Source organism: Gossypium raimondii, chromosome 3 (genome assembly GCF_025698545.1).
Source record: "Gossypium raimondii isolate GPD5lz chromosome 3, ASM2569854v1, whole genome shotgun sequence".
NCBI classification, from domain to species: domain Eukaryota; kingdom Viridiplantae; phylum Streptophyta; class Magnoliopsida; order Malvales; family Malvaceae; genus Gossypium; species Gossypium raimondii.
The window spans coordinates 55,917,739-55,989,827 of NC_068567.1; the positions used below are offsets into that span (position 1 = coordinate 55,917,739).

The 72,089-nt window shown below is 32.7% G+C and overlaps 4 protein-coding genes, 2 long non-coding RNA genes and 1 pseudogene across 11 annotated transcripts; 4 read left to right on the forward strand and 3 right to left on the reverse strand.

Annotated features, from left to right (window-relative positions):
• The first annotated feature begins 2,483 nt into the window (after nt 1–2,483).
• On the forward strand, nt 2,484–4,902 carry LOC105794817 (hypothetical protein). The gene is made up of 2 exons (XM_012624164.2): nt 2,484–3,046; nt 3,774–4,902. The coding sequence occupies exons 1-2, from the start codon at nt 2,666–2,668 to the stop codon at nt 4,704–4,706; spliced, it is 1,314 nt and encodes a 437-aa protein (XP_012479618.1). The 5' UTR covers nt 2,484–2,665; the 3' UTR covers nt 4,707–4,902.
• A 10,605-nt stretch (nt 4,903–15,507) lies between these two features.
• LOC105794818 (histone-lysine N-methyltransferase, H3 lysine-9 specific SUVH4) lies at nt 15,508–26,060 on the reverse strand. Of its 5 annotated transcripts, XM_052628558.1 has the most exons (17): nt 25,865–26,060; nt 24,423–25,566; nt 24,219–24,341; nt 23,757–23,831; nt 22,906–23,001; nt 22,478–22,532; nt 22,270–22,379; nt 21,216–21,392; nt 19,992–20,090; nt 19,239–19,340; nt 18,752–18,801; nt 18,550–18,635; nt 17,724–17,883; nt 17,408–17,513; nt 17,134–17,316; nt 16,499–16,741; nt 15,849–16,173 (listed from the first exon to the last, which is right to left on the reverse strand). In XM_052628558.1, the coding sequence occupies exons 2-17, from the start codon at nt 25,536–25,538 to the stop codon at nt 15,892–15,894; spliced, it is 3,063 nt and encodes a 1,020-aa protein (XP_052484518.1). In that variant the 5' UTR covers nt 25,539–25,566; nt 25,865–26,060; the 3' UTR covers nt 15,849–15,891. The 5 variants fall into 5 exon arrangements, with proteins under 5 accessions (XP_012479619.2, XP_052484518.1, XP_052484517.1 ...); XM_012624165.2 differs by having other exon boundaries at nt 15,508–15,884; nt 24,219–25,566; XM_052628557.1 differs by having other exon boundaries at nt 24,219–25,566.
• An 8,418-nt stretch (nt 26,061–34,478) lies between these two features.
• On the reverse strand, nt 34,479–39,366 carry LOC105794819 (OVARIAN TUMOR DOMAIN-containing deubiquitinating enzyme 1). The gene is made up of 10 exons (XM_012624169.2): nt 39,199–39,366; nt 38,248–38,486; nt 37,617–37,682; nt 37,416–37,499; nt 37,167–37,289; nt 36,134–36,186; nt 35,904–35,953; nt 35,726–35,826; nt 35,056–35,339; nt 34,479–34,737 (listed from the first exon to the last, which is right to left on the reverse strand). The coding sequence occupies exons 2-9, from the start codon at nt 38,413–38,415 to the stop codon at nt 35,073–35,075; spliced, it is 912 nt and encodes a 303-aa protein (XP_012479623.1). The 5' UTR covers nt 38,416–38,486; nt 39,199–39,366; the 3' UTR covers nt 34,479–34,737; nt 35,056–35,072.
• Nucleotides 39,367–43,967: 4,601 nt separating this feature from the next.
• On the forward strand, nt 43,968–46,451 carry LOC105794821 (uncharacterized). Its single transcript, XR_001134129.2, has 2 exons — nt 43,968–44,716; nt 46,067–46,451. It is a non-coding gene; the product is annotated as an uncharacterized LOC105794821 (long non-coding RNA).
• A 72-nt stretch (nt 46,452–46,523) lies between these two features.
• Nucleotides 46,524–50,743, forward strand: LOC105795977 (obg-like ATPase 1; annotated as a pseudogene).
• Nucleotides 50,744–67,750: 17,007 nt separating this feature from the next.
• Nucleotides 67,751–69,316, reverse strand: LOC105794823 (uncharacterized). The gene is made up of 2 exons (XR_001134130.2): nt 68,558–69,316; nt 67,751–68,413 (listed from the first exon to the last, which is right to left on the reverse strand). It is a non-coding gene; the product is annotated as an uncharacterized LOC105794823 (long non-coding RNA).
• On the forward strand, nt 68,306–71,115 carry LOC105794822 (ethylene-responsive transcription factor ERF113). Of its 2 annotated transcripts, none has more exons than XM_012624171.2 (2): nt 68,306–68,449; nt 70,034–71,115. In XM_012624171.2, exons 1-2 carry the CDS (start codon nt 68,323–68,325, stop codon nt 70,606–70,608), a joined length of 702 nt encoding a protein of 233 aa, XP_012479625.1. In that variant the 5' UTR covers nt 68,306–68,322; the 3' UTR covers nt 70,609–71,115. The 2 variants fall into 2 exon arrangements, with proteins under 2 accessions (XP_012479625.1, XP_052484522.1); XM_052628562.1 differs by lacking the exon at nt 68,306–68,449 and adding an exon at nt 69,326–69,564.
• The last annotated feature ends 974 nt before the right edge of the window (nt 71,116–72,089 follow it).

Sequence of the window (72,089 nt, forward strand, 5' to 3'; positions counted from 1 at the left end):
TGAGACTCATTGTTGGATTTTTGTACTTAGAGTTTGGATTCGAATCCCAACTCTGTTTTGACCTTGTATAACCCTTGAATATTTTAAATGACACTAAGATATTCATTGAACCTATTTATGTGATTAATTGAAATTATATACGATTATTTGATTGAATGCCATGTTATTTAGTGAAATGGTTTCGAGCAAGTCTAAGTTGCTCTGGCAATGTAATGTGTCGCCACACATTCAGATCCAACAAATAGGTCGGGTGTGGGTTGTCACACTCAGCCTTTAAATAGAGGATCCTTCAACACCTTGATGTTGATATTGCCTTTTAGGAAAATGTTATTCAACAACTTTAAGACAATGTTCGTCGAGTCAAAGCATGGAGAAATGATCTCCATGCCAAATTACTCAAGTAGGACCTTGGCAAAATTCTTGAACAAAAATAGGGAGTAGTGCTACTTGGAGTTGGCATTGATGCACTAATGTTGTTGTTTTTGAAGTTATTTTTTAATTATTTTTCAGTTTATGTCTTTACAAATTTTTGGGTTTGTAATTCTTTAGACATCAAAACAGTTATTACTTTAGTTATAATGTTGTGAACCTTTTTTTTTCTATCTGCCTATTATAATATAGTTTCCAGTAGTTTGATTATTAATGTGATCCTTATTTATTTTTTATTAATGATTAATTTTCTTGATTATGTTATTAGTTGAGCATGATGGATTAAGGGGGAGTTACTTGGGGGAACATTTGTATTTGGCATGTAAAATGTTCTTTTATTATGATTTTGTTAAAAAAATTGTCAAATGAGGAGATTGTTGAGATAATTTTTTAGTAGTCTCTAGAATAATACCAGCTGGTTGTGGCATTGCTCGCTCAAAAGCTTGTCATGTTTAAGTTGACAAACTTTGGCAACAAAAATCATTGGGTTTTGATTCTAGCTGTTACTTTGGATGATTGTCAATCTATCTTTAATATCCAAACTACATATAGCAACAAATCTTGGAGATAGGTTTGGATTTGGATCGAAGCAATCAACTTCCCAAGTTTGGTGGATTGGATCGAATCGGGTGAAACTTGGAAGTCTATCCTAGAGATTTAAGACTTATCCTTAGTTGATTGAAGATATTTTTTATACTTATTATGTTGCTGGTTTCACGGGAAGATTGATTGCAATTGATATAGTATGTTAGTAAGTCTCGATTCCTTTTAAATCGATAAGACTTGTACAGGTGATATACTAAACTGAGAGCACTTATTCATTGATGAACGTTTCTTTTAAGCGCATTAAGTGTAAAATTAAGTGTGTTACATGGTTAATGCCCTAGGTTTTTAGAGGGGAACTTAAAGGAGAGTTGTCTAAATCATAGGTACAAAAATGAGGAGTATAATATGGGCAAGAGAACCCAGACGTAGAGAAACTAAATTGCATAAACACATCGAGTGTTCATTATTTTCTTGCTTTATTCTTCACCAATGCTTGAAACAGTTGGTACTGCTTGTAGCACTATTTCTAGCACTGCTTAGTTTCTACTTGCAAATATTGCTTTTGGAACTAACAAAAACAGTAAAAATATTTTAAAAGTTCTATATATATTTGTTTCAAAAATATCATATAAGAGTCATTAATCATATATTTATTTATTTAAAAATTATTCTTTTAGAAATATTTATGAGAAAGGCTTTAAAACTTTACCAAATAATATGTAAAAACCATAAAAAAAAGTCCATTTTGTCAATATAAATCAGAAAACCCAAAAATTGAAAATAACATGAAAAATTAAAAACCAAATTGAATTAGGGATGACAATGGAGTGGGGGTAGGGGCGATATTGCTAAATCTACTATCGCTTCACAATTGGCGCGCTCTACTCCACTACCCACCCTGCTCCACTATAGATATATAATCTTGAAAATCACCACCACCTCCACAGATGTTGGACGTATCCATCCCCACCCCACCCAGCTCCGCTTCAATTTAATTTTAGCTTCTTATCTTTAATTTTTTCAATCTTTTTAAAGACAAATAATTATTCAAACATAATTCTTCAAAAAGAGACATTTAAACATAAAATATATGATTTTTTTTCTATGTTATTACATTTTACTCTTTTTAATAGTTTATATATACAAGGATAAAATAATAATTTATATAGTGAAGCGAGTCAAGACGGGGCATACAATTATCATAATCGCTTCGTATCCACTATTCAAGATAAAAAAAATTCACCATGTCTTGCACAGCTACTTTTGAAACAAAAAAAAAATTGACTCTATTTGAAGTGAATCGATTGGAATCCATACCCATTAAACAATTCAAATTTTATTATCTTTAAATTAAATTAAATCAAATCGAATCGAATTATATAATAAATCTAACCAAACCGAACTGAGAAGAAAGAAATCATTAGAAGAAATGGTTGGGCCGGACTCAGTTTGAAGCCCGAGACGAACAAGTTTATAATCTTTGGATTAGGAAGGAATTTCCCAATCAGCAGCAGCAACTCGGATTGGGTTCCATTCCATACGAACGGTTCAATCTCATCCTCCTCTCTACTTAAATTATTCAAATTAAATTTACCAAACAGAAACTCTCAGCAAAGGCGGTGTTCCTTCGAAACATTAAAATCCGGAAAGCCCTCAACGAAAAGTCCCCAAAGCCGACTTCAGCCATTCCATGGACGATAGCTTTAAACTTCGAGTAGAAAAAATTTTCGGATCTCTCCAATCATCGCAGTCTTCATCCCAGCAGCAGCGGCCGCCTCTCTGGTCCCTCTCTGACGCCGAGGTCGAGAGGAGAGAATGGAGGAGAGAATCCGCAGCCGATCGAGAGGATACGTTGTGTTCCTCGTCGTTTGACGAGTTCTTGAAGGAGGAAAGGAAGTATAGGAGTGGGAGACGCAAAGAAACGGAGGATGATCTCGATAACGATGATGGTGATGACGACGACGACAACGACGGAGGTTCGAGTCAGTCACATAGTAGAAAAATCGACGAATATGGAGATGAGTGGGAAATCAGATCTTGTCTTGGAATGGATTCCACTCTCGACAATGAGGTATATTACAACCTCTTTCGTTTTCTAGACTGTGTGTGTATACATATGTTATTTTTTAAATAAAATTCTTTATTAATTAATTTTGTTATTAATCGTTTACATCCGTTTGGTTATTGATTCTTTCTTGTACGAAAATTATCTGGGTATTTAGGTTAAGGAATTTTGATCATCAGGGGCTGGTAAGTGAACTTTTAAACCGATACTTAGAAGCGTTTCGGCCTGGATATGGGATTATGTGAACGTTTGTTACTCTTTTGACATTAGGATGAAATTATATGTAATGTGAATCAATAATGAGAAAAGAACCCTTTATTTTGAGCTGATTAGAAACCCGTTGGCCTTTACCATTTTATATGGATGGAATGAAGGCATCAGGTACATCTGGAATAGTTTTCGAACATGGTTCAAACTTCTTAGTAACATGCATTTACTGTGTTGAATTACCTATAATACAGTGTGATTGAGGCTGACTTCAATGATTCTCGCATGAAATTTTTTTTTTTGGTCTCTAGCTTAAAATACCAATAAAAAGCTTTTGTACATATTGACTACGGGAGAGAAATTGTTTCTTAGTTGTTTAATATAGTTGTCAAACAATTTGATGAATATTTTGTGTACAGAGTACCTGTGGTTTTGTTTCTTTTGTCTTCAGATCACTCCCCACCTCTTCCTTTTCTCCTTCAATCTATTTGCAGTTGAGTTGAAGTTTGTTTACTAAATGTCACAGGAAGAGGAAGATGAATATGACAAAGTGGCTTCAGGCAGAGAAAATGCTGGTGAACGCCTTTACATGAGTGATATTGCTGATCATGGGTCCTTTTTGAATTCTCATAATATCCTTCAAAGAGCATTGAACCATACCACTAGTAACAAGGACCACTGTGCAAATCATATGGCAGCGAGAATCAGGCTGAAAGAAGATGATGAAGAAGCTCAGAAGCTCAATTATTGTGATGGGTCAAATTCAGAAATTAGGGAATTATCAGATATGAAGGCATCTGATAATGGTTGCCATTTGAGGTCTATATTAAAAAGGAAAGACAGTGGTACAGGTTTCAAGCCACGAAAGTGTGTGCGGTTTGACTCTGCTTGCAAAGATGGTTGGGAAGAGCAATTTGAAAAATCTGAGGATCATCCAACAGGCATTTTGCTAATGAATTCTGAAGATTCAGACGGTGTATCTCTACCTGCTGAAAATGATAGAGCCGTTCCAGATTATTTACGGAATCCTTCTAGGTATACACGCTACAGTTTTGATTCATCAAGCAAATTTGGTGAAGAATCTAATGCTCAAGCTTGGAAGGACGTCCTTAAGCTTGCTCCAAGTTCTAAATGTACAGAATCATTGTCAGAGCAGGAGGATGCACCTTGTGATCTTCCAAAGTCGGTGACTTTCATCCCAAAGAGAAAACCAGGCATCCTTCAACTAGTATGTGATGTCAGTGAGGTTCAGGAGAAAGAAAATGAATGTAAGAAGTCATTGCACCCAAAAAGACTCCCTGTGGGAATTGCTGCAGGCGCAGCCAAATCCGGTGAAGATGATGCAACAGAAGATGATATACCAGAAGTAAGCGCCGCCAATGGTACTCCAGTTATACCAAAAGGCGGTCGCAGCTATAGAGTAAAATCACAGCCAGAGGGCTTGGACCAAGAGGGCTGAAGAGAACCGCTTTTGACTATGCTACTAGAGTATCTCTCAGTAGTTTTTAAGTTTATACAGTTCCCCGAGTTCTTTTTTTTTTTATCAACCATAACGCTTATGTTATAGAGCTTTTTAGAATGGAGAGTTAATGTATAAGCACGCCAGCCGAATGTTAATGAATATCTTCATTCTTAATATTGTGTTATTTCGCGTATTCTTATGGCTTTAGGCTTTCCTTGATGATTTTTGTAGGTCAGTGGCTTATATGACAGGCTCAAGTTTGGTGCAGATCTCATATATAGTCGGTAATTGAAGATTAGTTTGGAAGAATCGAGTTAATCATACACAAATCTGCAACCATGTGGTTAAAAAATTACGCTAAATCTTCCGTTAATTTCATCTATCCAACCTGCAGAGTGGCAGCTGTAATCATGTGGTTAAATAATTATGCTTTGCCATAGAACTTGAAGCCATTAAATATGGATCTAAAAGCCAGGGTAAATTGCACTAAAGTTCACTAATTTATTAGTAAGTTTACGTTTTGGTTATTTTTAATTTCAAAAAGTTACAAAATGGTCATTGAACCATACGAAGTCTTCATTAAGTAAGTCACTAGGTGGTTAAGGTGTTTTTTTTTTCTTTTTTAAGTTTGGTTAATGAGTTTTAAGCGACAATTTGATGATCAGTATAGTGGACTAGTACCCATCGGCGACTAGAAGAACATACGTTAAATCCAAGTCAATTTGATAGTCAATGTCGGAGATTGGAGAAGAAAGCTCTTTGGATTTTGGTTCGCAAACTTATGACGTTCAAAGTTGTTTTATGAATTTAACAGCCTAGTGATTTAAATGAAAACCTTCAAATAGTTCAACGACCATTTTGTAACTTTTTAAAATTGAGTGACCAAAACCTAATTTTACTAATGATGACCTTGGATCTAGTTTACCCTAATTTAATTTAATTTTTTTCTTTTTCCCCTTTTGGCCCCTTAGTTTATTAAACCTCATTTGTTTAAGGTTGAGAAAATAAAAAAAGAAAAATCGATTTAGATTATGGTATTAGACGCTTTTTGTTTAATCATTATCACAAATTTTTATGATGTAAAAAGATATATTTATATTTAAAATTGTAAAAATAATTTAAAAATACTAAAAATAGTATTTTTAATAATACTATATAATAGTTAAGGATATTTTTATTTACCTGAAAAGATAATCTCAAAACTCAAAATTATTATAGAAAAATAAAAAACTAAATTGAATCAAATTATTACAAATAGTTCGAAAAATTCAAAAAACCTAACTGAATCTGATGGGCGTCGAAACCACCAAATATAAATTCTTACAAAAAAATAATACTAAATTGAAATATAGAGTAGTAGGGTCTAATTCACAATGACTGGTTGTCTAATTTCGCATTTTCTCATGACCAGAATTGTAGTCGCGGTAATAGTTGTGCCCACGACCAGTGCGTTGCAACACTGGAAAATAAAAATGGGGATTTTAAATTGATTAAGATAATAAAATAAGTAAATACAAAAAATAAAATAAAATAAAAATATATTCGAAAATACAAAAATGAATTTAAGAAAATAAAATAAATGGATAAATAAAATATATTTTTAAGCTTAGGTGTACTCCAATCTTGAATCGATCCTTGAAACAAAATTTCTCTTCCAAACAATAAGCTGATTATAGAAATCGAGGATCCTTCAAACCGCCAACTCTTCCTTTCGTATTCGATCCCAGTATCACCTGCAAATCGAACCTTGTCGAATTTCTAACCACTTGGCACGTACCCGTAATTTAAGACTTCGACAGCCTTGCAATCTGAAAAGCCCAACTCGAATTAACAGCCTCAACCGTGTGGGTTGTTTAAATCCAATCACTATCTCCCTTGTCAAAATCCAACTAGCTTTTTTCAATTGAACACACCAATTTGTTCTCATGATTTTGAATACAGCACCGTTGACTTAACTTCCCAACTATACGCCAAACGATTCTAACCCAACGCGCGCTTTTTGAGTTGAAATTGAATCAACTTTGAGGAACGAATTTGTACTATCTCATATACCGGAGAGATAGCAAATACTAAATTGAGAGGATTTTTAGTGTGGGTTTACATCTCACGATTACTTTGTCGAAGTGATAACCGAGCTAAGACTAAAAAAGATTTAGTTAATCATGAAAAAAATCATGCTTTGAAAGTGGTTTTGTGGAATTGTGAAAGGTGGGATGGGAAAGGGCCTTGGAAGGTACTTAAATCAAAAAGCTAAAAGTTAAAGAAAAAAAAAATGAAAGAACACAATATGGGTGACGCAGGAAGGGAGAAAAGAAAAAAAATAAAGAATTTATTAAATGTCAAAAGTAAAGTGTGTTTAATTGGTTGTAGCCACTAGGTATTTATACACACTTTTAGTGCTAAAATTTAGCTAGATTTTTCTTAAATATTATCACTAAATAATTCTAAATATTATCACTAAATAATTCAAAATTTAAAAATCAAATTTAAACTAGAATTTAAACTAATTACAGAGTTGTAACAATATCAAAAATCCATCAATCTTTATCCAATCATCTTTGAATCTTCAATCTTTCAATCAAGCCCTCCTCTTTGCTTTTTGTTCCAATTTAGCCCTTTTTTGTAAGAGTTTGAATTCAGCACACCAACTTCATTCCTGATAAGAAAAATCCAAATTTAATAGCATTTTATCTTATAAGAAAAATCTAAATTTAATAGCATTTTATTTGATAATTAGCCAAAAATAAATATATTAAAAATACGAACTTATCTTGCTATCAGAATCAAACTCAACCCTCTACACCATTTCTGCCTACAATATTAATTTGATGAAGAATTTTATATTCCATCCGGCAATGTGAAATTATTTGATTCAAACGCCCCAACAACTTATTTTGGATAAAACTAATGGTACATCTATATACACACATACACACTCTACATTTAGCATTTGGCTGAGTTAATGTCACGAGCTAATCACACCAACTCAATCATGTAATGTTGAAAATCACCTATTTTACAAAGTAAATTACATTTTTTTGTTAGAGCTTTTAACATTTTATATCTTTTTAAATGAAAAATAGAAAAAAATGTAAACATAATTAATTTTTAACCCACGCCACAATAATTTTTAACATTTATATTTTACTACTCAACCAAAACCTTGTTTATTATTGTTATACATAAATATTTTGATCAAAATGTAGATCTCACTAAATACCCTTAAATATATAAACCAAAGCTTAGTGGAAAGTTGTCATCTTCTTCCCCTAAGCCACCGAAACCGTTAGAAAGAAAAGAGAAAGCTTGGCTTTTGTATTTCACATTCGGCGCTTCAATTGCAAGTAAGTCTTTAGCCATTTTTCTTTGATTTTTATGAATTTTTTATCGTGGGAGCTTGATTTAGTTAGCCCATGTATCAATTTGTAAAAATGTTAAATTTTTAAAAGCTATCATTGTTGAGAAATAAATAAATTTGTATAAATGTGATAGAAATTAAGCTTAGTTTATGAAAAGGGCTAAATTGTAAAGCTTAATTATTAGTTTTTTACATTAGGGACCAAATTGAATAAAATGTAAAACTATTATAAAATTTTAGTAGGGATAGAAAATAGAAGGTCCCTAATGAGTTATGGTGAAATCAGATTTTAATTTGAAGCCCTAAATTGAAAGTTATGTTCGTCTCGATTTTAGGGACTAAATTGAATAAATTGTAAAATCTATGTAATTTGGTATTTGATTATGAATTGGCTGGAAATTTATTGTATAATATGTTTTGTGATTATTCATAGCTAACGACGATACCAAACAGTCGAAAGGAAAAGGGAAAGCAAAAATCGTTGATGAGTGACACGTGAAAACCTCGATTTGTACTTTTATGATTCGGGATAGATTTAATTGCTTGTATATATATGATAATTGATTGATTGATCATTGAGGTAAGTATATTGTAACACGCATACCCAAACCGTTCTTCAAGTTCGGGTTCCGAATGATACAAATCTTGAATAGTTTGCTAACACCTTTGAATTTTGTTCTCGACTAATTAACAATACACAATAGTCTATACTAGCATATACATCTCTTTTGTTTTTTAAATTGTTGCTTTAAATCTTCATTTAATACTTTGACTTTAAAACTCGAAAATTTTATGACTTGACTAAAGCTCTGAGGCATAACCTTTAGGAGCACCCCTCTATACGCATGTTACGACTATCCCTTTTCCTTCAAGTTGGCGAAGTTTGGCTTAGCCCTCCGTGCGATTTCCAAGTGAAAGCTTATTTCTGCAATAAAGCAGACCGTTGGTAAGTTTGATAGAACTTACTGAGTTTTTGCATGATGGCCATGTAAAGAAATTTAAACTTAAAGAATAAAACACTAAAAAAAATATTTTTCCACTCTCTGGTCACTCTTGGTCATTAACAGATTGTATTAATGTGTCTTTGTCTTCCCCTTTTTTCTTGAAGCCCACTGCTAACTGACTACTTAATTTGTAGCATACACAAATTCTCACCGAGGTAGAGGTTCACGAGGAATACAGACCTGAACACACCTTATCTAAGTTTTTTTCTTCCCCCCATTCGCCAACTTGGATAGGAGATCCCATTTCGTTCATTGGCTAACTGACATTGGCTTCTTAGGTTTCAAATCCTAATCCTTCATTTTTCCTAGCGGACTGCCTGTAACACTTGAATTTCCAATAACCTGAAAATTTTAAATAATTAGAGGACTAAATTGAAAGAAATTGTAAGTTGACAATCTAAATTGGAAGAAACGAGAAAGCTGGAAACTGAATTGGACATGATTGAGATCTAATTCTAGTTTGATTAGGATGGAATTTGTTCGTTCCTTAGTAGAAGACATAATAATTAGTAATGGACGGATCTTCTAAGGTTGGAAAAAGCACGATAAGAGTTATATATAGTTGGGAGATGGCTCCTAGTGATGATTTTCTTCCCGAACTTTGTTTCATTTTCTCTTGTTCATCATCTTATTTGATAGCTTGAAGAAGGAGTAGCCATGAAAGGTTCTTCATGGATCATACTTCATAAGGAAAGAGCTGGAAAAGTAGGGAAACTAACAAGCAAGTAAGGTTCTTAACCGTCCTGTGCACGTAGAATAAAGTTATGGATATCAGAACCATTTTAAGGTGTAGCATAAGTTTAACCAGTAGATTTTTTATTGTAAGCTACTACTTGGAGAATGAAAGCTCTGGTGCTCAAAAGAAGGAATAAACTAAGGAAAAGATAATTATTTAGGTGAGTTCCTAAGACTCCAAACCTACTATTAGGTTTAATGTCGTTTAAGCATGACATGCTTGCATAAGCATGAAATATGATGATATGAACATGCGTTGCATGTCTGTCGGAAACCTTAAGGGGATAGATGAAGTTTAATAAGGGAAATGGGGAGCAAACCCATTAGTTACCGCATTGAGTGAAGCTCCGAACCTTGCAGAGGGAACATTGTGGTGTTCAAACATCAATGTTAGGTGGTGTAAATGAGGTAATGGGAGGAGGATTCAGGAAATAAAATTATGGAATGGTATTTACCACAACGGCAGTATCGATTGGTCCTTTAGAAGGACACCATGACAGCGGTATATGGCGTAAGACCATAGATGAAAGAGGTTATGCCAGTCTGGTATAAGGTATATGGCATAAAACTATAGACGAACGAGTTATGACTGTCTGGTATAAGGTATATGGCGTAAGATCATAGATGAAAGAGGCTATTTGTAACGACCCGATAGTCACGGGTGTCGGAAAGTGCATTTCTAAAACTCCGTCACCGTAAATCAGACTCGTAAATATTTTTAAATATTTATTAAAAATATTTACGAAGTTAGTCGTGTAGTTAATTAGGTTTTGGTTAGGTGAATTTGCATGAATTAAGAGTAATTAGGTATAAAGACTAAATTGCATAAAGGGTGAAAGTTGAATTATAGATTAAAGAAAAAAATTAAAAGGACTAAAGAAGTAATTTTGCCATAGTTTATAAATGAGGCGACATAAGGGTGAAATTATTATAAAATTTTAAGTTAAAATATATATTATAATATGTTACTTAATATTTAAGTATATATATTATTATAATAATAAAACAAATAAATAAAAGAAAAAGAAAACCAAAATGAAACAAAAAGAAAAAGAAATAAAAAAGAAGAAGAAAGAAAATGGAGAAAGGAGACGAAGGGCTTTAGGGTTTTAAAGTTTCCAAGTTTAATTGGTTAGTCAATTTTGTCACTTTTTCTTGTAATTTTTATGTTTTTGGAATCCCGGTGTTAAATACTACCCGACCCATGTCGAAATTTTAGAAATTATTGAGTTTTTAAGTATTGTCTATCTTGAATAATTTTAAAATTAGGGATTAAATTGATAGATTTTAAGTTAGAAATGAAAAGGATTGAATTGTAGAATAAATTGTAAATTTTGAGTGAAAATAGTGAGTTAAATTTAGTTTAAAGTGGAAATTGAATGAAAATATAGAATTAAATGTGAAGAAATAATGTTAGTCTTGATTTAGGGACTAAATTGAAAATTAGGCAAATATTGAGTAAAAATTGAAATATTCAATATGAAATTGAATTGTGTTGTATTGATGAATTTTAATTGTTTTAATTCCGTAGCTAACGTCGTACCAGAATCCTCGACTAAAAAGGGGAAAGATAAAGTCGACATCAAATAGCTCGGAATTTATGTTTTGTATTTCTATAATCCGAAACTAGTTATTAATTGTTGTATTTCTGATTTTATGCATATGGTTAATGTTGAGGTGAGTATTTGGCACTTTGACATTGAATTGAATTAAAGTTGATTGAATGGATTGAATTGATATATATTATGAATGTATTGATTATTGAATTGAAATGAATATATATATGTGCAAATATGATAATTGAATTTTGGTTGCATTTGGAAAGTAAAATTAAACCCTATTAACTGTATCGGGCTGAGTCAGATATAGATGGCATGCCATAGGATTGGATGAGTTCAGGGACTTCGAGTTGATGAGGCATTGGGTGCCAATTTACTTCAGTTTAACCGATGAGACACTGGATGTTAATTTACTACGTCAAATTATCCGATGAGGCACTGGGTGTCAAATTGGTGTGTTTGGTTGGATTCGTGTATCCGTTCGAGTCCGAGTCGTGTTAATAGAGGTAAATAAATAATAAAGTTCTATAATTGTTATTGAAATGGCAATGGTATGAGAAATGGAAGTGATATAGTGAATTGAAAATAAAATGTGAAATATGTTGTAAATACATGGAATATATGAGTTATATACTCATGAATTGAATATGGAATGGATAATGCTATTGTTGAATGAAATGTGAATCTAATTGTGAAAAGCTATTTATATAGCAAGTATGAGAATTGGGATATTGTGAAACAAATGAATTATGATATGCTATCGTATATGAATTCAAAGAGTTGGTATATGGTAGTTGTGATGATTTTTAAATATTAATATGTGTATATATTTTAATTATATATTTGTAATCTCTTGTCTTTAAATATTCAGATTATAGCAATATCACTGAGTTTATACTCAGTGTACGGTTTTGTTTTCCATGCGCAGGTTAGGTACTAATCTTTTTTATCGCCGATTCAGCATCCAACAACGATCCCGATCTCAAATGCGGTGATGTTTATTCTTTTGTGTCGGCATGTACCTAGGGTGTCTAAATAATATTTATTTTGTGGTTTGATTATAAATGAGGTTATAAGTTTAATATTGGTTTGATATATACATATGAATATGTGTTTGTGCTTGAAGTTATATTATGGCATGTTAAATTGATGATTAAGTGCTCATGCACTAGGAAAAATGAATTGAATTTGGTATGTTTATAAATTGAATTTGAATGATGCTTTGATGATACAATTTGATGATATAATTGTGGTACCAATGAGGGTACATTAGTTAGGCACCTAGGATAACTGTTTTGACATGTTTTGGATGTGTTTGATCGTGTTTTGAATAGATTAAATGAGTGTTTTTTGAATTGTTTAATGCCCAAGCTTGTAGGGAATGGTAAACTTGTTGTTTAAGGTACATTTTGAGCCCACACGGGCGTGTGACTCGGCCGTGTGAGACACACGTATAGCACACGGGCGTGCGAGGCCATTTCGAAAGGACACACGGTCTGGCACACGGGCGTGTGGCTTGGCCGTGTGACCCAAGTCAGAGAGTTACACGAGTATAGGCACGGGCTAGGACACGGTCGTGTGTCCCTATTTCGAATGTCCACACGGTCTAAGACACGAGCGTGTCTCTTGGTTGTGTCTCTCAGCCTGGCCACACGGCCGTGTGAACCCTGCAACGTTGAAATTCTTTAATATTTTTCAAAAAATTCTCTGAGTTTCTGAATTAGTCTCGATTTGCTTCTAATGCGTATTTTGGGCCTCGAAGGCTCAAATAAGGGGCAAATGTATGAAATTAATTGGTTCTGACCTGAATATTATATGATATGAAGTGTATGAAATTTATGTCTGCTTGATCGATAAGTTTTGGTAATACTCAGAAACCCTATTCTGGCGACGAACGTGGGTTAGAGGTGTTACACTATTACAGTATGGTAAAGGTATATGGCATAAGACCATGGATGAAATACGCCATGGCAATAAGGTATAAGGTAATCGGTGTAAGATTATAGATGAAAAATGATGTGGCAGCCATATATAATGAGTAAGACCATGGATGAACGACTCAATTGCATCAACTGATAGTATGTCAGGATGGCGGATAAGTAGAAGACAATTCGCAAATTAAGTCTGTCGGGACAGTAAGCGCGGAACAGAGTAGTCTGCTGGGACAGTAAACACAAATTAGACAATCCGCCGAGACAATAAACAATGGTAAGTTTGTTGGGATAGTAAACATAGGGTAAGTCCGTTAGGACAAGGGAAATGGGATGAAAAGAACATAAGATCATATCTCGACTATGACAGCCAACAAAGTTCACTGGGACATGGGTACCAATAGTCCGTAGGGACATTAAAGGTAAGGCATGTTACCAGTACGCCAAGTATGAGAACCCATGTAGGTGAAAAAAGAGTTAAAGGGAAGCGCAAGTAAAGTAAGTAGAACTTGAGGAATTTACCAAAAGTGATGAAAGTCAATAAGGCATAGGCAAAGACCCAACGAGAATTAAAGAAAGATAAAACAGGCGAGAGCTGACCTGTTCGTGGAAATGAAGAAAGGAAATATCCAAGGATTGCAAGTGAGAATCCAAAATGAAGAGCCGCCAAGTAGAGCTCAATAAAGTTGTACCCAAGAAGCAACTCTCGTGGAAGGGATAGGAGTCTCACTCCCGAGATAAGGATACTGTCTTAGATAGTATGTCTGTTAAGACTATTCTTCATTGAGGAAAGTCTATTGCAAGTAAACCTCAAAATGATAGCTTCGAAGGGAGGAAATGAGCAGATGAGATGACAGGACCGTGTAGTCATATGGGCAATAACTTGTTGGTTCAGTGAGATAGATCGACCTCCACGTACGAGACAGACGGGCTTCCAAGTAAAGGATGAAATGAAAATGTGTTTGCCATAGTAGCGAGGCCTGATAAAGGTCAACTTAACATGGAAGTGTCAACAAGTCATTCAAGACTAAGGTTTGGATAGAAAGAGTCTGCCAATGACTGGTACGAACAAGTCCACCAAAGAAGGTATGTCCTAAGAATCCTTGGACGGATAATAAAAAAATATAAAAAATGGGTTCATAAAGGGAAGTCAATGAATGACCAGGTCAAATAAAGGTCAACAGAAACCTTAAGAAAGAGGATGTGGAATGAATGTAGGATAAGTTCGCTGGTATGGCGAAGTACCGGGGATACGGTCAAGTGGTGAGTCCGACTAAAGGAAGGACTCATAGTGACCTAGTAGCTCGATAGATTGGGTGGAGTTCGCCGCCCTAATAAAGAACATCCGCCTTGTCACATCCCAAATTTGACAGATTTTAGAATAAGGCGTATAGATGTGAATGTTACCTGTTTTGGCGCACTAAAGTAGTTAGTTCGCCAATTTTCAGGCTTTTGGTGAACTGAAGATTGACGGAAAGTATCCGTTGTAGAAGTATCTCACAATTTATTCTCGTAGTATTTTTCAATTGAAGAAAAAGTACGACAAGCGAATAGTATGTCCCAGAGTTTTAGTTGAGCATGATACTCCTACTAAGTATAGGTTAATATTGTAAAGGGCTAAAATGTCTTTAAAGCCACACCATATACGAGTTATCGCCATAGGTATAGTATGCCTAGCTTACTTGAAAGTTGTGCAAGATGAGTTTTATAACGTGATTGGTTGAGAGTCAATTGAATGGATTGACAGATCAAATAGCACCAACATCAAATTTTCTTTTATATTTTCTCTTATTTTTGTAAGACATTTAAGGAACAAATTGTTGACGTCAAAAATAGTAGTTTCAGGACTACAAATTCGATGAGTGAATTCGTAAATATTATTTAATATTTATGAGTCAAATATAGATTATAATAAATTTTGATTTGATAAATTATGTTATTTGAATGAGTAATTAGGTTCAAAAAAATATAAACATGAGTGGGAGAAGAATCAAATCTAGGACTCAAGGACAAAACTACTAACAGTTAACCATCTAACCGAAGAAATTAATTATATTAAAAAAGTCAAAAATTGTAACTTAAATAAAAGTGCATCTAGCTAGACAAACTTTCCCTTAAAATCGTCCTATTTTCCTAAATAATTTTAAAATTGGCCCAGCCTATAGGCCTTATTTAGCCGATATAAATATATAAGATTTAAAAGAAAAAACAAGATTAAACCATAAAATTATAATACATCGTTTCAAATCAGTCCAGGAGCAGAAACATGACAGTATTTCTTGTTTCATCTATACATATGCCCATCCATAATGGTGAGATTAAAAACTGTCCAACAAGTAAATCAACTTTCTTGAAAACCCCCATATTTTATATAAACATTAAATCAAATACACTTTTCTCCAGTACAAGAGAGAGAGGAGATAGGAATGGGCCTCCGCTTACCAGAATTCCAAAACTTTTAAGTTGCTTAAAACCTAATATAATCGCTTCCTACATTCAGATGTACCGCAGAAGCAAGGCAGTTGTTTTGTTTTGCCATCAGGACCAATAACGCTATCAATTGCATAATTGTAGTCGTATGTAAGTTCCTGTTTGTCACATAAACAGATTATTCTTCATCTTAAAATACAGTTGAAATTTGACAATGTTAAATATGTGTGTGCGTGTATATATTATTAAACAAGAAATTGAAGCTAGGGGCTCTTCAAATAATCTTCTTGAAACTATAAAGAAATTATAGTAATTAGTAGCACCATACTGGAGCTGAAGCGCATACTCAAAGCTGAACAAGAAATGACTACTAGTTTCTGAGGAAAATGTTATCACCTTGATTCTGATACCATTTGAAATATAGGGATCAATGAGTTGATGAATAACCTGCGTTACTCAACTGCATCATACAGGCAAGCTGTGGAATACACATGACAACATGTACATCCCCTTCATTTTGGTGTAGAAAGGGCAGGAAATTTGAGTATTTTGATTTTTCCTATCCCTACTCTTTTATTTGTTCTATTGCTCATTTATTTAGCTTTTGTAGTATATTGGTTATATTGCCCAACATCATTATTTGGGCTTTAATTCCACGATTAAGTATGGTTCTGAAAAATCCATATAAAACCATGAAATTTCAAATACAAAATGCACCATCTTTCAAAATAAATCTGAAAAATAAAAAATAAGAAATATTATGGGGACTAACCTGCATTCGAGGAATATCATCTGCAGCAAAGAGGACTATACGGGCAAGTCTAACATCATGGTGAGAGCTTAGAATGCACTGAACAAAGAGGTTAGGATCACAACTGTGATTAATAAATCTGGCAACATTCCCAAAGGAGCTGGCATCTATGCAAAACTCAGGCTCAGGTTCACTTTCTAGAGTTCTCTCATCAACTTCATCCACAAGGTTTGACATAGGAAGAGATACGTCACCTTGGCGTCTCTATCAGGAGAAATGCTTTAGAGAATATACAAAATTAATTCTATGCATGTACAGTAAGGCAAACACATAAAGGAACAAAAAGCATGCAGTGAAAAGAACAAAAAACACAGCATGAAGGCCTAGTATGGATGGACTGCTTGGCATGTGAAGCTAACAAAAGTAGCATTTCAATAATTATAGTTTACAGTCCGTTGCCTATATATAATACACAATAAGTTGAAAGACTATTAGCCTATTTTTGTTTCTATTATCAATTAGCATGCATACCTCAGCACATAAGCTATCAAATCATGATCATACTGCAAGTGTATGCTTTCTCATGTTATGCAATTATCAATGATCATGCATGTCAAGCTTTATGAAACTACTTGAGTTATTCTCTTGAACCGTACCTCTCTTCCTCCAATCCCTTTCATAGTGTGCCAGCAATCAATCTCAAATATGTAGTCATTTTCTGAAATATCTTCTAATTCATCATTCTTCCTTAGGATTCCAACATACTCGCAAACTGGAGCGCCAGAAGGAATAAAGTCCAAAGATCTAACTGCCCATCCTTTTTCTTTAGTGCGATAGACCTGTAAGGAATAAAAATGTTTACTCAATGTGTCAATGCAAGTATGCAACTGCATAACCAAATGCACTGCTTCGCAGTTATAGGTGTTCTACCTCAAGCTGGTATTTTAGTCCCTGCTGAGATGTACGGTTGACACACTCAGGCCCACAGCCACAATTTGGACCACATTCAAATACAACATCTTTAGCTTCAAACAATCTGCAAATTATTAAATGGAGAGAAAATGAACTAAGTAAAGACAGTACGGTCTTGAAGAATAACAAAAGATCAGTCCATTTCAAATGAGTTTTGATCTCGTGATCTTGTGGGAATTACCACAAGACCTTGACATGGTTTAGGGAATTGTGGTCAGTTATTTTAACTCAGCAAAACCCTGAATTTTTCAAAGCCATATAATTCAAATCTCACCTGCCTCCATCACGAGAAACATATGGAAAGTCACCACCATTAAGTTGAGCACAAGAACATGACCTTGGATTTGTGCACTTTCCTCTACAATTGCACCCAGGAGCATCTGGTGGGATGCTCACATTTTTGGCAACTTTAATGGAATTGATATATTTAAAGCCTACAAAGAAAAACCATTACACAAAAAAAGAGTCTGAAAATATTACGAAGGAATAAGCAGACAAAGGAATGGAGACATCACATATGGGATATATTAAGGCATCAAATAAAATTTATAGAAGTAAAATCACTTCCTTTAACATGAGACATCACATTCTTTGATATATATTGGTTGCACTTGCATAAACATTTGAGAAAAAAGGAAGACATCTATAGTTGAAATGTATAGAATAGCAATATCGTTAAAATATCTTAAAACTAGTTAATGGATTTATAAGAATAATTCTTCAGAAATTCTTTTAATTTAAATGCATGAAATTTCACTGGCCCTTTTAATGCTACCTAGAGAAATGAATAAAGCAAAACTAACAAGAAAGAAAAATACAATAACCTAAACAAAAATCAATTGTCTCTTATAGTTTTACCACATAAATTGATAATATAAAATGATTAATGTAATAGTCAATTTACGAGGATATCTGTGGATGGTTTTCTCTCAACAAATTTACTTCCAAGTTCTATGCATATATTATTAGCTTAGCCGACAATCCAGAGATAAACACAGCCTTTTAACCACATACAGGAAATAGTTTGCCAGCAAGCAAGGGCATCTAGCCCCATTAGCAAGCATATACCCAACCTTACTCAATATTTCAATTTAACTTGCCTGTTGGAGCCAAAGAAGGATTATAAAAATTAAAAACAGGGATGCATTTATCTTCTTGACCATTTGATAGGTCCTTGCACACAAGCCTTGGGAAAAAAGAAAACATGAAGTCAAATAGTGTGACTAAGGCACATAAAATTGTAGTGTTTGAATTTGACATCTCAGAAATCTATCTAGAAGCATATATATGTGGCATTCATACCCAAGCAATTCTTGTTGAACTCTAGAAACTTTTCCTCGTACAAAGTGAACCTAAAATAAGAAGTCAAACTAAAACTGAGAATAGTAATATAAGCAAGCTACAGCCTAGTGCAAAACCCATGTCAACGTTACATGCACAAAGCAAGCTTAGCCAAACATTGAAAGCCAAGACAGATGAAGCCTAGGAGATGCTTCCAAGAAAATGCATGAAAAATATAAGCCACTTAATGACTTTTTACCACAGTATGGGAAGCATTATTCCTCAACCACCAGTGGCTCAAGATATACCATGATAAAAGGCAAAAAGAGAAAATAAAATGCAGGAAGTGTCTCATCATTAATAACTCAGGACGGAGTTTGTGTGTGTCTGTGTGTCTATGTGCACATATGTGCATGTGTGTTCCATATTCCTTGTGACCATAGATAAAATAGCCTGTATAAATCCAATGGACAGTGAGCCAAAAGTAAAAAATAAACAAATAAATTACCTGATTCTGGCTTGTCAAATTATCTTGTCCTCGTAGTCGTTTCAACCTGTACTTAAAAACTTTAAAGCCAGAAACACCTTTCTCATCCCAATAGCCAGTAACCTATTAAAAGGAAAAATACAAACTGAGCATAAGCAAATGATAATTAGTTCAATACTAACGATAGAATATCTTGATATTAATTAATAATGTAAAAGAATGTATAAATAATGAACAAGAATTACTAGTTTGAATTGGTACTACTGCATACCATCCCAAGATTCATCCATTATATTCCTAGATTCTCAAATAATAAAACATCTATAATACTCCACAATAGTAAGTGTACTAGAACACACCAATCAAGAAATAGATAAAAAGTGAGGGGAAAACAGAATGGTAAGAAGGCAGTCTCACTTCCAAATTATCATCCTAATTTGATAAAATATATATATTTCTGAGTGGGGCAAAACCATATATTTATTTTTTCTATTGCCACAATATGAGAAAAATGGAATTTTTGTTTGTAGATGATAACTAATGCACTAACCTAAAAAATTGTTCTATTGTTTATAGGGGGTGAAAGAAGATAGGAGCAACTATTAGCATGCACAGAAAATTGTTGAAAACAGTGACGTTATCAAACAATGACACTTCATACAAGCAACAAAATACTCCCAAGTCTACACAAACACATCAAGTAAATTTTCAAATGCAGCACAAATTTAGTTTTAGAGATCAATTGTATTAAGAATTTTATTTCAAGACTTTAACCTTGTATAAGCCATCATATATGTATACTTTTTTGCTGTAACTATCATCACATTTACGTCCACGAATAACTCTAACTGGCACAGACTGCTTCTTGTTGTTCTGCAAATAGATTACAAGAAAAATGAGTAAAGAAACAATTTAAATTGCAAGTTAAATCAAACATCATAACATGTAGATAACAAAAAACAAGGCAAAAAGTGCAGCTATATCAGTAAGCTGAGCTCAGAAAGCACTTTGGTTGACAAGAGAAGAAAAATACACATACATATAATGGTTAACTTTATTCTAATTGTGTAGCTTCATAAGAGGCTATCAATACTTGCTGAAAGCCTATTTCAGTTTAGATGGATAAACATCAATAGGATGGTTTAGACCTTTTAATAATGGCTCAGCTGGTGAATCATTTATTTTACAAGAGCAATATTCGATCAAATCTAAATCTATCCTAAGCTATTAAAACCACTTCAGAATCATTAGACATAGTTTTATACTTCTATTGTCATATTAAGAGATTTTATGGAAGTTAAAAAGAAGGGATTTCTACTGGAAAAAAACCACCTATTTGATTTTTTTTTAACAGGCTGGAGATGACACTAACAAACTAAAAAGAATCACAACAGTCCAACACACAATTAGCCCTACCACCATAACCGTGTTCACAGCAAATGTCAGCTATATATTTTGAGAAATATAATTCAATTACATGATTTATTTATAATGCTTGCACCTAATGACCAGTTTATAAGTGAAAGAACAAATAGCTTTGATACTAAACATAAGGTAGCATACTATAACCTATCATGTCACTAAGGTATGGTTAAATTGCAATAAAAAGTTTAAAAGAATTCTCTAATCGCCAAAATCAGATGTTTCTAAAACTTTCACCTAAAAATAAAGTTTGGAATTTTTGTAAGTCAAGGTTCAAATAACAAGTGAGAGCATTGTTTTTCTTACCATATCTAAGCAAGTTTACATGTGGATATTGAGCAATACATGTCATCTCATAATTATTATGAAAGTAAACCCACTGATTAAAATAACTGCAAATAGTTTAAATTTTGATTAAAGATAAATTTGAAACTTGTAGCCATTACTAATTAATAGCTGAACAGCATTTCAAAAAAAACAAAGAAAACCATGAACATTTATGTTATAGCAATTAAGCATGGAAAGAGTGCAAACACAATAGTGTAAATAAGGAAATAAAGAAAGCAAGTCACATACTTTAAGAGCCAAATTACCACAACGCATAACTTGATCTCTGAATTGCCGTTTTTTACCAGGTATATCCTTTTCACCTTCACCAGTATAAACAATTTCTTCCCTATTACCAAAATCATCTTCATATTGGCCAGACATCACAATTGCAGCAGCAAGAGGAAAGGTATAGCCATTGTACTCCTGAAATGCACCAAGAGATTACTAAAGCAAAGTAGGACTAGAGAAGCTTATAATTCAAATTATTTGCATAGGGAAATTATATAGGAACTTATAGGGGACTCTTGAATTAATCAGTCTTATATACAAAGGAAAATCTTCAAAATTAATTAACCAACTAATGTGGTTTAGGGAGAAAACAGCAGCAATACGATAAAACAAAGGCTGAAAATGAGTGAGATAGAATTTGGAATACTTGAAAAACATAGGGTTAGATGAACCTCTAGTTTTTAAGTCTATTCATTAAAAGAACAATGTGGCTGTGAATCTATTTTACAGTACTAAGGTTACAAGTAAAGCTTTAATCCTAGCCCTAAGTTAAAATTCTAAAGATAGCTTATAATTCTGGCCATCCATCCATATGTCTAATAATTAATAAACAAGAATGAAACAATAAAATAACAAAATAGTAATAGCTCTTTTGTCATCAACTCAAGCAGATGAAATTAAATCATACCTACTTAAGTCTTATAATCCTAACTTGAACAAATAAAGTGAAAAAGAAAATGACAAATAGAGTAGAATGGTCATTACTCCTAGGCAGCACCATTACTAAGCGTGTTCATGTGCAGTTATCTCTTGTTATGACAAAGAGTGCAGAATTCTGAACAAGTCAATCTAAGTTGAATACTAACATTGCTCTACCATGTGATAAAACACTTTTATGACAAATAGTTGATAAAATGTGATTTCTAGTTTATCAATAAGGTTAACAGTTTGCGTTGATAAAACTACCATTTCATGCCTGCTACTCTGCTGCTCCAATGGAAAATAAGAAAAGAAAAACATGGAATCCTTCTGATATTTGATGTAAGCACAAGCAGAAGGTACAATAACCTACCGATTTCACATAAGGTTTTCCAATGTAATCAATTCTCTTCAGTAAGAGTTTATGAAGTCCTACAGCAACCATTTCAGCTCGAGAATAAAAGCGATGCCCAACTTCAATACCTATAAAGAAGCGAAAGAAATTATTTTAAAACAACTCCATTCGGAACTAATTGATATTTCAATATAAATATATATTAGGGAGAACTAGATTCACCAACCAGGTAGATCACCAAAGTATCTCTCATGACACAGAACTTCATTTTTGTTCAACATCTGTCATGAATTTTAAAAAGATAAAATATGTCATACGGACTTCATCAAGCAATATACAGATTATTTTACTGTTGATGTGGTAGCAAATACACAGAAAAGACAACTTTATTCACATTTTAGTGGCGTGTGAATAATAAACAAACTTTACATATCAATCTAATTCGAGCACCAGTTCTCTACATATTGAATGTATTCACATCAATCCTTGCAGACTGATAGCAGGAACAAAATCACACTAAAGCAACAAAACCAGAAGAAACCCTAGAATGACAGCTGACTGTAGGCAGTGGGTTGAATATGAAAATCCAATTCAAAAGCTTCATACAGCATAAATATTGAAAGTACATGTGCAGAGCATTAACCATAAACTTGCCTCAGAAATCGCCTTCAGATCAGGGCGCTTAGTCACACAGCCTTTGTGCTTAGATCGCTTAGCCTGCTTAACATGGCCTTCACATCCTTCTTCTTTCTGTAATAATAAAGCATTTTCTTTTCATGTAAAATGAGACTGGAAGAGAAGAGAATATACCACTACTAGAATCAAGTTGATAATATAGAAAATGAAAAATAAAATAAAACTAGAATTAAACAAAAATCAGGATACAAATTGCCTCTAAACCATAGAGCAGTGCCTTTTTTATTGGAGTAACATCATTGTGGAATTTAATCAGCAAAAAGAAACAAACTGGGTAACTAGGAGGTAACGTACCCAGGTTTATTCAACCAGAGGATATTTAATGCCATATATCAAGACATAGACTGTCATAATTTAATATCTATTTTGCTTTGATGTCCAATAATGTTATATTGGACCAATTCCTATCGCTTATCACTAGTTTTTTCCTGAATTGCTTACTGAATTTCAGCTCATAAAGGTTCCAGGAATCACTTTTAGCTTAGAAAATTTTAATTTGGTAAGTCATGACAAAGGTCCTTAACATAGAAGAATACAGCTTTAAAGAGTCTGTTTTTTCTTCCTTACCTAACTAACCTAATTAAAAGAATTGATGAATGCATCACTTCAATTTAGGATATATTGAAATCACTACCAAAAACAACTGCAATCAAAGCCACTTCATTTTTATATTTAATCAAAACATATCAAAGTGTCGCAGAAAAAAACTAGCTTAGTGCACAAGGAATTAACAAAAGATTTTAACATAAGCACTCCAAGAAATTTTAAAAAACATTAAATGCAATAAAATTTACAGTTTAGAAGCTTACATCCTTAATTTTACCATTCGCAATTTCATGATCACTAGCACTACCATTCACTCTATAGCATCTTGCGTCTTCTGCCTATGCACAGAAACATAGAAATAAGGTACCTTGTTATTAGTTCATACATAATACAAATATGAGAGCATAATTTGGGAACACAAACAGATCAAAGTTAAACCTTACTTGCATCCTATAACACAATATAAAAAGAATTCATAACAAAAAGCTTGTTCCAAGTTATCCAAAGTACTCTATAATCACATTTAATAAAATCTTCAACTTCTTTCTGTTTTCTCCTTTTGCAGAACACAACATTAAACAGAAATTGCAATAAGTACTGCATTTGGTTTTTAAAAAATCCATAAAACATTTTCTTTTTACATTTTCCCTTCAACAAAACATATATAAACATGCACCAATTCTTACTTCTATATAAAACCATTGCAGACAAAATAAACAATTCACCTTAGAGAAGTGGAGGAAATACTTATTGAACAGCCTGAGTTTATCTTTCACTGCCATAGTCGTACTTATTCCATGAATAGAGGTCAAATCATCACCATAGTTGCCCCCTTTTGAACCAGTTTCCTGTAAATCAGCAACATCTTTTTCACCATTTTCAACTGTAACATAACCATTAGATAAACACTCCAGCTTTGTATTACCAACTTTGTGTTTTTTGACCATGATCTCATCTTGAGAATCATTCATCGTTTTCCTCTTCTGGCTACTACCATAAAAGGGTCTCTTCTCCAAAGGAATACTTTGGAGTCTGGGGCTAACTCTAGTATTTGGTGTCTTTCTTGAATCGGGTACATTCTGTATCTTCTCAATGTTTGAGTTATCACCATTTGGTAGAGTTTGAAACCTTGGGCTAACTCTAGTATTTAACGTCTTTCTTGAGTCAGTTGGATCCCATGTCTTCTCAATGTTTGAGTTATCAACATTTGGTACATTTTGGAACCTTGGGCTAACTCTAGTATTTGATGTCTTTATTGAGAGAGTTGCATCCCTTAATTTCTCAGTGTTGGAGTTATCACCATTAGGTAGATTTTGGAACCTTGGGCTAACTCTAGTATTTGATGTCTTTCTTGGGTCGGTTGCATCCCATATCTTCTCAAATTTTGGTAGATTTTGGAACCTTGGGCTAACTCTAGTATTTGATGTCTTTGTTGAGGGAGTTGCATCCCTTTTCTTCTCATTGTTGGAGTTACCACCATTAGGTAGATTTTGAAACCTTGGGCTAACTCTAGTATTTGATGTTGTTCTTGAGTCGATTGCATCCCATATCTTCTCAATATTTGGTAGATTTTGGAACCTTGGGCTAGCTCTAGTATTTGATGTCTTTGTTGAGAGAGTTGCATCCCTTTTCTTCTCATTGTTGGAGTTACCACCATTAGGTAGATTTTGAAACCTTGGGCTAACTCTAGTATTTGATTTCTTTCTTGTGTCAGTTGCATCCCGCATCTTCACAAATTTTGGTAGATTTTGGAACCTCGGGCTAACTCTAGTATTTGATATCTTTGCCGAGTCAGTTTCATTCCGTATCATCACAATATTTGAGTTAGGGCTAGCTCTAGTATTTGATTTCTTTCCTGAGTCAGTCGCATTCCTTATCTTCTCAATGTTTGAGTTCCCAACATTTAGTAGATTTTGAAACCTTGGGCTACCTCTAGTATTTAATGTTTTTCTTGATTTAGTTGCATTCCATATCTTCTCAATGTTCGAGTTACTACCGTTTGGTAGATTTTGAAACCTTGGACTAACTCTTCGCTGTATTTCCATTTAAAAAATTGAAACCACGCTACAAGATCTGCATGCAGAGATTAGGAATATTAGAATGTCGGAGTAAGCGGAAATACAAAAGAAATTTTCTACTAAAAACATGTCTGCGGATCACACTAGCTCTCTAAATTTTCATAGAAAAAAAAAAGAATGGAGTGAATTAGCAGAATCGATTTCATGGTGCGTAGTAAATCTTTGAGAACACAAAGAACCAGCATTGTTTTATTAGACTCATTCTAGATGGAAAATTGATTTGCAAGTATAGAAAAAAACAAAAGAAAAGAAGATCGAAGAAAAAGGAGGGAAAAGAGAGTGGAGAAGCCTACCAGTGAAGGGAGAGCTGGAATGTTGGAGGAGACTGAACTGGAAAGTTGCCGTCTTTCAGAATCGAGTCTAGGGTTCGTAAAACTATTCTTCTTGAATGGATTTTCCGATTTAGAGATTGAGAGCAGCGGGAAAGCTGAGATTTTGACGGATTTGAATAAAAGTCTCAAAGCATGATTCTCACATTCTAGATTCTGCTCTCTCATTCAACTTTTTTGCCAATATCATATATATATATATAAACATATTATAAAATACAAGTATATAATATTTTATTCTTTTTAATATATATAATATTCTAGTGAATACTAGAAAAATAGGTTAAGTAATCTACATTTAAAATGTTAATAAAAATATTAATATTTTTTTTTTAAAAAAACACACACATGCTTCAGAAAAAAAATCAAGTGTTATAATATCTCTTAACTTGTAAGTTTTTGGGCAATTTACCTAAAAAAGCCGTTTTTTTTTCAATTTACCGAAATGGGCCGATTTTTTGATTACTTACAAGAATGGTCCATTTTCTGAGAAATCGCGTCCACGTCAACGCGACCTGCTGACGTGGAAGGAAATCGCGCCCTCAAGGACGCGATGTCCTGCCACATAGCGCGTTCTCAGGGACGCGATTTTAACGTTGATTTCACGTTTAGTTTTTCTGGCTTTTAAGGTTTAGAGTGCAGGCTTTTTAGGGTTTAGGGGTCCCGGAATAAATTATTTCGAGTTGACATTTTTGGTCAAATAGTATAAAATCGCGCCCTCGAGGATGCTAATTGAGAAGAAATTGTGAAATCGTGCCCTCGTGGACGCGATTTCGCTACAGTTGGTCATATAAGAAATAATTTTTTTTTATGTTTCTGAGCAAATAGTATAAAATCGTGCCCTCGTGGACGCGATTTTGCTACAGTAGCAAGTTTGGGCTGAGGCTATAAATTAGGCAGAAAATGTTCTTAGAATACATAAGTCATAGCAGAAACATTTTAGAGAGGCTAAGAAAGTAAGAGTTTCAAAATGAGTGAACGTATTAGTGCTGTTATTTACTACGATGGTGAGGCTTGCCACACCGAGAATTGTGTTGTTTTTTTGTCGGAGAATACGGTGCGACTGTCATTTAACCAGAACATAGATTTGACAGAACTTCTTAAAAGAATTAGGCGTAAAATCTTCGGAACGACGCCAATGAAAGTTCTGTCAATCACGTATCGATTTTGCTCTTGTGTTGATCCGGTGACATATGTTAGGGTTAGGGTTTTTAAATAAATTAGGTTAGGGTTAGGGTTTTTAAATAAATTAGGTTAATGTTAGGGTTTTTAATTAAATTAGGGTAGGGTTAGGGTTTTTAATTAAATTAGGTTAAGGTTAGGGTTTTTAATTAAATTAGGTTAAGGTTAGGGTTTTTAATTAAATTAGGGTAGGGTTAGGGTTTTAATTAAATTAGGTTAAGGTTAGGGTTTTAAATAAATTATGTTAGTGTTTTTAAATAAATTAGGTTAGGGTTTTTAATTAAATTAGGTTAGGGTTTTTAATTAAATTATGTTAGGGTTAGGGTTTTAAATAAATTAGATTAGGGTTAGGGTTTTAAATAAATTAGGTTAAGGTTAGGGTTTTAATTAAATTAGGGTAGGGTTAGGGTTTTAATTAAATTAGGTTAAGGTTAGTGTTTTTAATTAAATTAGGTTAAGGTTAGGGTTTTAATTAAATTAGGTTAGGGTTAGGGTTTTTAATTAAATTAGGTTAAGGTTAGGGTTTTTAATTAAATTAGGTTAGGGTTAGGGTTTTTAATTAAATTAGGTTAAGGTTAGGGTTTTAATTAAATTAGGTTAGGTTAGGGTTTTACTTAAATTAGGTTAGGGTTAGGGTTTTAATTAAATTAGGTTAGGGTTAGGGTTTTTAATTAAATTAGGTTAGAGTTAAGGTTTTAATTAAATTAGGTTAAGGTTAGGGTTTTAATTAAATTAGGTTAGGGTTAGGGTTTTTAATTAAATTAGGTTAGGTTAGGGTATGAAATAAATTACGATTTTTATTACATCAAATAGAACTTCTATTTTATTATATCAAATAATATCAAAATAACTCGGAAAATTTCTATCGTATTACATCAAATAAACTTCTATTTCATTACATCAAATAATAAATTTTAATACGGTAATCAATGTCTATGACCCGGGATTCGGTTCCACATGGCGATTAAATGATTCTGTACCGGATTCTTCCTTCCTCTAGCTTCTGGCGGCGGTTGTTCTTCCTCCGGTGGTGATTGTTGTTCTTCCGGTTCGGCGTCTGGTTGTCGGACTTGGGACGATGATCCACCTACAAAGAATAGTGTATGTGGAGGTGTTTGCATAATGAACGGCGACGGTGTTTGAAAGCCATCCGTTGCTGGCGATTGGTAAAAATGAGAGCTCCCCGACGGCCCCCTTGCGACCCCTCCTGCGCCGCTGCCCTAGTTATCGGTGGTCCGCTCGGCATAACAGGAAATGGAGCTGATCCGGGCATTTGGCTCCAACTTGCCATAGGATTCGGAAAAGGATACATGTACGGGTTAGGGTACATATAAGGGCTAGGAACACACCTAGCATCATAGGGAAAGGCGATTGCGTCGGTATCATCTGTTGAATTGCTGCGTCAGGTGACTGCGTCGGTGCTCTCGTTGGGGCCGGTGATTGCATGCCCGCTGATGATGCGTCGGGTGACTGTCTGGGCCTCGTTGAGGGGTTGCCTTCGAAGTCTTCTCGTCTTGGATTTAGAGGCCCGCGCCTTCCCCTTCCGAGACGTAATTGTCGTTGCCTCTCCTCTGGCGTAAGTAAATACGGCTTCCCATAGATCCTAAACCATGGCATGTATTCTGGAACGCACGCTAACTCCGGAACGATGATTTCTTCCCGAGTAGGTAGATATTCATGCCGATTTTCCCACATTTTCGTGTACTCTGACCAGTATCTAGGCCAATCCGTACCTAATAGCCGAAGATCGATTTTGTGGTGATCGTTAAACACCTCAGGGTCCGCAGGAATCGGTTGTCTACATCCAAACTGTCGTAGGACTCTGTCTGTCTGGTGGGGCTCCACGATTGCATAGTTGATCAACACCACTTTCGCGTGCCAAGCATTCGGATTTTGTAAAAACTCTTCCGGGATTACTGCCCGGATTGCTGGATCCTCGTATGGTGTCCATTGAAACTACATGAACATGATAGAAATATCAGTTATATACATAATACTAAATACTAAATACTATATACCGATCCCACTAGCGAATGTATGGAAATATCTATTTGCAATAATACTTACTTCTACTTCCAACCGTTGCTCCAATAAAAGCCGTATATCTTCAAGTTCAGATGATAATCCATGATAACTTGCCGGATGGTTCCACCTAATTAAATAAATTTTTAGCATACTTTTCTTACAAAATCTACATAACAATTCCAAAATGTAATATAAAATTTACCTCGTTACGAGTGGGAATGTATGTGGGTGGTTCACTCGAGGACATAGAAATGGAAAGCGAAACCGTGCCCATGATTGCAGTAGTGACAGGCAACCTCCAATGTTTGCTCTCCTCAGTCGCGTCGCCCCGCACATCTCCCGATATAATGTTTCCAAGACGGCAGGCCTCCAACTAAATTCACCGGCTCCTCTAAAATCAACGAGTTTTAGCAGCCACCTTAGATGTACACGGCTCCGTGACGTGTTGGGCATCAGATAACCTCCAATTATTTGAAGAATGTATGATCGAGCATATCTGATTCTTTCAATTTCGGTTGAATTTGCATTCGGATCAGGGAAGGTGGCACGTAACCAGCCCATCTCCACCTTACCTCCATCCATTTTATCCGGAACAGCGCCCAAAAGTTCGTAGCACACCGCCTCCCAATTGCTAGATTGGACAGACCCGGTGACTAGGTGCCCGTCCACCGGCAATCCCAATTGCAGATGGACATCTTCTAGAGTGATAGTGCACTCACCACATGGAAGATGAAATGTGTGCGTCTCGGGTCTCCACCTCTCGATCAACGACCGATCGGTTCGGCTCCAACTTGCATCCCGCCCTACCATCGCCACGTGCAAAAACCCGCTTCCGCAGTAGTTCTCTACTAACGGTGATGGAGGACCATGCATATTCGGATAGTGCATTCCAATACCGATCTTGAGACTTTTATAACAAATAATAAATTAATAATTTTCTAAAATACATAAATAAAATATCTTAAATAATATTTAAATTTTAAATTTAATACTTACCATTTTCATTTGCTCCACCGATATGTGATTCCTATCAAGATGAATCAATGATCCGGCCATTGATGAAAATATAAAAAAAATTTAAAATTAATTTAAAAAAATATAAAAAAAATTTGAAATTATTTAAAAAAATGAAATTGAGGGGAAATTAAAATTTAATATGGATTTGAGAGATTTTTGGAATGAAATTGAGAGGATTTTGGAAGGAAATTGAGAGTTTAAGAGAATTTTGGAAGGAAATTGAGAGGATTTTGGAAGGAAATTGAGATAGGATTTGTTTGTGGAAAAAAAAAGGGTGGGGGTTTTATAGTTTTTTTTTTTGACCTTTGGGGGGGCAACGGTCAAAAATTTGACCGTTGGGGTACTGTTCACGCACGGGGGACATCGCGTCCACGTCAAGGACGCGATTTCCTTCCACGTCGGCAGTCGCTGGCGACGTGGGCGCGATGTCTGACACGTGCCACGACATCGCTGACGACGTGGACGCGATTTCCCGAAAAATGGACCATTCCGGTAAATAATCAAAAAATCGGCCCATTTCGGTAAATTTTGAAAAAAAAACGGCTTTTTTAGGTAAATTGCCCTAAGTTTTTATTGTACCAAAAAAATTAATTTAAAAAAAAACATAAATATTTTCACTTTAATTAGTAAAAAAATATCATCATTCAGACTTTATTTATGATATAATTTTTTTCTATTATTAAAATACTTTAATTATCATAATAATTAATATGTTTAATTATATTTATTTAATTAAAAACGCATAAAATCATTCATGAAATATTGAGAAAAAAGAAGTCCAAAATTATATTACTCCAGAGTTTGTGCCACCCACTACCCACTAGGCATGTCGAGGGACCGTGGGTAAGCCCAAATCAAAGTCGAGTAGATTTTTAGGAATTGGGCTTCAAAGTTTAGGATGGTAAGAAGAAAAAATATTTTAAAATTATTCGATTTAATATATAATATTATATATTTAATTTAATTTGATGTAATTACATGTATAAAATTTAATTTTAATTAAATTTTCACAATATAATAACATTGTCATTTATGTGACACTATTTTTCATCATGTTATGTGAAAATTGTTAATGCAGCATTTTCTTAAACTAAAACATAAATTAATAAATTTAAATTATTTTCATATAGATTAGAAAAATACATATCTTTTCCAGTATACCAGTGGAAAGATAATTTAAATTTACGTAGAAATCATTTAAATTATTTCCAAAAGAATAATTTAAATTATGTGGAAATATTAAAATTTACTAATTCATTTTTAGTTTAGTAAAATATCAATAAGTAATTTGAATTTTCACGACTTCAAGAAAAATAATGCTACTTAGATAACATTGTAAGTGTTACATGAAAATTGAATCAGAATTAAAGTTTTATGTACATAATTTGCACTAGACCAAAATTTTGTATGATATTGTACATTGAATCAAAATTTATATATACTTTTGAGATTTATCTCAACATAAAATAACTAAAATTTAAATTTAAAAATAAGACATATCACAATAATTTAAAACGAATCTAAACCCAAATTTCAAATAAAATAAACCTTGGATAAACTCAAATCGAACGAGATTCAAACCATTCTATTTATATCAAGCTACTGCCTTAGAGCCAATTTTCTTCTTTAGCAGACTAATATGGAACACTGGATGAATTTTGGCATCATTTGGGAGATCTAATTTGTAAGGCACAGCCTACAGGTCCAATTTTTTGAATGATAGTATAGGGTCCAAAGTATTTGAGATTCTTTCTTGAGCTATTAAAGTTTTCTTGTAAGGTTGAATCTTCAAAAAAAACCTCATCTCTAATTTGAAATTCTCTCTTAGACATGTTCCTATCTACATAATACTTCATCCTTTGCAGCGTTCTCTAAAATTGCTCAACCAACATTTCGCCAAGTTGTTCTATTTTTTCAAGCAGCTCTTCAGCAATAACTACTCTAGCATTTATGCTTGCTTCCCATGCAAAATCATGGGGTTTATAACCATAAAGAGCCTGTAAGGTTGTCATACCTATGTTTGTACGGAAACTGCTATTATACCACCATTCAGCTAAAGGTAAGTATTTAACCCAATCCTTTGCTTTAAGGAAACACATACATATTCAATCTTTCAGTTTGTCCATCAGATTCGGGATGATAAGTAGTAGAAAGGTGCCAACTGGTGCCTAAAAGCTTCATTAGCTCTTACCAGATCAAGCTGGCAAAACACATTATTCCTATCTCATATAATCACCTTTGGAGTACCATATAGCTTATAAACTTCTTTTAAGTAAGGTTTAGCTATATCAGCAGAGTATATGGATGTGACAAGGGTAAAAACTTAGCATACTTGCTAAATTTGTTTATGATGACCATGATACAACCAAACATTTGGGACTGTGGAAGGGATTCGATGAAATCCATGGTGATGACTTCCCAGCTTTGGTGAGGAATAAGAATTGGTTGCAATTTCTTAGGATAAGCTACATGTTCAAACTTATTTCTTTAGCAAGTGTCACATTGCTGAACAATTTATTGTACTTATTTCAGCATGTCAGCCAAAAGCAATAAAGTTTGAGCCTCTGATATGTTGCCTGGGACCCTGAATGGCCTCCCTATGGTGACTCATGTAGTGTCTGAATGAGTTGCTAGCTCAAGTCATCATTCTGCTCAATGTAGACTCTATTTTTGAATCCTAGTATCCCTTGTCCAAAAGTGAAGGAAGAATTATCAGTATCTACTGTCAGGGATGTAATTTACTCTGCAGCATATGCGTCCCCCTTGTAACTAACTTCCATTTCTTGAACCCACTTAGGAATCAGCATAGTAGTTGATAAGACTTGACAGGACCCCAGCTCTTCATGTTGTATAGACAAGGTATCTGCAGCAGCATTGGTCTTAACTCTTACCCTTATTCTTGGTGAATGTGACAAACAACTGAACGAGTAAATTTCCTAAAGCAAATTCGAAAGTTTTTGTTACTGGTAAACGGTTGACTGGAAGGCTCACCAATAGTGTTATACATCTTTTATTATTCTAGCACATTAGCCGCATGAGAGATGAAAAGTATAGGCCAATGCCTTCATCATTCAATTACTGCGAAAATAAATACCAGCACAAAAGTCATCTTGTCAAATTGACTAACATGACAGGAACCAATTGCACTTAAGTGAGAATGGATTCGACGGTATAGTGGATCTCTTTCCATATTTTTGTGGCAATAAGATTCATCCCTCATCGTTGCATACTGAGAGATGACCTTCTTGCAATCTCAATGAAGAGACAGCCATTATAATGTTTCTATTTAGACTATATAGTAAGGAATTTTTTTTATAAAAAATAAGTAAGATTGAATTATTTATAAGGTTTAGAGTCATGGTCAAAGAGATCTTGATTTCTATGAGTGTCGAAAATAATTTAACTTTTTCGTGCTTTATTTTCAAATTTTGGTTAAGATTAAGGTTCCATTATGGAAAACTTGAACAAATCTTGACATCCCCTTAGACCTCGATGTCTATAGGCATTAAGACTTGTTTAAGTTTTTCATAATTTTCTATAATAAAGAAGAAAATTTTAAGGTTAACAGTATATTAAGGTATTTAATTGGACCTCGGCACTCGTGGTGTTGAGGCTTCTTTAAATTTTAATAAACCAAAAATTTTACCTGAAATTATAGAACAAATATTGGCCTTTGATCGAGGTTTCTTGTAATATTTTATCCATTAATTTACTTACCAATTTCAATGACCTCAAAACATTTTGACCTAAATTTAAAATGAATCTTAACGATTTTTAAATAGCAAGATTTCATCCATTAATCTACTCACCAACTTTAATGACTTGACCTAAATTTAAAATGAATCTCGATATTCATAAGTACTGAGATCTAATATAGAAGGAATAAAAACATGGTAAAGAAATAACAAAAGAAAAACACCAATATTTTGATCAATAATAACATAAAACGTAATATCTGAAAAAAAAACCTCTTCAAAATTCTCAAACCATAAATTTTCACTAGTTTTCAGATAACTTCTAAACCACTTATTCTTTATATAGCTTTTTACCAATAGAGCTTTTTACGATAGCAACATGATACTAAAGTGAGCATAAGCACCTTGTTGTTTGGACAAAGGCGATAAGCACACTTTTACAGTGAGAAATCATGTTTTGAATGTATAAGAATTTTTAAACCCATAAAATTTGCATAATGTATATAAAATTACATTTTAAATAAAAAAACATTGTTCATTTGATATTTTTTAACATTCTAAAATTATTAAAATTAAGATGCTTTTTAAGATAATATTCATTTTAATAATTTAATGGGAACAGAATTAAACGGTTAAAAAAAAGAGTTCAAATTTAAGTATTTGCAGAATGAAAATTTTATATTTGGATGGATGCAATTTCACATAGATTCTGGGTGAGGCTATTCTCAATAGGAAGATACAAAGTTCCAAGTCTTGAGGAAACCTTTTGTTCATACCACACAGTTAAGAAGCACATAAAGAGTTTAGAAGCATGAGTAACATCCGAATAACGAGTGTATGCGTTTGCATTACAGTCACACGTCAGCCTGCAAGGTAAATTTTCCCCCAAGGACCACTGATTAGGACATTGTCAACAACCTGCAAAACAAACGCACCAAACCTCTTTAGCCATAACAACCGAATGTTAGTAAAAGCTTTATGTCACATTGCAACAAAGATATTGTCAACATTTAGCAGCATCAATCTGCCATCGAGGGTGTTAAGTGGCTCCAAAAATAGTTTAAGGGCAGTGCCACGCACAACTATGTAAAATACTATGTTTTCGAGCCAACCAACCTTGTGGCTCAAAAGGTTTAGGGTTTTTGTTAGTAAACTTAGGTTCCTAGTGCTCCTAAACTTGGGAAGGTTCAGCAAAGCACTCTATTGATGATCTGAAAGATGTGAGTAACCACTTACCAGAAAATGCAAATGCATCACTTTGGATAGAGAATGTCATAGTGGCCTGGACGATATAGCAAGGTAATAAAAGGCTTGACAGGGACAGTGCTACCACCTTTAGCATTTGACTTATCGCCCGAAGTAGGAAGAAAATCATGATGGTTTACACTAACACCACCAATGTCACAAGAGCTCCGATCAAGGTACACAACACGAATTGGCACGCCCAGAGCGTCTGAAAGGGCAGTAATGTGCACATGATCACTCTCTTCACCCATTGGCTCTACGGATGACTTGCAAAACTACAAAACAGATTAAATGATGAGAGGGAAATTTAAGATCACCAACTTACCAGAATGCATTAGTATTAAATGTGATCATGCAAAGGAATTTTGGTATGATTGGAAGAAACAGTTGATGTAAACTGTTCAATATTATAAACATTATCACAATACACGACTTGGAGAACTGTCAAGAAGGCATAAGGAAACAGTTGCTGCATGCATTATGTTAGCATGAACCAGTAATCAAACATGGTTCAACCCTGAAAGAAAAAGAACAAAGATTGCATCTGTAAATAACATGCTTATAAATAAAGTGCCATTCAAAACCCCATTTCTTTAATGATGCATGAAGGGATGTCATGTTCTTGTAAGCATACAAAAAAGTTTTATCATATTAAACAAACCTGTTCCACTGTTGCATTTGTTAATCCCAAAATAAAGGGTTCGAAAAACTCTGATCGCTTTCGTATTTCACCAGAGGTAACAAACCTGAAGAACATTACAACTAACCAACCAAACTTGTTATGAAATATACCAAGGAGAAAGACACATTAATACCTCAAAATCTTATAACACACTCACCATAGTCGGAAATTGACTGATCTCGACTCCTTAGTATTAATTCATCCTGACTGAAAAATGGGGAAAACCTTGTTCAGAAGATCAGTCTAGTTTAATTTCCAATAGATGTAGGCAACTAAATTCAAGCTACACGGCTATCAGTCGGTCATGGTTACCAGTACATGTGGTATGAAAAGAGAAAGCAACTTAAACAAGGAAAATATCAAGGCAAAGTAAAAATATGTACACACCTTATGGAATCTTCATTTCCTTGAAGAACGCATTCCAGCTGCTCAAGGAATAACTGAAAATTTTTTTCACATGGAAGCACATATACAAAATATTGGTATTACAGATGAGAAAACATAAGCAAGGTGCTTCATGAAGAAAACTGTTGGTCACAATATACCCAAAACAAGTAAACAATATACAAGACACCATTTCTTCTTAAAAACAACTCATGAAATAGAAAGAAAACTTTGCACCCAAAAGCAACACAGGAAAACTAACTCCTCAAGTGCAGGAGAAAATAAGCTGCAACCTAGAAATTAAAATATTATAGCTTCCATACTCTCTAGAAGACATTAAACCTAGAGTTAAATTAAACAAGATAAATACTAAGGGCTTCTGTCCTGAAGAAAGTATGAAAATGCATGAGCAAGCAGCAATAAAACATCTAATAAGAAATTGTAAAATAACCCTGATATGCGTTGAGTTAATAATTCATTTTTGGAATGGTGAAGTAGGCCCCTATGTTTGAAAATAGTAAAAGGGATTGAAATACCATGATGGCTAAATAGTTCCTGATTTACCCTGTCCCAAACATTTTTTTAAGCCAGAAGCAAGACAATTAGGTGGAATGAACCAGTGTTACTGCAACCCAACATGCATATAATAGGAACTGGGATTCCCACTGCATAAGAGTAACATCTGACAAATCTGTCAGAACTGGATTTTACAAGGAGTGCCTTGAAGAACTTATAGTTCCCTTTTTTACCCATACCCACCACTTTCAAGAGGAGGCTTCTTGGGGGAGGGGGGGGGGATGTAATAATAACAAATCTGGAAGGTGTAGAATTACAACTTGATGGTAATAGTGGTTTTCCAGAAATCCTTGCATGATAAGGTATTTAAAGATGTCTACTTCAAGCATACACCTCAACATTTGTTATAATGAGGCAAAATGAAAAAAACCAAGACATCTAATTGCCAAATACATAAGAAATGGAATAAAATAACCTATCAGCTAAGAAAGAAAAAAGATAGAAAGATATAATAGGTTACCGAAAAAAAGTCCTCAAATGTAAAATCTGTGTGGCCTAAGCTCTGAAGTGTCTTTCTACATTCTTCAACATTGCCTTTGATACGATCAACCTCAGCACGGTCTTGAGATTCCAAAATATGTTCCTATTCCATATTCAAAATTTTATAACTTACCACTCCTAGAGAAAATGCCGTTCCTCCAACAAGAAGATTGGAGATCAATTAGAAGAATATAAATAAAAGGCATTCATAAAAGGTACTATGACATACAAGGTATGAAAACATAAAACTCCGGAAAAAGCAGTTTCCATCTCCTCGCGTTCTTCTAATGGCTGCATATTGCTGATCAAGCACCTGCATTAAGGATAACCACCAATGCCTCTTGTTTAGAAAAGTAACTAAATAAGCAAACAATTGTGGCACCAGGCAGTAAAAAGAACAAATGGACAGACAGCCATGAAAGCAAGAAACCTTTATTTTTTCTAGCAATATAGGACTTCCTGATTCATATTCAGCTGCCAACATAGAGAGTGCTTCCTGCAGTTCCATATAACAAAATTTCTCAATCCCACATGTGATCAGTATAGCAAAAATAATGAAAACTGTCCTTGCATCGTAATGTTCATGAAAAGCCAAAATATGAAGCAAGCGACAAAATAGCCCAGTTGATTTTCGAATATCAAATGAACAACAGTACGATACCAAGACTTGCATACTAGTTATTTAAGCTTTACAAAAATGGTGATGCAAGTGATCCACATAAAAAAATGACTCAACATGAACATACATAGAAATTACCATCCATTCTTCATTGGCATTGGATAATTGGTGTTTGATAAGGAAACAACACTGAAGCAATTGCCTTGGAACAAAGTGACAGCATAAAGCAAGTAGGATGCAAGAACAGTCAAATTGCAACACAAAAGATACTACCTATATGAACTGATAAATTCAAGAACAGATAAATAGACAGACTGCTTTTTATATAATGCAGAGCAGCAAATTGAATATTAAAAAAGAAAAAAAAAAGACCCAAAATATAATCCAAATGCAATTATGCAACCATGTTAAGTAATCTTGAAGAGTCATGTGTTTTTCTCACCTTGTCACCAACAAATGGAATTTTCTTGGCCTCCTCAGCATGAATGGCAGATTGTTGCTGCATGATATCATCATCTGCGAAATTTGCCCAGTCATCAACTTCAGAAATGGGAATGGATACAGCAGATTCCTTTTCCCTATCAGCTACCGCTCCATCCTGATTTTGCATCTTTCCTTCACACAAATTCAAGTACTTGCAGATTTTTCAATAACCTATGCCTCGTGGCGTGAATTTTCTATCTGCAATTCCTCAGAAAAATATGCTTCAGAAAAGAAGAAAATTCCCAACCACTCAAAGGGTTAATAGCCTCCAATTAAAGAAAACTTCACTGCATTAAAGTAATAATCACCTTCATATTTTATTATGCATTTCATCAAAATAGAAGATCCCAGGCCCCATGCATACCATTTGCCAGGGTTGCCAAAACAAACTAAAAATAAGTTAATATTACGATTTTATGATTCTACAAAGCAGCAATGGAGCCTGAAATCTCCGTATAAATTCGTTTCATGTTCTTGTCTATAGTTATAGAGAAGTACAAAGCGTGTTTGTAGAGTGCAGAAATTCCACCACCACTGTAAATTATAAGCAGTCCGGAATTTATAACTAGTAATCATTAAACCTAGAAACGGAAAATGGAAAATGTTGCAGCAATCAATCATGCAATTTAGACCTCCAAGCATGATGAATCAAAATTCTTTAAATTACCGTGAAATTTTACAGAAACCATATCAGCTAACATTAGGTAGCGTGATTCTTATATTTCACTTTCCAGACCCATTAAAATGTTCTCTCGAAATACTCATTAACCAACAAGATTTTGCTAAACAAAATCAATAAGAACCAATATTCTTTAAAAAAAAATCATAACGAAAAGGAACCCTTTCATTCTTCAGACAAAAAGAATGACAAGAAGAAGTGTGGGGTAAGTGTAAAGAAAGCTGAGCTTACCAGAAATTGAAGATATAGGATTTGATTTCTCTTGGCAAATTCTCAGATCGAAAGCAAAGTGTTTTACAAGGGAATTTTCCCCTTCCTGGTGGCGAGTGGCGACTACCTTGATTTTATTTTTTTAATTATGTACTTAGAATATATTGTTTCTTTAAACAATAAAGAAAGATAAGGGTGACTGTTTCCGTAACAGTAAGTAAACAACACGCTTACTAGCTAGTTACTGGCTTCAGTTTTGATTTTCTGGTCTTCTACTTTCTTTGGGCTTTGGCCTTTGGGCTGTTCTAAAAATGAATTAGCTTGATTTTATATTTCACACTTACTTTGGATCACTAATGAGACAGTGAAATGAGATATTGTAATAGTAATATTAAAATCAATGATAAAATATATGTTTGAATTCGATAAAAGTATCATAAAGGTCATTATATTAAGAGTCGAATTTATTTTACCTCTCTACTAAAAAATAGGTAAATTAATCATTATACATTAGATCAAAGAACAAATTGGTCTTTCTGTTAGAAATTTCATTCATTTTTGTTGTTAAAAAATAGTTCTTGTACGTCAGCATGAGGTATATATGTCACACCACATGTAATGTCTAGTGATTCCATTAGCCAAGCCAGTTTTTAACAGTAAAAGTAGATTAAATTGTTAATAGAAATGACCAATTTATTCTTTAATCTAACGCACATGGACTAATTTAACTATTTTTTAACTAAATGGTGCAAAATACAATTTGACTACTAATACAGGGACCTCCATGATACTTTTATCGTTTTGATTCAAATGCATCAATAGTGGTGCGATAAATGATAAAATAAAAATGATATTAGATAAAATAAGCATATGTAAAATGTAGAATATATTATTAAAACTAAAATTAAAATTGACTTATTTTAAAAATAAATTAAGAAAACAAAATTGAATATTTTAACAATAATATATTTTATTATTTAATATTTACGTGATTACTTATTTTTTGATATATTAGTTAAATAATAAACTATATTGTATTAGCTTATTATATTATATTTGTTAGAGTTGTGTGATCCAAATTCTAAGAGATTGCTTGCAAGTCAAGTTAAACAAAAATAAATTTTATTTCTAGAAGATTTAGTATTTATTAGTACAATATATTTAGCATTTATTAGCATAGTTTATTTGACTTACTAATTTAGCCTATAAATAAGCTCTTTTACAACCTTAGAAATATACACTCATTAGATTAGATTTCATAACACATTTAGAGAATTTTGTATTTACGTTTTGAAGGTTCTTTGTTTTCAAGTTTTCGGGGTTTAGTTTTTATCTCCATCTTTTATACTCTTCGTTTTTTTACCATTATAGTAAAATTATTTTTGCCTGTGGTTTTTTATTCTCTTTAGAGGGGTTTTTCCACGTTAAATTTGTGTGTTCAATTTCTCAATTTCTTCTGCTATTTCTACTTGTTCGTTGCTTAATCGGGTTGATTCCTAACAAGTGGTATCAGAGCTAGTTCAATTTTCATAGATCAACTCGTTCAGAGATGACAGCAATAAGATTTGAAATTGAAAAGATCAATAGTGAGACAAATTTCAATCTATGGCAAGTTCGGATGATGGCAATTCCAGTTCAAACCGGCTTGAAAAAAGTTGTTACAGAGAAAAAGCTTGAGAATCTAAATCAAACAGAATGGGAAGAGCTTGATGAAAAGGTCTTGTCTGCAATCCAGTTGTGCATCGCGAATACGGTATTGCAGGAGGTATTGATGGAGAAGACCTCATCTGCCTTGTGGAAAAGGTTAGAAACTCTTTATGCGACTAAGTCTCTAACTAACCGTTTAGTGTTAAAACAACGTCTATTTATGTTTCGCATGAACGAATGTGAGCTTTTTAGAGATCATATCAGTCAATTCATTACTTTTTTTAAATGATTTAAAGAACATTGAGGTTCATATTGACGATGAAGATTAGATTATGCTATTATTGTGCTCTTTACCTCCTTCATACAAGTCTTTTAAGGAGACATTGATTTATGGCAGAGACAAACTCTCATTCAAAAATGTGAAGAGTCAATTGTTGAGTAGAGACAAACTCGACAATGAGTTTGGTTTGGATAGCAAGGCAGATGGGAAAGCTTCCGTTTTGGTAGCATCAAAGAAATGAGACAAAAAGTGTCGCTATTGTAAAAAGTTAGGTCACATCAAAGTAGATTGTTATAAACTACGAAATAAAAGAGCTGTTGAGAGTAACGAGAAAGATGTAGTTGGTGCTAATTTAGTCGATGAAGGCAGTGATGATTTCTTGTTAGTGTCAACGAGCGATAACTCCAAGCTTACGTCTGAGTGGATCCTAGATTCAGGATGTTCTTTCCATATGTGTCTCAATAGAGAATGATTCTCTACATACAGTTTGGTTGAAGGTGGAGTTGTGCGCATGAGAAACGATTCATCTAGTAAGGTAATTGGTATTGGTACTGTTAAAATTAGGATACACAATGGGACGATTAGAACACTTCAAATGTCAGGTATGTACTTGATTTATGAAAGAATCTCATCTCCTTGAGTATTTTAGACTTGAAAGGATGCAAAATCAACATTGAGTTGAGCGACATTAAAGTATCTCGTGGAGCTCTCGTTTTGTTAAAAGGTAAAAGAGCCGACAATCTTTATATTCTGGAAGGTTCTTCAGTGACCGGTGAAATCGGATGTCCCTTGTAATGACCCAAAATTCACTAGCATCGGAAAAGTGTAGTATCGTTGAACCTGTAGATAATTATCAGAAATATTTGTGAGTCTAGTAGTGTGTTTAATTAGGTTTTAATTAGATGAATTTAGCTTAATTTAGGGTAATTAGCAAAAAGGACTAAATTAGTAAAGGGTAAAAGTTTAATTATAGATTAAAAGAAAGTATAAAGGATCAAAATGGCAACTAAGTCAATTCACAAGTATGAGGCGACATAAGTTGGGTAAGATTGAAGATTTTATGTGATATTTTATTAAAATTTCATTAATAATCATTAAGGTTTAATATTAAATCATAAATTATATTAATTATTATATTATGAAATAAGTTAAACAAAGACAAATGTATGGTAGTGATTTAATACAAATGTATTGATAGAAATATATACATTTGTAATAATTATATTAAATTATTAGATAGATATTTATTAAATAAATAACTAAAATTATAAGATTTTTGGTATGATAAACAAATTAGGTAATGACAATTGTAATAAAAATATTAGTACAAATGTAAAATAAACATATAATTACTTAAATTTTAAGTTAAAAGATATTTATTAGATAAATAATTAAATTATAAGATTTTTGTCACTATAGCAAAACAGATTTTTAGGGGCGTTCCGCCATAGGTCGACCATTAGCGGTGCTTTTTAAAAAATGCCGCAAAAAAATTAAGCACAACACCGTTGTTTTATGTTGAGCTTTAGTGGCACTAGCGGCGTTTTTTGAAAAATGCCGCTATAGATCGAGCTTTAGCAGCTCTTTTAAAAAAAACGCCGCTATAGGTCGACCATTAGCGGCACTTTTTGAAAAATGCCGCAAAAAAATTAATCACAACGCCATCATTTTATGTTGAGCTTTAGTGGCATTAACGGCGCTTTTTGAAAAACGTCGCTATAGATCGAGCTTTAGCGGTGCTTTATCAAAAACGCCACAAAAAACATTTTATATGTCTATTTATTATATAACTGGTTTATTTATATGAATTAAAATACAATTTATTTTTAATTGAATATTTAAATTCTTCAAAAAAATAATGACACGTAGAAAAAATTTGAAAGTAAAAACATAGAAAAATATTAAATGTTAAAATGAAAAAATTAAAATACTATTATTTAAAATAATTTTAAAGTTTTTGGTACATGACTGATTGTTTTTAATTTATATATTAAATAATTTCTCATATAATTGTAAAAGATATAATATTAATTTTAATATATTAAAATTATGATTATAGTTTAAATTATTTAAGAGATAATAGATAAACTTTATATATATTAAATGGTATAGGATTTAAGGTTTACTTGAGATTTGTTAAATGATAAATTTTTCTATAATCAATTAATGCTTTTATATTTAAAAATATTTAATCTAAACCATTTGATATATTTAAATATTAGATTTTAAAAATATTGATAAATAAATAAATAAAAAGTAACATATTGATATGGATAGATAACTATCTATTTTGGATAGGAACAAATTATAACAAATAAAAATGAAATACAAAAACTAAAATCATTCCACATCGAACATCTAGCAAAATAATTATATTTTAGTTAGGAAGAAATATTTCTAATAAAATGGAAATTAGATCGAAAAGAATAATATAAAATCATGATTAACGTCTCAATCTTTAATAGAAATTTGATATGTGAGAGATTGATTGCTTACATTGGATAACTCTAATTTAATAATTAATTATAGCAATTTAATCATTTTTATTAAAATATCGATATTTATTTTGAGAGTACTTGGTTTTTTATAAAATCTAATTTATAAAAAATAGTAATAATAAATGTTTTATAAAATCACTTAACTAATAATTTTTAACAAAAAAAATAAAGAATTTTTAACAGAGCAAAACGACGTTGTTTTATTCAAAATAAAATGATTTTTACAGCGTTTTTCAAAAAGATAAGTAATAACGGTATTTTTATAAAAATGCTTCAAAAAAATCATTTTACTTTAAAAAAAATCGCTCCATTTTATCCTAAAATTCCCCCATGAAACCCCTAACAGCATGTTTGGTTGGGTGTATTGGATAGCCAATACACCCCTAATCGGTGTTTAATCCCCCTTTAATCCTTTATTTGGTTCAAGATATTACTATTACGGGTCTAATACATTACTGATCTAATCCCCAAAATCTACTGATTCCTAATCGCTTTCTTTTGGTGCTGCTTCAAGTTTTATACCTTGTTTACCCTCCCGATCGACGCTTCCCCTTTCCCTCTTCTGTTCATTCCTTGTTTCTGCCGGTTTGCTCCCTCTGTCCCTCTGCCCATAATACTTTCCAGCAATATACACACCGACGCACAAGGAAAGCACTGTTGGTAAGCCTTTGTTTCTCCTACCCTGAACTTTTCTCCAGAAACAAGCCATGACAGCACAATAATTAGCCATATCATTCATTCACCCAAGTTTCTTCTTCCTTCCTCTCTCTCCTTCTCATTTTCTGGGAAGTTGAAGCTTTTGACAACGGCCGTACAATCAAGAAAATGGATGATATTAGTAGCAACCATATGGATACAAGCTTTTACAGGGACCAACTTCGATTTCTCATCATATTCTTCCACATTGAAATCAGTTCTTGGGATTTCTCAACTGCAGCTTAACTATTTGTCCATTGCTTCAGATATGGGGAAAGCATTTGGCTAGTGTTCTGGGGTGTTTTTACTGTATTTCCCGTTATGGGTTGTGATGTTCATGGCTGCTTTCTTTGGGTTTTTTGGCTATGCTCTTCAATGGCTTGTTATCAAACAAATCATTTCCCTGCCTTATTTCCTGGTTAGTTCTCCATCTTTATAGACTCTTTCATGGTATTAGTAATTTTTCCTTGTTTAAATTGCCTGGTTTCTCTTCTTCCTGGGATTTCTAATCTGTTATATTTTTTTACTGAATTTTGCAGTTTTTTTTCCTTCCATTTTCTTTAAATTATTTATTCTATTTTCAGAATTTGCTGCTTTTGTAAGTTTTTCTTTTTATCTTCATTTCCATGGGTAGGTTGGGGGGTTAGTGGAATAATTATATACTGAACCTCAATCCATACAAAATCAAACATTAGAACACAATGTAACATAGTTTACCAAATGAAATGTAAAGCTAACAAGCTTTTAATCCAATTATGCAATTAAAATTAGCATCTAACAGGGCTCTGTTTGTAAAATAATAATAATAATGAAATTTGGTGGCTAGTTGTTGAAGTAGTAATGAATACTTCTCTAACCATTTCAGGACCTTTTCTCACCAAACTTTTTACCATAAATCCTTCATTATTTGCTACTTTCAACTAATTTCTGAATTTTTTTTTTGTTTATAATAAAGGCTATGTTTTCTGAACTTAGGAGTGATTTCGAATGTGTTTGATACGAATTTATTCAATGTTTTCTTTTATGTTTTTCCATAACTTTGTAGGATTATATTATAAAAAAAATGAAGAGTCAGTAAGGGGAATATGGGATTTTCTGTTGAACCACTCTGCTTGTTATCAGATCAACTAATGTTTGGTATTTAAAGATTAGTTAGTCCTGATCTGATGTGGTTGAAAACCACCTATGACTTTTGTTTGGATTATTTCTTGGCAGAGAAGTAGGCAAACCTTCCATTCCAACTTACTTTTCTTGCATTGGCAGCAAGGGCTCATCTCCTGAACTCCAGGAGTCGCCCTCGACTTGATACAATTTATTCAAACATTCGATAATAGCCCTTTGCTTTTCTGCATCACAAATAATATTTTCTGTGCCTTTGTATAGATAGCCATTTGGATCAGTTGCATGCTAGCTTTGCTTTTTGCAGTTTTTGTATTCTTTCTCCCTGTATGACTATGTTCAGTCATTTGATTATAGTTATTGGAGATTTGAATCTCGTTCGTAAGTCACCATCTATTGAAACAACATTTATTCCCTCACCCTCCCCTCTCTTCTGTAGCATATAGCAACATTTATTCTAGTTTTCCTGTCCACTAAAAAACGTTGAAAGATCAAACAGATTTGTGGTATTGGTCTGATCAATTCTGCTTCTACATCAGTTGCTCTTAACGTAATGCATTGCATGCATCATCTATTTACAATTGTAACATTCATGTTTTGTTATTTAAAGATGCTCTGTGTGGGAATGTGGGGGCTACTTGTTGTTCAGGAATAGGTACCAATTTGATCAAGTTACTGAGGATGCCATGGTTGATAGACTGAGCAGTTTCTCCCTTGACGATAACAACTTTGAAGCGGTGAAGCAACTTTGTTGCAGCATTGCCAGTAAATTTGATGTTTGATCTAAAAGTTTTTAAATGCATGTTTATATATTTTGGAATTATGTTGCCAATGGAATCTTGTTTTTCTCCTATTGCCTATTGGGAACTGAGGCTTGTAATAGGGGGTTGACTTGTTTGTTTATGAGGATGACTGGATCAAATGCTATATTTGGAAGTTGTTTTGCTGATCAGGATGGCTTTTATTTTGCTGATAAATGGAGAAATCAGTTGAAGTATTTGAAGGATATAAGAAAAGAGCTTTACATTACTACTTGTTCAATATCATTAATATAGCATTTGGAAAAGCTTGCACGAAAACTAATTCGCAACCTTGATTTCAAAGTAATGTTGTATTTTATCACACTAAATTTATCTTTATTCCTTCTAAATATATGAATTATTTATATGTTAATTTATCTTATATATCATTTACTATTATTTTATTTATAATATTTTAATTGTATACTATAAATTATTAGCATTTTAATCGTATACTATAAATTCTTCATTACTATATTTATCTCTATGCTATTAATTAGTCACGAAATATTAATTATACATCATATATTATTAGGTTATAGTTACACGAGAATTTGTTGATTTTTGTTAGGTAAATACACATTCAAACTTTAGATTAAATTATATATTTTTATTAAATTATATTTAATAATAATTATTTTAAATTATATTTTATAGTATTATATATTATGATTTTAGTAAATTCATATAAGAAGATATTTAATATTAAGAATTTTATTAAATTATATATTTTATTAAATTATATTTAATAATAATTATGTTAAATTATATTTTATAGTATTATATATTATGATTTTAGTAATTTAATATTAAGAATATCTAATATTAAGAATTTTATTAAATTATATATTTTATTAAATTATATTTAATAATAATTATATTAAGATATGATTACATTATTTATTATTTATATTAATAATCTTATTTTAAAATTTAATAACAATAACAATAATTATCAACCTAAAAAAAATTCTAGTTAAGGGTATTCTAGTTATTTTAACTTTTTTCCTTAGGCTATTACTTCTCCTTCTCCATTCCATTCAAGCAAATACAATAATACTATTACGTCTCTATTCTATAACATTCAACCAAACAATTGATTTACTATTACCTATCTATTCCATTACGCCTCTATTCCGATACAGCGAACCAAACGTGACTCAAGTTTTCTCCCTAAAAATCGGTATCCTCAAAACACCCTTTGTGTTTTTCTCCGCCACCACCGTCTTCATCATCATTGTTCTCCAAATCAAAATCCCAACCCATCTGCTGCATCACCGTCGACTCGACCATTTGCTGCATCGCCGTCGACCATCTGGCTTGTTTTGCGAGTGAAAGCCATTGGAAAAGTAGTTAGGGCTTTCTCTTTGTCGACTTACAATCGCAGGTCTTTCGCTTTCGTTGGCATTCTTCTATTAAGCCAGCGGAGAGGCCCATCCTCGACCGATTCTCTTCTCATCTCAAGATCGGAATCGTAACTTTCTTCTTATATATATTTCATTTCATTTCACTTCTCGAAGCTAAACTTTTTCCTCTTTTGGATCTCTTTTTCATTCATTTGCAGGTGGGACTGCCTAATGTTGGGAAGTCTACTCTTTTCAATACGCTCACTAAGCTTTCAATCTCAGCTGAGAACTTCCCTTTTTGTACAATCGAGCCTAATGAAGCCCGAGTTAATGTCCCTAGTGAGCGATTCGAATGGCTTTGCCAGTTGTTCAAGCCCAAAAGTGAGGTGTGATCTGTTTTCTGCTTTGTTCTGATTGTCTTTGCATGTAATTAGCATTAATTGCACTTAAGCCGCTATGTTTTTACTATAGCCATATAAGTCCTGAACCTTCAGTGTTTACTATAATTAGCCTTTCATTTGAAATGAAGGCTTGTTTAGGTGCAATTCAAGTGTAGGGGCTTACTCAAGTGAAATCGTTTAGGGGTTTTTTTAGTGTGTTAACCATTTTTAATCTACAAGGTAGATTGTACACTTATTATTATTTTTTTAGCTTGTTTCCTCTTAAAACTTTGAGATGTTCGATGCAACAGGTTCCTGCTTTCCTAGAAATTCATGATATAGCTGGACCGGTTAGAGGTGCTCATGAAGGGCAAGGATTGGGCAACAACTTCTTGTCTCACATTCGTGCAGTTGATGGCATTTTTCATGTTTTACGTAAGATACCTAGTCTTTTGAGCTGGAAATATCTCTATTTTATGTTTTTCTATTAAAAATGGTAGCTTTTGCTTAATATGCAGCGTAAGGTTTTAAGTCTATCATTATCTTGTTGTATATAAATTTTGCATGTACGACAGAGGGCTTGTTAAAAGTTATCAAAAGGTTTATGTTGGTACTGTTTTGAGGTTATCTAAGACCATTTTTGATTTGACAGTTTTTACTTCTGTGGTTTTGTTGTAAGAACTCTTTGGAATCTTATTTTTCCACTCAATCTTATAGGTGCATTTGAAGATTCAAACATCTTCCATGTCGATGACTCTGTGGATCCTGTAAGGGATTTAAAGACTATTAGTGCAGAGTTAAGGTTAAAGGTTTGTTCTTGAATTCTTATGTTCTTGCAATAGGTATTTGGAACTTTGATTTCTATAATACAATTCAAATAGTCTGCTTTTTCATTTGGAGTTGGAAGATTAAGTAACACATTTAATAAGCTTGAAAATGAAATTTGAATTAAAAAGATTAATACATGTAGACATGTATGTTCGTGCACTTGTTGTCTGCACGTGGCTTTGTTTGGATTTTTTTGTATTCCTAATATTTGTCATCTCCTTATTCATTAATATATTTGTGGTGGTTTTAATATTTGAAGAAATTTAGCTATATACATATTTGAAATTTAAATTGTGGCACCATCTAAAAGATTTCACTCGGTATACTATTTTCAGCTTGTTACACTTGGAATCCTGCTATTAATTCATTATGAATTTCCTTTTCGCTTTGATAATATTTTTTATTCTACTTTTACTTCAACATTGAAGAACCTAACAGGACCTTTCTGATTACTTATTCTAATTTCATTTTCTCTAGGATACTGAATTTATGGAAAGGAAGATAGAGGATATTGAAAAGAGCGTGAAGAGGAGTAATGACAAGCAATTTAAAAATAGAGCATGAATTGTGTGAAAGGGTAGGGTTTTGAACGCGATCTTTTACTTTTACTGCATGTCTCATTATCTCTTTCATTTTCTGTGGGTCTTGTTCATTGGCTCTGTTCTGTTGTTGTTGCTAATGTGATGTAAATAGAGGAGATTTGTCTCATGATTCTTCTAGCTGGCAGCCCTTTAAAGTTTAGTCTAGGGACTTCGATATTAATTTTTTGTGGTTTTATCTAATTTGCCAACTTTAGTCTTTTTTTTATGTGTAAAATCTAGGAAGCCCGCTTCTGTTCTGTCTTTATAGTGGTGCTTTGATCTAAGAGTTCTTACTTTTAGCAACAACTTTTGACTCCAAAACTTAAGACCGCTGGAGACCAAGACCTAGAAGTTGTTGCCAGTCCCTCACCTTATGGTTCATGGTCTTATGCCCACAACCTAAAAGATGTTGCTAAAATTAAACACGTAAGACTGATTTAAAATCATCAGTTCAAATCCTGAAGACCATGACTTTGGCGGTGGTCATATGTCACTGTTAAAGACAAGCAATCACCATATATAAGTCTATGTTTATCTAATTTATATTTTTTATTGTAATTTTTAAGGACTAGTTAGCATAGTAAAGGATTCATTTAATCAGATTATCAGGTTTATTCTTTATGAGCTTATGCTATTGAGCTAAATTTGTTTATGGGGTGGGCTATACAAATGCAAAAAATTGATGTTGCTTGTTATATTACAGATTAAGGCATGGCTTGCAGATGAAAAAGATGTTCGCCTTGGGGACTGGAAATTAGCTGATATTGAGATATTGAATACTTTTCAATTGCTTAGTGCCAAGCCGGTTGTTTATTTGGTCGGTGTTCCTTTTATTTTACTTCTCAATTTCTTATTGCTATATTGTGTAATACCTTACCAATTTGCATGTTGTAGCTGCTTGTTCTGATAATGTTACTCTTTTAAAGGAAGTAGTTTCTTTCATCTTTCATTGTTTTCGGATTGTATTGATCCTGCAGGTTAACATGACCGAGAAAGATTACCAAAGGAAAAAGAACAAGTTCTTGCCAAAGATTCATGCTTGGTTCATTCTCTTCCTCTGTGTGTGTGTGTATGTGTCTTGGAGGTTGGGGTTCGCATAATGCCCTGAAAAACATTGAGATGAAGGTCAAACTAACCTCTGTAATTTTATTTGTGTTTTGAGTTAACGTGTATTCACTTCTATCTATTTTTGTCTTGAAAATCCATGCCCTTAAGCTTTATTCCAATATTGGCTTTTACAAGGGTAGGGCTGAAGGAGAAAAGAGGAGAATCTAGATATTACACCAAAAATTAGAGAGATTAGACGAAACAGAGAAAATTAATAGAAAATTAGAGACATTTTTTTTCTTTACAATTCAGTTATCAATTTATATCATATATCTTTCGTTGAATTTGAAGTATTATTTAGATTTGTTATTTTTGGTTGGATTTCATGCTACAGGAAGTGTTGTATATGGATGAAAAAACGCCACTAAAGAACGATACTTTTTGCGGCGTTTATGATAAAAGTGCCGCTAAAGGTCATGTTCTTTAGCGGCGCTTTTATCACAAACCGCTAAAGAACATGACCTTTAGCGGTGCTTTTATTATCAACGCCGTAAAATTTAGCGACGTCATCTATAGCAGCATTTTTTGTGGCTTATTAAATGCTAAATTTACATATTTTATGTAATTAAATTGGCTAATTTATGAGAGTGCACCACTGATTTTTTCCATGTTTATGTTGAATTTTATACACGGATGTAATTTAGGGCTAAATAGAAGAAAAATGAAACAATTGGGCTAAATTGAAGAAAGAAGCAATGAAGGAGGATCAAAGCAGAATTTTTCCAAGATATAATTAGCTGAAATTTTTGTTGACTTAGTGGGAGATTATGTAGAAGTTTTTAATATTTTATTTCCTTGATTTTCTATGATTAATGGCTCTTAATTTAGCAAGCCCATTAGTATAAATAGGGGGCTACATTGTTCATTTATTGATCAAGTTTTCAATCAATTCATGAATCAAACTTTCAATTAAGTCATTCATTAAGTGTTTTCTTTCTTCAAGTGTTTTTCATCAAGTTCTTTTATCAAGTTTTTAATTACCAAGGTTTTTTATTATTAAGTTTTGCATAAAGTTCTTTTAAAGTTTTTCATCAAGTCTTTTCATAAAGTTTTCCATCAAGTTTTTAATCATTAAGTTTTTCAATTAAGCTTTTATCTCTTGCAATTCAATCTTTTCTTTCCTTTTTGCAAATTTAGTTGCTGACATAAATTCTTTATATTTTTCCATCTATTAGTTTCCAATCTTGCGTCACCTTCACCATTTACTTTCATCTCTTTTTCATTTATTCAACATTCTCCAATTATGCCCAATACCAACATGCCCTAAAACTTAGTTAACTAAATCCATTTTCAGCTTTAGGTCGGAGTTAGCCTCGTCAAAACCCGTGAGTTATGAATCCGAGCAATTTAACTCCTAAATTTCAATACTTATTATTTCTCCGGATTAAGAGTATGATTTTGTCAACTCACAAAGTCAGATCAACACTAAGTCAAAAAGACGTCGTTTGAGTTAGTGTGATTAGACGTATAGTTGGAATTCCGAAAGGATCGATTGTCTGATTGGTTTTTCGTGAACACATTGGCGTGCCAAGTGGGGATTGCTGTTTGGTTCCGCCAAGGGAAGTAGTAACCGGATTTAAATGTCCCACGCGGTTGAGGGCGTTGGTTCGAGCTAGGCTCTTCTAGAATGCAAAGCTGCCTGAGTTCTAAATCACGAACGTTTCGTTGGTTGTTCGATCCGTAAGGGTTAGTTATTGGACGTTCCATAACTAATTTACACAAGGAAGAGTTGGTGTCCGAGACGTCCTTGGTAGCTATAACTAGCTTATTGGAAAAGAGGGGTTTATCTAATTTCGATGATCGGTTCAAAGACGAGAAAAACCCGTGCCTAAAGCTGAGCTTAGTTTAATTCATTTTTCTTCAGATTTATTTAACTGCTTTTTATTATTTTATTTTCAGCTTTTACTTTTTACGGATCTTATTTATTTATTTCAGGTTTCAAATTTTATCCCCCCCGAACTTCTTGGATACAACAACTATCCCGACATAAATCTGGTCAAGAGAGCAACAATTTGCAGTAAACTCAGTCTCTGAGGGATCGACCTTACTCCATATACTGCTTAAATTGCAAATTAGGCGTAGGTTTTGTATTGGTAGATTCGATACCCATCTGTTTTGGTTGTGAAAGCGCCGCAAATAGTTTTAACTGCGCTTAAAAGTGCCACTATAGGCTTAAAAAAACGTCGCTAAAAGCCTGTTTCGCTGTTGTGTGTGTGATAAATAAAATAAATGATGACAAATATATGTCATAGATGATGTACAAATATAATAAATTATGTGTGTACAAATGTGTATATGTGATTAATTATACAATAGATATTTATTATTTATTATTATTAAATAAAAGATGTTTACTAGATAATTAATTGAATTATAAAATTTTTATGAGGTAAACAAATTAAATAGAGACAAGTATAAAATATATAATTGACCAATTGTAATAAGTATTTGTTATAAAATAGAGTTTTAAAATAATAATTATTATTATAAACTAATATATATATAAGTTATAAAGAAACAAAAGAAAAAGAGAAAGAGTTACGGAGACCATTCGAAACAGGGGAAGGAAAATTAAAGAAAGAAAAATAGAAGGAAAAACTAAGGATTAAAAGCTTGAAGTTTTAATTGGTAAGTCGAGGTGGGCTTCGCGCACCCTATAACCATACATTCGGGCACCCTATTACAATACAGCAGTTACGCTCGGGTGCTATCTCCAATAGCCCCCTCACTGGTAGTTACTTTTTTGCTGGGCATTCAATTTCATATAATGACCAATGAAACAATCCGCGAAATGGATACAAAAAAGGTGGCAAGTTTTATCTCAATAGAGAGTCATTTCCCTTAGTGACTCTAGAATGGAATCAACCAGATCTTAACTTATGTTATTTTTTGTTGCTATATTTTGAAAAAACGAATGTCGTATCTTGCTTCTCTTGTGCCCTATCTTTCTATCGCAGCCCATTTTTTATTTTTAACTCGAACTGTGGTACGACCTCCGGAAGTCGTCTGAGCAATCTAGCTTAAGAAAAGCTAGATTGTCAAGGATCTATATTTTCCTTGAAAATATAGAGTGAACCTCGTAAAGAGGACAAAAAGCAGCCAACCGCGTTTTTGGACAAAAATAAGTGCATGAAACTTGAGTTTCTTGAGTCCACTAAATGGCCAATTTTGGCCATTTAGTGGGTTCTCATTCATTTAGAAACCCACAGGTCCCAAGTTTGGCCCGCATAGCCAATTTTGTCCAAAAACGCGATAAAGACGCTTTTTGTCCTCTTTACGAGGTTCACTCTATATTTTCAAGGAAAATATAGATCCTTGACAATCTAGCTTTTCTTAAGCTAGATTGCTTAGACGACTTCCCTTTAGGGAAGGCGCAGGAAAGCCTAGCACTTGGAAGTGCTAGGAAGTACAAAATAGGTACGTTACCCCTCCATACCTCCCTCGGGGAGGCTTTCGCTTTCGCGTCTCTCTAAAATTGCAGTCATGGTAAAATCTTGGTTTATTTAATCATCAGGGACTCCCAAGCGCACAAATCCCTTGGGGACTCAGGGGTTTCTAAATGAATAGAGTGAAACCCACTAAATGGCCAAAATAGGGCCATTTAGTGGACTCAAGAAACTCAAGTCTTTTTCTTTTAATTTTGATGTTTTAGAAGTCTTAGAACAAAATTTTGTTGAATTTAAGCTAAAATTTTGTAAGTTCTTAGATTTTTGAACATGATTCATGTTGAACAAATTGTTAAATTAGGGGTTAGGGGGTGTTACATCCCTCGTCCGTTACAGAGTCAAAGTCAACTCGTTTGGAGCGGAGGCAACTTGGTCATAGGAGAGAAAAAGGTATGACCGTTTCGTTGAAGAAAGGTTCTCTTTTGGATGTAAGTTTTGAAAAGTTAGGGCACTGTGTTCGTGAAAATCAAACTCGGATTAGTTTTGATTTGGCAGCGCAGAAGTCGAAGGCTAAAAGTCTTCCAGCTTCTAAGCACAGATTTGACTCAGTTAATTCCCTGCATAGTTTAAGATAGGCCTGTGGCGGGCTTTGGCAAAGATGGCGTTGAAATAATTCGTATCAAGGTGGAAATTGTTAGAGTTGTGTGATCCAAATTCTAAGAGATTGCTTGCAAATCAAGTTAAACAAAAATGTATTTTCTTTCTAGAAGATTTAGTATTTATTAGTATAATATATTTAACATTTATTAATATAGTTTATTTGACTTACTAATTTAGTCTATAAATAGGCTCTTTTACAACCTTAGAAATATACACCATTAGATTAGAACTCATAACACATTTAGAGAATTTTATGTTTATGTTTTTTGGGTTTTTTGTTTTCGGGTTTTCGGAGTTTAGTTTTTATATTCATCTTTTGTACTCTTCGTTCTTTTGCCATTATAGTAAAATTATCTTTTCCCGTGGTTTTTTATCCTCTTTGGAGGGTTTTTTCACATTAAATTTGTGTGTTCAGTTTCTCAATTTCTTCTGCTATTTTTACTTGTTCGTTGCTTAATCAGGTTGATTCATAACAATATTAAATATAAATTATTTTATTTTTTAAATAAAATAAATTAGAAGCAACTTTCATTATTCATTATTTACACCGTGTAAATTAGTAAAAAGGACAAATTTGGAAAAATACTTTCCAGTGGCAGAGCATTTTCTTTACTGATGCACAAACCCTCAGTCAAAATATATGGGTCTAGTGATAAACGTTCCAATTGTATTGTCGCTATGCGATACAAAGGCAGAACAAGGGTGTGTTTGAGCTAAGAAGTTAAAAAATATTTACAATTAAAATAATTTTTCACAAATATTATATATAAATTACGAACAAAATTATACATAAAAATATATACAAATTTTATAAATAAAAATATACATAAAAATTAATGTACCTAAAATACATATGACAATATATAAATGTGTTATAAAATAATGCATAAGATTATGCATAAACATGTACAAATATATATATATATATATATACATAAAATAATATTAACATCAAGACATTCATAAAATATACATAAAATTATCATACTTATTATCCTAAAGAAATGAATTTATCATCATAAAAGTTGATGAATATATATATCATGCATTATAAAAATAAGAGTTATATATCATATTCATACGTAAATTCAATACATCAAGTTTATTTTGTAAATCGAAAATTATAAATAAATCATGTTTACACTATACATATTAATCATACATCCATAAAAGCGATATACATCATGTAAATACGTTAAAATAAAAATTATATATAAAATTGACTTTACCAAGACATGTAAAACATATGAGAAACAAAATTATTTGATTGACACTTTTGCAATTTAAAAATTTTAAGAGTTAAAAAAATCGAAGGATTAAAATTGATATTTTAAAAGGCGAAGGAGAAATAAAATGGGAAATCCTTATTTAAAAATTAAAATTTCAAAGTTCAAAAAATTGAAAATGCAAGATATTAGGATCATATCTTTTTTCTTAAACCGGCGTGTTTTATCGCCGAAGAACCGAAAACACTTCGATTGTTGGCGACAAAAACTTCAAAAAATTGTCAAATAATAATTAGCTACAAAATTTTAAAAAGAGTAAGGCAAAACAACAACAAAAGGAAAAATTAATGTCAATAATAATAACAATAATAAATAATGTTAGATAATAATAAGTAGATAGATAAATAAATAAAATATAAAAAAATAAAAAATTAACTTAGTTATCATTTTTTCACGTCAAGTGTTACATCAATTGTAATGTCATCATTTTTTCACGCTAGTTGTTATGTTAGCCGCCACCTCTTCGTTATTTAACTACGTGTCACTACACCAAAACTGACTTTTAGCGGCGTTTTTAGCGGCGGTTGGATAAAAAACGCCGCTAAAGATTGATCATTAGTGGCGCTTCATGAAAAACGCTGCTAAAAATAAGCATTAGCGGCGTTTCCCAAAAAGCGCCGCTAATGTTTAGGCTTTAGCGGCGTTTTTGAGAAAGCGCCACAAAAAAACCTAAGCCCAACGACGCCGTTTTCTGAGCTTTAGGGGATTTAGTGGCGTTTTTAAATATGCGCCGCTAATGCTCAGGGCTTTAGCGGAGTTTTTGGGAAAGCGCCGCAAAAATACCTAAGCCCAACGACGCCGTTTTGTGAGCTTTCGGGGATTTAGTGGCGTTTTTAAGTAAGCGCCGCTAATGCTCAGGGCTTTATCGGCGGTTTTGGGAAGGCGCCGCAAAAATACCTAAGCCCAACGACGCCGTTTACTGAGCTTTCGGTGATTTAGTGGCGTTTTTATGTAAGCGCCGCTAATGCTCAGGGCTTTAGCGGCGTTTTTGGGAAAGCCCCGCAAAAATACTTAAGCCCAACGACGCCGTTTTTTGACCTTTCGGGGATTTAGTGGCGTTTGTATGTAAGCGCCGCTAATACTCAGGGATTTAAAATAATTTAAAATATTTGTTAAAAATGGATAAATTAAAATACTATTATTTAAAATAATTTTAAAGTTTTTGGATACATTCTTGATTTTTTAGTTTATATATTAAATAATTTCTTATATAATCGTAAAAGAGATAGTATTAATTTTAAAATATTGAATTAATTACTATTTAATTTGTTTATTTTATTAATTAAAATTCAATTTAATTTTAAATGAATATTTGTTAAAAATGGATTAATTTGAAATAATGACACGTAGAAATAAATTGAAATAAAAACATAGAAAAATATTTGTTAAAATAGAAAAATTAAAATACTATTATTAAGCCATAATTTTAAAATTTTTGGGTACATGACTGATTGATTTTTACTTTATATACTAAATTATTTCAAATATAATTGTAAGAGATAAGATAGTATTAATTTTAAAATATTTAATTTAATTATCATTATAGTTTAGGGTTTAATAAATATGGTTTAGGGTATATATATGGTTAATTTAGGATTTAAGACCGGTTTAGGAGTTACAATTTTAAGTTTTATAGATTATGGAATTAGAGATTAGGGATTAGGGATTCTGGTTTAAGGGTTAATATAATTTAAGGTTTATGGGTTAAGGGTTAGGGGTTAGGGGTTAGGGGTTAGATGTTAAGAGTTAGGGATTTAGGGTTTATAAATTCAGTGTTAGGTTAGAGTTTAGGGTTTAGATTAATTAGTGTGTTTTAATTATATATTAAATAATGTTTAGGGGTTAGGGGTTATGTAACAACCCTATACCTGATCTAACCATACAGACCCGGTATAAGACTATTACATTTGGTGCCAAAACGATTATGGCTAGATATTGTTTAAATAGAACATTTATACATAGCATTATAACTTACCAACCATATTTGCAAACATACATATAGTTTTACTAATTCATTTCATATATATACCAAAATACGTAAAATACCTAAAAATAGATAGAAGTCCAAGAGTTTACATTTTAATTCCTAACACATGGAAGCATAACTGACTGTCTATGTACATGCCATTTTAATTCAAAATATGGTACCTACTTCTGAAGCTCTTGAAGATGTGATGAGATGAGAGATCTTCTATCCTGACTTTACCTCTTCGAGTCAAACTGTACCTACGCGTTAAAATTAAACGCGTTAAGCCGGTGAAGGCTTAGTAAGCACTACAAGAATAAACAAATAAATAAATCTAAACAAAATATGTTAAACTCATTCTGTTATTACGTATTTACGTACGTATAAGCTTCATAAAACTTACCTTAGCATTTTAATGATTCGCTTTTCCACAAATCATAATCTTAGCCCAAAGTAGATTTTATAGAACACACCGGATATACGGAACAAATACAGAGGTGCATTGGTATGCACTAATGAACAGAGAGCACTAAAGTGCTATACAGAGAGCACAGATGTGCTAAACAGAGAGCACTGACGTGCTAAAATCAGAGAGCACCAACGTGCTAGTAGTCAGAGAGCACCAACGTGCTAATAATCAGAGAGCGCGCTAAAGTTCCTTAATGGCATGCCACTAATATCCTGATAGTTCTAAATTCCATCTACTTGGGCATTAAAATTGAATCTCATTCAATTAAATACTTTATAGAATTATTTCGAAAAATATTTCTCATTTCTCCATCATTACAATTTAGTGCACATTTCACAATTCACAATTATCACACCATTTTCACATATATACACTTTTGTCACAATATTTACTTAATGTTCAATCAATATACCACTACATACTTTCCATCTATAATTTTCTTTACAAATTTCATAGTTCCATAATATTTTATTTTACTTTATTTTATTTTATTTCTAAATAATTCTATACTATAATATAAGCATTTAAATAAAATAATTTTAAAAATAAGCTTGTAGTACTTACACCAAAAGGTTGAGATGATATCTTCCTTCACTCCTTAGCCTTCTCTTTTCCTTTTCTTCAATTTCATATAAAACACATAACATTTATATATTAGAAAAACAATCAAATAACTTTCCTATATGATTTAATAAGAATAAACATATATGATATAATAATTTCATAATTTCTTACCTTAGCTAATATTTCAATTTAATTCATAACTAAAATTATTTCTATTTCTATCACAATCTATACATTATTTTTACTTAAATTCTACTTACAACTTGACTTAACTCTCAAATTTTCACTAATAAACCTTAATTTCAATTTCTTATAATTTTACATTAAACTTATAACTTATTTCTCAATTTAATCTTTTTCCCAATCCTAGTTTGAATTTCCATCAACTCAACCTCTAATTCATCCACTAATTCAATATAAACTACATAAAAAATTCTACTAACTTTCAAAATTTCAACATATACTTGCTAATATTTTGATCTAGAATCATAAAAACTCAAAGATTTCAAGAAACGGACTTAATTTGACTTACCAATTTGAAATTGAACCTTAAAATCCCTAATTTTCTTCTTTACTTTTTCTTTCTTTCTTTCTCCCCTGTTTCTCCCCTGTTCCGTTTCGAATTGTATTCTGTTTCTTTCTTCTCATTTCTTTTTCTTTTGTTTTATGTATATAATAATAATATAATATTATAATAATATAATATAATAACTTACTTATTAATTAAATAACATAATATAATATATATAACTTAAATAAAAAATATCTTAGATATTTCATTTGTTATGCCGCCTCAATTTTAGAAAAAGGCATAATTGCCTATTTGGTCCTTTTAACTTTCTTTAATTTATAATTAAACTTTCATACTTATTTCAATCTAATCCCTTTTCCTAATTACTTCTAATTACATCAAATTCTCCTAGTCAAAACATAATTAGACACACAACTAACTTAGTAAATATTTATAATAAATATTTACAAATCTGATTCTAGGAACAAAGTCCGGAAATGTATTTTTTATGTAATCTATTTAAATAAATTTTACCATATAATCAATAAAGTTTTATTATCAAAATTTTCATGCAACCTTTCTATCATAATATAGACCATATCACAATATTAAAATAAATTTTCTTTCTAACTCGGATTTGTGGTTACGAAACCACTATTCCGATTTACTGAAAATGGGTCATTACAGGTTAGGGGTTAAGGGTTAGGGGTTAGGGATCGGGTTATGGTTTAGGGTTTAGATTAATTAGTGTTTTTTAATTTATATATTAAATAAAGTTTAGGGATTAGGGATTTGGGGTCGGGTTAGGGTTTAAGATTTGGATTAATTAGTACTTTTTAATTTATATATTAAATAAGTTCTTATATAATGTAAAAGAGATAATAATAAATTGTAAAGATTATTAATTTAAAATTGATATGCAATATATAATAATTTGAATATAATAATTTAAAATTTTAAAATTGTAAAATTGTAAAAAATTGTAAAAATTACAAAAATAAAAATTAAATAAAAATAAAAAGAAATAAAAACACTAAAAATTTTATTTTACCTAATTTTTATAAATATTACTTAAAAGCTGAAATTGATAATTTTATCTAATTTTTTAAATATTACCTAAATTAACAAAACTATGCATTAAAATTTGCCAAAACGGTGCCGTTTCAATAGAAAATTTAATGTACTAGTGGCATTTTTTATGAAAACGCCGCTATAAACTAGACATTAGCGGCGTTTTAAGAAAAACGCCGCAAAATATTCTTAATAATGAAGACAAAACGGTGCAGTTTTTGGCTGAGATTCATACCACTTGATAAAAAACTGCGCCGTTTTATTATTTGCTTTTAGTGGCGCTTTAAAAAAACGCCGCAAATTAATGTAATTGTTAAGGAAAACGGCGCCGTTTTATTATTTGCTTTTAGTGGCGATTTTTGAAAAACACTGCAAATATGTATTATGAGTTAAGGAAACTGCGTCGTTTCAGTTTTTATTACTGGCGTTTCTTTAAATCGCCGTAAATATGTTTTAAGATTTACGCAAACGCTGTCGTTTTATCTATATTATTAGTGGCGATTTTTCTAAAACGCCAGGAGTTTGAGTTAAACGACTGCGTTTGGCCTGATATTTAGTGGCGCTTATATATAAACGCTGTAAATTACAGAAATTGTTTAGGAAAACGACTCCGTTTTCTTATTTACTTTTAGTGGCGCTTTTAGTAAACGCCGCAAAAATGTTTTATGAGTTAAGGAAACTTCATTGTTTTACCTTGTTTTTAGTGGCGCTTTTCTTGAATCGCCGCAAATATGTTTTAAGTTTTATGGAGACGATGTCGTTTTCTCTAAAACGCCATAAGTTTGAGTTAACTGATCGGGAAACAACAGCGTTTGATCATATTACTAGTGGCGCTGGTATATAAACGCCTCAAATGGGTTAATTATTTTGATGAAAACGACGTCGTTTTTTTCCCATCCTTTTGACTGAAGCTAAAACCCGATTCTCCATCCCCAACCTCTCATTCTCCCAAACCCCTAAAATTTCCCTAATCCCTAACCGTTCCCCAAACCCGACATAATACATTACGGTGCCGTCTGCTTTACTGCATCACAGCCTCTGTCCGTGTCCGGTGCCGCAACCATCGGTAAGTTCAACTATTTCCTTCATCTTCTTCATGCGCGAATGTTTCTGGAATACCGAATTTGAACAAATATTTACTAATTGCGTGAATGCATTAAGGGTCTTTCGAATATATCTGGAATTTGGGGCTTTTGAGCATTTGGATTTTCTCATTTCAAATTGAGAAAACGTTATAGGTTGTTAATGCCGAATAAAAATTGGATTTTTATGTCCGGGAAATGGATATCGACCTTTGGATATGGACATTTCATATAGTAGAGCTGAAAAAATGGGAAAATTTATATATATGTATATGTATATACAGAATTGAAACAAGATTGTGGGAATTATTTTTTGTTTTTAAATAACTGTGCCAACAAACTAACTGACATGGTTCTGCATCTTTTTAGTGTGTAAATTAGGTTTTGTGTGTGTGTGTGTGTGTGTGTGTGTGTGCGTGTGTGTGTGTGTGTGCGTGTGCGTGTGCGTGTGTGTGTTTTTTAAAATATAATATATATAGTTTTAATATCTAGTTTAAAATTTATATAAATTTATATACATTTTTTGATTCAATCTCTTTATTATGTATAGTTTTCTTTTTCTTTATTTAGGAACAGAAACTATAAACTGATTCATAATCAAATTTAGACTTTGCTTAAATCATAAAATGTATTTATTTGTTCGGATTTCTTTCATGAAAATCAATTCTTTTACTTGGTAACAAATCTTGCAGCTTTGAAAGGAATATGGACACAGAATTTTCTGTTTCTCTAGCATGTTATGTTTCTGTACCATTTTTATGTTTCTTTATTTTCTGTTTTCTGTTTTTTGTTTTCTGTTTTGCTATTTTCTATTGAATGAAGTGTGAAGCAAGTGGAAACAAAAACCGAGTAGTTCCCTCACTGCTCCATCTTGAGAAGGTTGTCCAGTTTAGATTAATTTGTATCAGCAGTTTGCTAAACATTGAGAAAAATATTATTTGTCAAAATCATCAATTAAAGTTTTTCTTTTGATGTGGTTCTGAGTTTTGTGATGACAAAAGGATGTTAGAGAGGATTGGTTCAATTTGATGATTCTATCTTACAAGTAACAACATTATGAATCTCAATTTGTATAGTCTTGTGTCTTTGTAAAGGAAAATTAACATAATACATAGGCAACAATGATTTCTTTTATAGATTTCTTTTCTATAAATCCCTTAATTTATAGATATTTAAAAGATATATATATATATATATATAATTTTGACACATTTTAGTTTTTATTTAACTTATTAATATTAAAAAGTATATATTGATATATTTTATCATAACTTATTAATATTAAAATATATATGTTTATATTTTTACAATTTAATTTAACTTATTACTAATATGTTACTTAAATACATTACTTACTAAAATTTGGTTAAATTTTTTACTTAAATATGTTACTTAAATACATTACTTACATAACTTGTTAAAATATATTATAGTTTTAAATCGCTTATAAATAAGATACATAAAAGTGATATACTTACATCATACATATCTTACATAACCAAAATTTGGATGTACAAGAACTTGCATAACTTATTAATATTTACATAAACTTACATAACTATCACATAAACTTAAATGTAAACTTACATAATACATAATTTACACAACTTACATAACCTACATAACTTACATAATACAAAGCTTACATAACTGAAATAGCTTACACAACTTACATAACTTACATAACTTACATAACTTACACAACTTACATAATACATAATAACTTACAACTTACATAACATACATTACTTTGATAACTTACATAAGTTACATAATACACAACTTACATAGTTTACTTAATACATAACTTACATAACTTATACACGTACATAACTTACATAATTTACTTAATACATAAATATATATCATATGATATACTTACATAACTCATTTATACTTACCACTGAGCAACTTACCCTTGTAATTTCTGGTGACAATCAGACTTCAAGAAATAAGAAATGGACCGGTCTTGGATGGATTTGTCAAGGGTAAGCGACGGTTATCGAAATGGAGTACAGACTTTTCTAAATTTTGCATTTCAATATGCAAGCCAAGAGAACATGATTCTTTGCTCGTGTAAGAAGTGTGTCAACATAAACTGGCATTATCGTGAAGTTGTGTACGAGCATCTAATTGTTGATGGATTTGTTCGGGGTTATAAACAATGGTTTTTTCATGGAGAATGCCCGCCTAGTACTTCCTCTTCAAGGATGGATGTATCTTATGATAGTACTGCTTACCATCATACTGTTAAAGGGGATGACATGGAAGGGATGTTGCGGGAAGCATTTAATATTCACAATCATGGTTTACAGTCGTTCCCAGCCGACTTTGTGGCATCTGATGATTGTAATCTCGGTGGAAATGCTTTTACCGAACCCAGAACAAGTGTACATTATGAAGAGTCAAATGGAGAAGCGGCAAAGTTCTACACGCTACTTAATGACATAAACGAAGAACTGTATGAGGGATCAAAATTCTCAAAATTGTCTTTCTGTATTCGTCTTTTTCAGTTAAAATGCTTGGGAGGGTGGACCGGGAACTCTTTGACAATGCTGTTAGAGTTTTTGAGAGAGATGTTTCCGTTTGCAAAAATCCCTCAATCATGCAAGGATATGAAGAAAATGATAAAAGATTTAGGTCTTGGGTACACCAAAATCCATAGTTGCCCGAATGACTACATGTTGTATTGGGGCGATCGGAGAAACCAACAATGCTCTCATATGTGCGGCCAATCACGTTGGATAAATAGAAACACAGAACCTGGGAACGACGATGAAAATGATGCACAACCAAGAAAGAAGCCGGTCAAGATTTTGCGGTATTTTCCGCAGATACCAAGGCTTCAAAGGCTTTTCATGTCGTCGAAGACAGCAGAGTTAATACTGCTCGTGGAATTAAGCAAGATCAATTTGGTTTTACAATGGTGAACTTCGCCCAATTGATTCACATAAGACAACAACTGATAGATGAGCCGTATGTATTCTCATCTCAAGTCAAACAAGTTTTTTACTCAAAAGATCCAACTGATGAGGGTTGGTACGTTGTACTTCGTAACATCCCTAGAGACTTGTTTGACATGGGCAGTGGAAGTAGAGATAACATCGACGACAAATCAGAAACTTTGCCCTTTCCAGAACAAAACTTAAACGATAATATCCCTAGTACTAGTGCACAATTTCAATGGGTTCGTCAGGATACGGATGAAGATATTTACGAATAATGATGTAGTAAGATTTTACGATTGTTTAATTATATGTAATATCATAATTTAAATCTTGGTCTTATTATATATTTCAACTATTTTATATGTGCTGTTATTGTTGTAATTAGTTATTAAGTTTTCAACTATTTTATGTTTATTGCAGATAAAATGCCTAGAAGAAAAATTCCAAGGGGAAGCATTATTCAAAATGATCCAAGCTCGACAGAAACAAATAGTACTGAACAACAGACAACAATTGGATCTTCAAATGTTCCGATTACACCTGAGGATCCTACAGAAGTTCAAAGTAATTTTACATTTAATTTACATGCGTGTTGACTTATAATTGATTTAATTTTCAAATTCTTATATTATAATATACCATTTGCAGCTGAAAATGGTGGGACGCGCAGAGGTCGAGGACGTACGCTACTTACAGATTTATACGAGTTAGATCCAGTCGAGCGTGTCAAGGTATGCAGAAATAGTTTTGGTCAGCCTGTTGGATCAGAAGCTTGACTTTTAGCAGGATACATTGGTATTTTAGCACGAAATGCGAATATGTTGCCTATCAACTACGAGTCATGGCATCAAATGCCCGATAGCAACAAAAACCAAGCCCTCGATAATATTAAGGTAACAAAATGTTAATGTCATCTATAATGCTTGGGAAATAGTTTCATTTATATTTACTTTATTAACTTGTGTTTTTTGTAGGGGAAGTTTGCTTTAGAGGTATCCGATACTTATGTAAAGAAGGCATTGGGAAAAAGATGGAGAGACCACAAAAGTACTTTGAAGAAATGTAATTACAAGACAAAAACAACCCTTGATGAGAAATTGCAAAATGTCCCGCCAAGTATGCTGAGGTACCAATTGAAAGATGCGGTTAGATTTTGGCATTCGAAGAAAGGCGAGGTATGACGTACTTCCAAACTATTGTAATTATTTTGGTTTATAGTATTTACTATTTACGTACTAAAAATTTCATAACGTAGGAATGTGAACGAGTTGGAAAAAGCAGCAGGCAGAAACAAAATTTCACTCACACAGTCGGGTCGAGAAGTTTTGCATGTGTAGCAGAGGCAGAGGTATTTTTAATTTTTTAATATTGACAAATATGTATAACTTTCCATTAAATAATATTTTTACTACTATATTTTAGGAACGGTCGTCCGGTCAAAAATTTGGACGCCTTCAACTTTTTGAAATTACACATAGGAAGAAATATGGATCTGCTATGACTCCTGAAGCTGGTGAAATTATGGTACGTTTACTTAATATGATTTGACTTGTTTTAGTTATTTATAGTGTTTATTTTCTAATGGTTTAATTCATTGCTTGTAATGCGACTATTGTTATGTTGCATTTGTTTTTTAATATATATTATGCTCCTAACTATGTGATTTATTTATTAGGAAAAACTAAAGGATAAAAAGGCGGAGTACGAAGCGATTGTTTCTAGTGATAGTTTTGTTCATCTAGAAGACATTGATAACCAGATTATTGTTGAAGTTTTGGGTCCTGAAAGGTATGGTCGGGTACGATTTCAAGGATCTTTTCTTAGTCCAACCCAATATTTTGGATCCATTTCATGACAATACATGGCTTCGGGGAGTCATGCTCAAGCTGAAGTTCAGAGGTTAAAAGACCAGATGGCTCAGATGCAAGCGACCACATCTAAGGTTCAAAGGAAATATGAAGAACTTCAGGTACAACTTAAAGCAGAGGCAGCAACGAGGAAGCAAAGGTGCAATGAAGAAACAGAGGTCAGCGGCGTGAGAAGCGGACGAGAGAAGCAGAGGTTCAAAAGAAATATGAAGAACTCCAACTACAACTTAAAGCAGATCACGGCATCGAGAGAAGCGAGCGAGCAAAAAGTACGATGAACTTCAAAAGCGACTTGATTATGATGAAGATGTTTCAGCAGATCATAACTTCTGCCGTCATAGTGTATTGCATAAATATTTTTATCATTTTAACTTTTAACATTTTTGTACAGAAAAGTATGAATTCACTTTTATTTATTGATAATAATATTATTTTATTCGTTTAATTTGAAATATTATATAATTTTATTGTTTTTGGCTGGTTTAGATCTGATTGTTTTTGATTTTTTGTTACAGGAGGGTTGATAAAATGAAAAATTTTATTCTAAAAAAATCCCAAAATTAGTGGCGTTTTTTATAAAAGCGTCGCTAAAGAACATGATCTATAGCGGCATTTTTTTACCAAGCGCCGCTAAAGAACATTATCTTTAGCGGCGTTTTTCTTTAAGCGCCGCTAAAGAATATTATCTTTAGCGGCGATTTTTTGTAACCGCCACTAAAGAACATGATCTTTAGAAGCATCTTTTATTAAGCGTCGCTAAAGAACATGATTTTTAGCGGCGTCTTTTTTTAAACGCCGCTAAAGAACATGATCTTTAGCGTCGTTTTTTTCTGTAAACGCTGCAAAAGTTAGCGACATTGTCGTTAGCGGCATTTTTTGCGGCACTTTTGACATCTTTAGTGGTACTAAAAAGCGCCACTAAAGGCCTAAAAAAACGCTACTAAAAACCTGTTCTGGTGTAGTGGTGTAAGAGTTTTAACCCTTGAAAACTATATTTGAGAGGTTCAATGAGCGCAATTTTTTATTAGGGACTTAATTTGTTTTTTTAATTCTTATGAGGTTTTTCTAGCATTTAAGTTTATATATGCATACATAAAAAAAAATCTGAAGGTAATATTGTTGAGAGGGATAATCACGAACTCTATACATGAATCAGAAAAGCAGATATGAAAAATATAAAAAAATAAAGAAGTGAGAAAAAAGTAAAATGAAACCCAATAATTATGAGAATCAAACTTCTCGATCAAAATTATTTTCTCTTTCTAAACTTCAAAGAGATTAATAATTAGAAATTTATATCAAACTCGATGCTCATAAATATTAATATTCCTCCTTCAAATAAAAAAATCTTAAAAATAACTTTTGTGATAAAGTAATAAAAAGCACAATATATAATTATAAAAAATAAATACTTGAAAGATAGGAAAAATATCTTTTGTAATTTTCTCCTACAAAATAAATAAAAATAAATGAAAAGCAATTGAATCCCAACCACATGTTAATATATATTTTATTTACATGTATCCAATGTAAGAAATTGCGTGCATGTGAGAAACATGTGCACCGTTGGTTTCCTTTGTATCACTATTTAAATCCTTTATTTGTCTAGCTTTTTTTTACAAGTGGATTTGTAATTTAAGTGACACAGTTAATATATGGGTAATTTTGAGCCCCAAAAGGACTGTCCAGTGTCGGATCCAATAAAACCCGAAAATTTCCTCTTCTAAATATCCTCCCCCATTTCCCCCATTATATAGTTTAACCCAAATATATTGCACCCTCACTTCAATCTCATACTCGTCGATCCCCTCCTGTCTTAATCCCACACATCTCTCCATTTATATACATTAGTACCCCAGGCAGCTAGCTATCTAGCAAACCATTTTTTACATATCTGCGAACTATACATAGTATTAGCAGTGTTTTTTGGGAAAAAAAACGGTGGATCGAAGGCATGGAAAACGTCCACTTCCATCCGAAACATCGGAGGAGAAAAGCAAAGGACCCGATGAATTTGCAGCAGCCGCAACTTCATGGACTGAATCCGCGGACATGACAGCCATGGTTACAGCTCTTACTCAAGTGATGGGAAGCGATGAACAGCTTAGCTTCCAACAATCACCGACGCCCTCATCAGTACAATCTGAAGTGAAAAATGAACCTGCAGTTCAAGATCAAGGTATATATATACACATCTATGGCTACAGTGAAAGATTTGTCTATTTAAAGGTAGGTGTAGCAACTAGGGTTGCATCCGGAAAAGCAAACAGATAAAAAAAAGAATTACGTGTTAAAGATGGGATTGTCAACATTTTTCAGCCGGTTGTGCTCCTTTTGTCTGTCGTCTTTCTGATATTAACTTGTTTTTGTTCGTAGCAGTCATGATCTATCTCTTTCTCAAGTTTTCCCTTCTTTTCTTCTGGTCCTTCAAAATTCGCCCCCCCCCTCTATATATACATGTGAGAGAAAGAGATCTACCTGTCCCGATTTTACCTTTCCTTTTCCTTATAGTCTGCAAGCGACTACAGGCTCGTCAAGAGACGAAAATGGAAATAAATGGTGTCTCGACGCTAGGGTTAGTCAAGTTCAATGTATCCAGCGGCTAAGGCCAAGCCTACTTTCCGTAAACAAGTTTCTCTCTCTCTCCGCCAATAAAATAAAAATTAGTGTACTGTAGCGTTTACACTATATTTATATATATTCTTTCATGCTAGCTTTTACTAACTTTTGTTTCTAATATATATGTCGATTGGATTGTAGATAATTCCAGTTTTCTGGTCGAATAGCAAGCTAGATGTAACTTCTTCTTATCTATATGTTTACTACTGGATAAGCCATAGGTATTCCCGATTGTCAAAATTTTCAAAGAAGGAAACAAACAAAAAACAAAAGCCCTGGTCAATTACGTGGGATGCTTTCATTCCTTTTTATTTTCTTCTTTGACCTTGTGAACTTATCATTCCATTTCCAATCTTACATTCTTTGCTTTTAAACTGTGCCTAACTTTGAAAGTAACTAGTACTGATACAAAATCTGGGTTTCTAGTTTCTTTATCAATTCACACCTGTTTTCCCTTTTTTTTCTTTTTCATAATTCCTTGACGTTCTGCGTTGTAAGCTCGATTTATAAGTTTCTTCTGCTAAAACACCAACTATAATAATAGATATCTTTTGGTTGGCTACTACTTATAAACTTGTTAGCTGATTATTGGAAGAGAGAAAGTAGTGATATAAAATATATGGAACCGTCATGATTGCATGTATCTTTCCTTCTTTTTCATTGCATTTGCAAAAGGTATAGTGAGAAACCATTGATCACAAGTAGTGCAATTGCTTGTTAGCATGTTTTTCTTTTTTAATTTACTCCAACATTTCAACAACTCTGGAATTAAGAAAAGGAAACAAACTTTGGTGACCAAGTTACGACATAAAACTACTTTCAATATACAATATGTTATTAACATATGGTTCCAATAGAGCAGTACCTAATATCCCACTACTTTGCTGGTTTCCGTTTGTGCCGTGATTGCATGCAAAATACCATGCAGAACTATATAAAAATATTATATGCTAAAAATTAATAGTGTTATTTTCCCTTTTTGCTTTTCTTATATCATAAACCTGGCTAAATTTGGAATTATTTTGTATGTGCTAAATATTGAAGGATGAGAGGCGATTGGTAAACTTCTTTGACACTTGTAAAAACTTGGTGCTGTATATTATGCTATGTCATGTCTTCATCCATTGCCTTTTTGCATGTGAAGAAAACACGAGGAAAAGACATTACAGAGGAGTGAGGCAAAGGCCATGGGGCAAATGGGCAGCAGAAATTCGTGATCCAAAGAAAGCAGCCCGAGTGTGGCTTGGCACTTTTGACACAGCTGAAGATGCAGCCCTTGCATATGATAGAGCTGCTCTCAAGTTCAAAGGCACCAAGGCAAAGCTAAATTTTCCTGAACGAGTCCAAGGGAATAGGGAGGTGAGCTATTTAACTGGCCCCGGAGATTCAAGCACGGTCCATTCTGCACAAAATCCTACGCCTGTAGTTGCACCTTCATCGTGGTCTCAGGACTCATACCCTCACTTGTTTCAATATGCACAGCTGCTTTCAAGTAGTAATGATGCTGATATCTCATATTACACTTCCAATCTCTTCAATTTCAATCAAGAAGAGCCTTTCTCTCCTCAATTTTCTTCAATGTCAGCATCATCCACCTTCTCATCACAATACTACCACCAAGACCTCACAAGATTTTCAACAAATTATGACAGCTCCTCTGGTCCTGATTATCCTCACCACTATGGGAAGGACTTCGATCCTAGTACCAGAAGCGAGTAGACAAGTTTAGCTTCTCAAGCTCTACAAGGTTCAGGAGGGCATCCAAAATTCTACTATATTTGCACCAAGCAAAGAAATAAGAATGCCCCCATTCCAAGTCCCTTGCTCTCTCTCCTTAATCTCTTCACATGCGCTTACTGATTTCTTCAATTCTTATGACAAGCATGCATGATTTCAACTGGTGCCACTTTTTGTAAAAGAATTACATATATACACTGTAATTCACATGTATGAATAGGGAGTGGGAGGATGATTCATATCCCTATCTCAGCACCATGATTTTCAAGTTTTATGATTTGTTTTGCTTTTATTTTAATGTCTTCTTAATGCATCAGAAGAAGGAAGAAGGAGAAAGACATAAAGGCTAGCTTCCAAGTTTTTCTTGATATCTTTTGATGTAAACTAGCTAGAGAAGATCAGTTTGCTTTAATTACTGTCACTATTTCAAGTAATTTAAATATATATATATATATATATATATATATATATTCTTATTCTTGTGAGAAATATAGTAGTTAGTGATAATGCAAGTGGAGAATGTACTGCGAAGAATATATAATATTGTTCCAATCTTCAAAAGGTAGTTTCTTGGAAGAGTAGTTCCTCTCCAATAAACTTAATTTAAGTCCTTAATTTACTACTTTTGTCTAAACCTTTTAATCTAAGCTAAGGTGGCGCTTTTCACATCTAGTATGTATAAATAATTATATATATGTTAATATTTGATATTAGTGAAATTTTCATTGCTTCATAATAACGAATGCTTAATGTACTGATACATATATCATTTTCAGTAGTTATTTTTATTGAAGTTAATTATGGGAGGTTTATGGAATAGCTTTACTTGTTTTAATAACAAAACCTTGAGGTAAACATAGCTGATTATATTTAAAATATAAATATGTAAAATGATTTTTTCTTCTCCAATTTTATAGAAAAATAATTTTAAATTTTCATTCGCTTCTTTTAGTTTTTAAATGTGTGTTTTTTAGTCAAATAATCTCAAAATAGGTGAAAAAATTAACATTTGTTAATTTTACTAACGTTGCATACATGTGGCATTGCAGCGTGGATGACACATGAACATTTAATTATTTTTAAAAATTTAAAATTCAAAAATATTTCTAAAATAAACATAATTTTAAAATAAACATAATTTTAAAATTTTAAAATTGATTAAATCTTGACGTGTCATCTAAGTGACAATCACGTGCATGTAACTTTAGTAAAGTTAACAAATTTTGAGAGATTTAAAAGAAAATATAAGTTTTAAGGCTAAAAGAGGTGAAAAAATCATTATAGCTTATAAATAAGACAAAACAATATTTCAAAAGTTTTAAATCTTTCAAATCTTAAGATTATTTTAATAATTTTTGTTTTCTTACTGCACTCTAAACAAAACATTGTCATTAATCCTATTTATGGAGTGTATCAAATAATTTAGTACATTTACGTATCACCCGTTTGCATGCGTCCATGAC

Bases quoted from the DNA above. Each gene is read 5' to 3' on its own strand.
- LOC105794817 (XM_012624164.2), top strand. From the start codon at position 2,666: ATGGACGATAGCTTTAAACTTCGAGTAGAAAAAATTTTCGGATCTCTC. The intron at 3,047-3,773 runs GTATATTACAAC...TAAATGTCACAG, and splicing joins ATTCCACTCTCGACAATGAG to GAAGAGGAAGATGAATATGA.
- LOC105794818 (XM_052628557.1), bottom strand. From the start codon at position 25,538: ATGGAAATACAGCGAAGAGTTAGTCCAAGGTTTCAAAATCTACCAAAC. The intron at 18,802-19,238 runs GTAATTTATTTG...TTCTTATTTTAG, and splicing joins ATTTGACAAGCCAGAATCAG to GTTCACTTTGTACGAGGAAA. The intron at 18,636-18,751 runs GTATGAATGCCA...TTTTTTCCCAAG, and splicing joins GTTCAACAAGAATTGCTTGG to GCTTGTGTGCAAGGACCTAT.
- LOC105794819 (XM_012624169.2), bottom strand. From the start codon at position 38,415: ATGCAAAATCAGGATGGAGCGGTAGCTGATAGGGAAAAGGAATCTGCT. The intron at 37,683-38,247 runs GTGAGAAAAACA...ATGGAACTGCAG, and splicing joins TTCCATTTGTTGGTGACAAG to GAAGCACTCTCTATGTTGGC. The intron at 35,954-36,133 runs GTGTGTACATAT...CCCATTTTTCAG, and splicing joins GGAAATGAAGATTCCATAAG to TCAGGATGAATTAATACTAA.
- LOC105794822 (XM_012624171.2), top strand. From the start codon at position 68,323: ATGACAGCCATGGTTACAGCTCTTACTCAAGTGATGGGAAGCGATGAA. The intron at 68,450-70,033 runs GTATATATATAC...TTGCATGTGAAG, and splicing joins ACCTGCAGTTCAAGATCAAG to AAAACACGAGGAAAAGACAT.